This window comes from Petaurus breviceps, unplaced genomic scaffold (assembly GCF_028583685.1).
Source record: "Petaurus breviceps papuanus isolate PSGF00001 unplaced genomic scaffold, PetGlider_PUasm1.0 90823, whole genome shotgun sequence".
Lineage (NCBI taxonomy): Eukaryota > Metazoa > Chordata > Mammalia > Diprotodontia > Petauridae > Petaurus > Petaurus breviceps.
The window spans coordinates 6,526,327-6,595,005 of NW_027187352.1; the positions used below are offsets into that span (position 1 = coordinate 6,526,327).

The 68,679-nt window shown below is 41.0% G+C and overlaps 1 protein-coding gene across 1 annotated transcript; it reads left to right on the forward strand.

Annotated features, from left to right (window-relative positions):
• The first annotated feature begins 23,259 nt into the window (after nucleotides 1-23,259).
• GVQW3 (GVQW motif containing 3) lies at nucleotides 23,260-50,807 on the forward strand. The gene is given in 3 exon segments (XM_069070772.1): nucleotides 23,260-23,821; nucleotides 23,824-24,034; nucleotides 50,522-50,807. Coding segments are annotated over 3 exon segments (720 nt in total). The 5' UTR covers nucleotides 23,260-23,598.
• Nucleotides 50,808-68,679: the final 17,872 nt, after the last annotated feature.

The window sequence follows — 68,679 nt, forward strand, 5'->3', positions numbered from 1 at the left end:
CCTTCCTTCTTCTCCAGATTCATTCTACCCAGGGCAGAGTATAAAGGAACTATTATCTCCTGGATGCTACACCTCTCTTAATGCAACCCAAGATCACAGGTTTTTGTTGTTGTTGTTGTTGTGTGTGTTTAATGCTGCTTTTTTGACTCTCATATGGTTGACTCATTGACTTTGCCATTTTCTAAAATACCCAGATATTTGTCAGAAAAAAGTGTCATCTAACCCATATCTCCCTCATCTTTTATTTATGAAGTTAATTTTTCTACTTGCCAGACTTTGCAATTTTTCCCATTAAATATCATTGGTTCAATTCAATATTCAATATCCAATACAACCCCCAAGATGTTTTTGGAGCCTGTCATTCAAGTTCTTCCTTCTAGTTTTGTATCAAGCATATGATCCATTCCTTAATCCAAGCCCTAATAAAGATGGTGAACAGCACAGGACCAAGAATAGCTCCTAGAGGCCATCTATCTCCTGGAGACCTCCTTCCAAGTAGACCTTCCTCCCTCCCTCCCCCAATGACTATTGTTTGAGTCCAGCCATCCAATTAGTTCTGAATCCATTCAATTGTACTATTGTCTAGCCTCTCCATATTTTCCACAAAAATAGCATCAGACATTTTATCAGATGTTTTGCTAAAATCTACTAAATGTTTTGTGAATATCTTTAGCATTACCCTGATCTACCCATTTAGTAACTCTGTCTAAAAAGGCAAAAAAAAAAAAGGAAATAGATTGAGTTTGACTTAATCTGTTCTTGATGAAGCCAAACTTTTTGATTACTTCCCTTTTTAGATGCTTGCCAATCACCTCTAATAATCTCTTCTACAATGTTAACAGACTTAATTTGAGTCACGGGATTGCTATAAATGATTTATCATAGGATATTTTAAAATAAGTTTTTGGTATCTGCATTATTTAATTTATACAATTTTAATTTCCATCCAACTTTTCTGGAGACATTTGGGCAGGGAGGGGAGAGAGGGAGGAGGTAGGCCTATACTTTCACCCCTTTTGAATATTTCCTCTTTCTATTTCATATATATGTATATATGCATAAATATGTATATTATTCCAATGTTCTGCTGTCCATTTTCTCTTCTGTACTATATTTCAGTGTAGGAGGAGGGCCAGTTTATCAGAATACCTATGGAAGATGCAGCATCTATTTTATGTAGGTTGAGATGGTTTATCTTTAAAGAGGGTAGGGTAATTCTCTGGATTCGATAGGTCCAGGGTACTAGAGTTTGAGTCATTGGTGTGTGTTCCTGGTTACCAAAAGCATAAAAAGCCTAGCCTCTGAGGAGTCTTGATTCCTTAGATTTGATAGAATCCTCACTGTTGTGTGGGTTGGATATTGTCACCATAGCAAATGTAAAAGCAGAGGAAAGCAGCATCCATCTGAATCAGTAATTATATTCTTTTAACAGATTTTTTATTGTTAAATAAATTTTTAAGTTGAATTTTGTATAACTCACAAATATTTCATTGAATTCTGATCCTGAGCCTAAACCACTGAACTGGTCTAAGTTATGTCTGGCCTAGATCAACACCTGTGATCAACTGAATCCCTACCGTCACTCCTCCCCATCCAACCAAAGATTTGTGTAAGAAAAATATTGAGGTTTTCATGTCTTAAATGATTTGATGGAATTAAAGGGCAACTAGCCAGTGGCTCAGTGAAGGGTTAGCCATATCTCTGATGTCTCTTTAAAAAGTACGTTATATTCTCTGAGGAGTTAGTTAAGGAATTAGCAGCTTTGAAAAGTGTTAGCTCTATCAATCAAGAAGGGAGCCAACTCTTGGAGAACTCAGCCCATGAGAGGAAACTGTTCTTTTCCTCTTAGGGAGAGGGAATTTCTTTACCAACTCCCATTGACCATGGTGTCTTATAGTGGAGTTATTTGTGGGATAGGAAGCACAGTACTCAGAAAAGAATAAGTCCCAATCAGTCAAAGCATGACATTAAGAGGTTGTACCAGCAAGCACCCCAGCGTTCCCACGGTGGCTGCCAGCACAGGTTCTTGGATCAAATCAACATCTGGGTTTCAACATCTGGGTTTTTCAAAGCCGGGGGGCTCTGGACAACGGCTTCCTATAATCCATATCAAATCACAGAACACTTCTCAAAGTGAGCCCCAAAACAAAGCTACACATCAGGGTTTATATAGCCTTCTCCTGGCTCAGAGAATGTAACAACCTTATTGACTCACTGGCCAATCAAGAAGTATCTACTGAAAAACAAGCCTCCCACCCCAGGCTCCAGGTGCACTTTAGCCTAGGGGCAGGGAAGATCTTCAAATTTACATTCCCATTACAGAGGTTTGTAAGGCAAAAGAGCCTGAATTCTCAAGAAGTGAATTGTATCCAGGTAACATGACCAAAAAGATAGAGAACTAGACATTTTCTCCAGTCCCCCCAACTCTTAAAAAAAACCCAAAGAGAAATCATACTCCAGAGGGAGAGCATGAGGTCCAAAGAGAACAGCATGAGGATATTGAGGTCCTCCAGTGCTGGAGGTATGAATTGGCTGGTTATACTCTTTGTGTGTGATATGAATTGCCAGCGTGTACTCTACGTGTGCACCCATTTTTTTCACCAACACTTTATATTTGTGGGAGATAACATCCCAGGTTAAGGGGGACATGGGAGGAAAATATATGTTTCGTAGCCACCGCGCTGAGTACTATCTCAGTAAATGCCTTTGATTTGAGCTAATTGTGTCCTCTGGCTGACTATTAAAGGTAAAAGCACTTAGTTGGGGTTCATGAACTGCACTTTCAGGCATGTAGAAACATAGAGTATCTTGAACCTTCCCCTCCATACCTAACCTATGTGAGTTGAGAGATAGTTCCCAGAGGGGATACTATATTATGTTTAATAATTTTAAACCTTGTGTTGTGTCTTTGTTTTGTTAATGTTGTAGGTCAGGGATTCTCAACCTTTTTGGTGTCATGGATTTCTTTGGCAGGCTGAGAAGCCAAAGGACTCTTCTCAGAATGTTTTTAAATGCATAAAAATGAAAAAAAATTAAGACGAAGGAAACTAATTATATTGAAATACAGACATAAAAATTAAAATAATCTTTTTTTTTTAAAGTTCACGAACTTGAGGTTAAGAACCCCTGTTCTAGGGAGGCAAAGGAGTCCTTAATAAAACTCAAAAAACTCTTATCTGTGTTTTCTCATTTCTGGGTGTGTTCATAATACAATCTGCAGTCATGAAAGTCATCCCATAATGAGAACATTTCCCAAGGCACCAGCTCATTTCCAGATGTCCTGAAATTCATCTTTGTACTTCATTTATATGTGCCACTGGGCTATGCCTGTGTGAGTGACGTTTCCATAGTAACAATTGTATTTCAGACAGGAAAACAGAGGGAAACCCTGGGGAAAGGGGGAAACAGTTTTCAAACACAAATAGCAATAAAATGAGGTTTAAAATAAGACATGTAATCTATGGGGTAAAATATGACTCTACTGTCATTAAGTGATACAAATTTATTGATTAAAATCCACCACTGGATATCATTATTCAATGTCTTCCTATGGCACAGAGGTAACTATTCTGAGGTTATAATGATAAAGTACGAGATCTTGTAGTGTCTCTTTAAGATGAGAAAGCTTTGAATGTGGGATCTGTGATTACTGTCAATCATCTGAGGACCAGCCTAGCTAGAAAAGCTCATGCAGAGAGACTTGTCACAAGAAGGTAGGCTACCAGCTGATGAATTTTTTCAGATGTTGCCTCTCACTGAACCCATCTACTTAGATGTTAGAGATTTCCATCCACATACATGAAGGTGTATTAGAATAAGATCCATACTGTTATTAAGAAAAAATAATGAATTCTATAGTAAGAAGAGCACAACTATCACAAGACCTGAGTTGAATGCAACTCTGTCACTGCAAGTCCTGTGTCAGGAATCAGGGCCGTGAGGCAACAATTTATTTAGATCATGCAGTCACTTTACAAATAAAGAAACTGATACACACAGAGATTGGTTTCATTTATTTATTCATTATTTCAACAACTATTAAGGGCTTGTGTTAGCAATGTGCTTAGCAATTGGGAAAGACAAACATTTTAGCTAAGATGTAGTCCTGCCCCTGTGGAGCTAGCAGAGATAACTCCAAAGTAGTATCAGAGAAATGTGTTGGAAAGATCCAGGAAAAGAGTGCTACATGAGGTCTAAGGAGAAGGCATTGCTGACCAGGGCAGTAAGGGATGGCTTCCATACATGGGTAGGACATGAGATCTTTAAAGGGCAGTATACATGCCAATGACAAAGAGGGAGTGAAAGGATATTTCATGTGAAGGAAAGTGTTAGCAAACGTGTGGAAATGGGGAAGTGCAAGGCATATTCAGTGGGGACAAAAAGTGGTTCATAGGATCATAGACCTAATGCTGCAAAGGACCTTAAAGGACATCTAGGCCTATTCCCTTATTTCACAGGTGAGAAAACTGTGGCCCAGGGAAGTAAAATGATTTGCCTGAGGTCATACAGATAGTAAGGATCAGAGGTGGGATTTGACTTGTCAGTGGTGGAAGGGAATTACATAAGGCAGGAAATATGAGGTAGGTGATGCCAGACAGTTGAAGGCCTTGAATGGCAAAGAGATTTAAATTCTACTCTATAAAAGCAGATTCATGTGAATGTGTAGATGATGGAACAGGGGCTGGCTGCAGAAGTCAGACTGCAAGGGGCTAAGGAAATTGGAGAGAGATTCAAGATTTCTGAGAAACAACCATTTTTACAGAGGTATAACAGGTAGATTTGAGGTAGAAGAGGATAAGGTAAGAGGACCTGTTAAATGGTTATTACAAGTCCATCCTTGTTGTGATGAGGGAAGAATAGTGGCACTGAGAATAGAAAAAGGAGGAATAATGTGAGAGTCATTGCCAAAACATAACACCAGGACTTGGTAACTTAATATGAGAACTACAAGAAGAGATGAAAGGCATGCTAAAGTTTTTAATATTAAAACTTGGTGATTGGTGGTCCCAGTGAAAGAAAGAGTTAAGTCAGAAAGAACAGGTTTAGGGGAAAACAAAAAGTAAGTTGCATTTGGGATGTGTTGAAGTTAGAGTACACATGGGACATTCTTGATTTATCCTTTGAACTTTACAGTTAGGGATGATATTGTAAAGTTCAGAGGACAAATCAGGCCTGGAGATACTGATTCAGGACAAATCTGCACAGAAGCAGTAGCTAAGCTATGAGACTGAATGGGATTGTCAAGGCAAAGAGGACTGAACCTTGAAAGAGGATAAAACCTTGGAGAGACTATCTTTAAGGATCAATGATGACCAAGAGAAAGCAGATTCACATGATTGTGTAGATGATAGAACAGGGTTGGCTGCAGAAATAAGATTGCAAGGGGCTGAGGAAATTGGAGAGAGAGCAAGGCACTGGAGACATGGAATACTGACAACTTCTTCCAAGAAGCAGAAGAGGGAAATAAGAAAATAGTTGGATGATATAGAAAGATCAAAGAAGAATTTTTCTTTTAGGATTGAAAAAATTGACCATGTTTGTAGGCAGATGAGGAGCCAATGACAGGAGGAAATTGATGTGCCAGAGGCATACCAGAGAAGGAGTTGCCCAAAGCCAAATGATAAACGAATGGCTGAAAATCTGTGGATTTCCAGTTTACCTCAGTTTCCACTACACACCACCTCTCTTAGACTCACAGAACCATAGATTTAGAAGTGGAATCCAACCCCCTCATTTTACAGATGAGGGAACTGAGGACCTGGGAGGACTTTGTAACCATGAAGTGTTCTAGAAATCTTGAAGGACAGATATAGCGTAGCTCAAAGTGGTTGGATTCACTTTCCCCATGAAACTATGTCCAGGTCTACAAGGTACCACTACAACTTAGCAAGTTCATAAAAGACCATTTCCTTGGGTAGACATTCTATATGAGAAAAAAAGTAATTTGCTAACACCATCAATAAATAACCAATGCAACAAAACATTTATTAACTACCTCCTTTGTGCATTGTGCAAGGTGTTCAGGATACAATGATTTAAAAAAAATAGCTACCTTTAGGGAACTTATATGACAAGTGCCCAATTAATTATATTATATGACAGTCTGACAGGAACAAAAGAGAGAGAGACAAAGTACCCTATGAAAATTTGAGCAAGGAGGAATACTTGCAGTTGGTGGGGGTGGGGATGGGGGCAGAGAAGGAGGAGACATTTCCTAAGGAAGACAGTCATATCAGTAATAAACATTTATTAAGTGCCTACTATATACCAGGGGCTGTACTATGTCCTAAGGTTACAAAAAGAAGCAAAAACCAATCCCTGCCCTCAAGGAACTCATAATCTAATGGGGGAGACTACAAGCAAATAATAACAAACAAATAAGCCCACAAAGTAGGGCTTAATAAATGCTTGTTGACTGACTGTGTCAACAGCCTCTTTTTTGCTCTCCTTTAACATACAGTAGGTGGTCAAACGATTGTTCAAAAAAATTATCTAGAAGGAGTGGACCACTAGTGATTGGGGTACTCTTTTGGAAGATAATAATCCTAATAAGTCCAGGGAAAGGTGGATGTGCATGTGTAATGGAATGGTAAATTTGGAGAACAAAGTCATGGTCAGCACTGAATGGGGCTGATTCAAAGAGAGATAAGTTGGTCATTATCTTGAATCAAATATAGTGTCAAAGCACTAGATTGGGAGTCAGGGACTTGGTTCTAAACCCCATTCTGCCACCAAATCACTGTATAACTGCAGGCACATCACTACTTTCCCTCTGGGTTTTAGTTTCCTCATGTGCGAAGTGAGGGCTGAATTAGATTATCTCAAAACTAAGCTCTTGTCCAACTCTGACATTTTATACCTTCTCTCAGGGCTGGGTGAGGGTAACTCCTGAGCCATAAGGCTTCTGGTTATTAAAAGGCACTCCCCAACTCCTGGCCCTAAATGATGGCCATTTCTTCCCAGAAGTCTTCTGGGGAGGATGTACACTACTTCAGACAATGTTGTCACTCCACAAAACATTCTTGGAACCTCTTGGGGGAATCGCCTTGAGAGCCAGTTTATGAACCATACAAAAAAAAATTAATCACAGAGTAATAGGATGTCAGTGCTGGAAGCAATCTTTGGAGATAATCTGGTCCAAACTTCTCATTTGACAAATGAGAACTCTGAAGACCAGAGCAATGAAGCAACTGGCCAAGAGTCACACTCTGAATAAGTGGAAGGGTTGAAACTAGGATCAAGTTCTCCTGGCAATCTCATTATTTCATATTCACCCTTATTTTTGATCCAAATACTAATTCCCAAATCAGTCACCTACCTTATTATAACCAAACGGCTTTGAATGATTTTTGGTTGTTTTGAGAAATTGAATTCGCTCTCAAAGGACAAACATTTTCCAGCATTGGAGAGAGTCAAAACAATATGCTAGATGCCTAAGTAAGAGCTACAGAAACATTTTGAGCAATGACAGCATCATGGGAATAATCATATGGCCTCCCAATGGGAGTAGTTTGCAGGGGGCAACACTCACTTGGATGTGATTTTTGGTCTTGCTGACTTGATAGTTCCACTTGACATAAAGGCCCATCCATTTCTTCTTGTCACTTCCCCAATGACCCTGGATGGGAAGCAGTATGGGATGAATGACTACACAGCTACATTTTAGCACACTGTTAAGTCAAATTAGGCAGTGGAGTGTATCTGACTGAGGCAGCAGAACACCAGCTTGTCCTGGGGCCCACTGAGGGGGTGCTGGTTGGACAAACAACACTGTTCTCCTTTCTTGTGCCTCTGGCTCTGAGTCATATGTAAATAGCAGCTGGAAGGATAAGAACTCAGAGCATCTCACAGCATCTCAGGATTTATAATGACAGGAAGTGGTGTGTAAAATGTCCCTATAAGCTCCAGATTAAGCAGAGAAGATAGGAAGGGATCAGGGAGTATTACAAGAGATGAACATTTGCAAGGCAGGGAATAGGACACAAATATCCCAGGAAATTGGGATAAAATCTTAGGCAAAATGAGGAGTGGCAGTCAGAGTAAGCAAGTTTGCTTTTCCACAATTCCATTTTGTGCCTTCTTTGTAATGTGCTCCACCTCGATACCTATGAGACCTGACTACCCAAGGTGCCTCATTGGGGTGCCTAACTCATGCCTACCCTCTCCTGGCAGTGTCTTATAGTTTAGATTAGGGATCTTGAGCCACTAGATTGGATTTATCAATATAAGTTGAAATTGGACTCTAAGCTAGTTGCTGTTCTTTCTCTCTCTTTACATCTCCATAGTCAGTCAATCAACTAGTTAGTCAGTAAATAATTACTAAGCACCTGCTATGAATCAAGCACTCTGCTAAGCACTGGGGAGACAAATATGAAAAAGAAATCAGTCCTCGATGTCAAAAAGCTCACAGTCAAAAGAGGGAAGACAAGAGTCAATCAGTCAATTAACACTGACTACATGCCTCCTATTTGCCCAGCACTGTGATGAGCACTAGGGATACAGATGTGAAAAGGAAAGATGGTCTCTGCTCTTGAGAAGCTTACAATCTCATGAGGGAAGACAACACACAGAAGGAAATTGAAAAGGGGGAGGAAGACTACGGAGGAAAGTTACTTGGGTGAGGATGATGTGCAAAGGGATGCATGGATAGGAAATGAAGAGATGGCTGACTCGGGCCCCCTCATTCCATGAAGGTTCTGGGAGGAGCTCCCTGCTCCATCCTCCAATCCGAGGGACTTCAGCAAAGGGCGTATTAATGAGGTGTGCACCCCAAGACAGACATGTTCCTGCAGAATGAAGAGGCCTGCAGGGATTCTCACTGGGGAGCAGATTGTTTCTGGCACCGGTGTCCCCTTCCCCCTCTACATCAAAGGCTTTACAGGTAACCTAACAGTGTAATGTCAAGTTCCATAGCCTTAGATTTAGAAGACCTAAGTTCAAATGTCAAGTAGGTAATTTTCTAGAGGGAGCAAGGTGGTGTAGTGGTTAGAGTGCTGAGCCTGAAATCAGGAAGAATTGAGCTCAAATCCTGCTTCAGACACTTGCTAATTGTGTGACCCTAAACAAGTTGCTTTTCCTCTGTAGGTCTCAACTATAAAATTGGAATAATAATAATAGTGTCTACCTCCCAAGCTTATTATAAGGATAAAAGGAGATATATTTGTAAAGTGCTTTGCAAACCATAACGCACTATATAAATGCTAGCTATTTTCATAAGAAACAGTGTGTCAAATGTCCCTGCAGCCTCTAAGAGGGTAAAAGGATTCATCTGGGAAAGGACCAGGGAGTGTAACTGGAGAGAAATTTTTATAGGGAAGAGACAAGAGCACAAAACTTCTAGAAGTGAAAGGCAAGTCAAGGCAAATTGGGTTGGGGAAGGAAGCAAAATTTGTCTTCAGTGTCTCCTCCCAATTCCCTTCTATGTCCCTCCCTGACAACTAGAACTATGGTTTTCTGAGGTAGCACACTATGAAAATGAACTCAGTTCTCCCTGTCCCCAAAGTGATCCAGGCCTTTCCAGGTACCCCTAACTCTGAATCAGTCTCCAAGCTGGTTACTGCCCATCTATACATTCCTTTCTTATCTCCAGTCCCCATGTTACCCCATGGGTAACACTTCCACACCTTCCCACAAAGGCTTTGCTGTGTACAACAATGTACTTCCCCACCACCCTCTCAGTCAGATTCAAGAAGGGGCTGCTCTTCACTGACCAGCTGTGAAACCTTTCTTCATCCTTCTCCATTCACATTTCCCTAGCATGCCATGCCATTCCCTTAGAGTCCAGCTAAGACAATGAGGCTCAACTGACCAAATCAGTCACAACAAGGTCATCAGAAGGTTGGTCCACCAAAAGTCAGGGAGCAGGAACTTGAAGTCACAGCATGAAACAGAGAGAATGTTGTGAGAGAACACATGGCAGATAAAAATGAGGAAGGCTGGAACAGGGGCAGAGCTGAGGAGAGGCAGGGGTTCTAGACTCAGGCTGCTATGAGAAAAGATTCTAGGTCATCTTGAGCAGGAGTGTGGGACAACACACAGATTTCCTGATTAAGAGACTGGATCACACAGAAACATCGTGATGGTTAGAGGGACACCTAAAAACTCCATGAGACCAGCCTGTGATCCACCTATTTGGACAAACATGCCAAGAGCAAGTAAGGGGATCAATAATTACATGTTTGTGTGCTCCAATCAATATGAGTAATAATTTAATCTAAAGATTAAAATATGAATGGTGAACATGGCTAAATTCTCAATAGCCAACAATAGTTTATTAGTACTTCCAGATATATTTGCATTTTAACATCTTCAAAGTCATAGCCCAAAGGAATGATTTTTAAGGATTACAAGTACTGTGGCAGGCCCAAGGCAGTTGCCTCAAAGCCATTTTTTCACCCTTAACTTATACTACACTTACTTCTGTACTAGCCAAATAAATATATGCCATTCCCTAAACCCACCCCATTCTTTTCTACTTCTCAGTCTTTACCCACACTAGGTCAATCACTATATAACTGGACTGTCCATCCCCTGGACACCTCTCTACCTGCCAAATGCTACTTATTCTTCAAGGCCCAAATCAAATGTTATGACCTCCATGAAGCTTCCATTGACTGATTCACAGATTCATAGGTTAGTAGAGTTGGCAGGGACCTTAACCATCATCATTCTGCAGATCAGCCCCAGAGAGGGGAAGTAACTTGTCCCTAGTCCAGCTATTCTATGGTGGGGTTGGAGCTCCACCCTAGATTTTCTAACTCCTCAGGTAGTGCTCTTTTTTGTACTTATCTATCTCGATTACTGGATTATAAAGTTCTTTTGAAAGTAGAGAACTAGTTTCATGCAACATTCTGTCCCCCCTTTCAGTTATAAGCCTTACAAATAATCAAGAGGTCTTTGATAAATATTTCTTGAAGAAATATCAGAGGTGAAGAGTAATGGAAAGGCACTCAGTGATTCTTAAACTATAGCTACCAGAGAAAGACAACTGAGCACATAGTGTTCCATAGTGGTCCTACAACTCACCTGTTCTGTGCAGCATCCTGCATTGGCCCTCCATGCTCAGCTTCAACTTCTGTGGCAAATGTTTTGTACAATTTCACAGAGTGGCAATCAACTGTGGTAGATATGCCACGGGCTTCTCAGTTATTCTCTTATCAAGCTGACATCAAAGATAATTGGTTTTCGTTTGTTAAAGATAAAATTTTATCCCGTTCTTCCCCTTCTTCTGCAAATGCCACCAGACTACAACTCCTTTTCATTTCTGGATGGTTTATCCTTGAGAGTCTTAAGGATCATCTAGTTGAACATTTACATTTTACAGATGAGGAAACTGAGGTCAAGAGAAGTGAACTGAGGTCATTAGTAGCAAGGCAGGGAGTGGAATCTACATCACCTGAACCTCTTTGTTCAAAGTGTTTTGGATTGAGCCTATTCTACATTTTCATTAGCTAGAGGACAAAGACAAAAAGTTAAGTTTCAGTTTTTAAAACAAACTCACAATTAGCTCCACCACAAAACTTACTAAATAATAACAAAAAGGGAAAATTATATTTTCTTCTTCATATTCACTGAATAAATTTGAGAGATGATAATTAAAAGAAAGATGATGATTAACTCAAGTATAGAATACAAAATGTTAGAACCTTGGGGCTATCTACTTCAATTCCCTTCATATATAAGTGAGGAAGCTGAAGTTTAGAGATTTTATACAATTAGCCCAAGATCCCACATCAAGGATGAAGCAGAACCAGGACCAAAACTCAGAAGTCCTAGTATATACCTTCTAGTCCTCTTTCCATGACATCATGTAATAAATCTGTTTTAAAGCATTTGATGAGAATTTGGGGTAGCTGGGAATGGGGAAAGGGAAGTGGAATAATCAAATAATTTATACTCCTCAGGGAAAAGGCCATTATAGTCAAACTTTAGTAAACAAAATAATTAGAAAGTCACAGTAAAAAGCATGTGTGCTTTCTCTCTCTCTCCCTCTTCCTCTCCCTCTCTCCCCCTCCATTCTTTCCTCTTCCTTTGTCTTCTCTCTCTCTCTCTCTCTCTCTCTCTCTCTCCTTTCTCTCTCTCTTCCCCCCTCCCTCCCTCCTTCTCATTTTGTCCTCCTTCCCCTCTTCCCCCCCAAACCTGAGTTTCCAGAACAATAAACTTTTCTATTTAGAGGATCAAGATTTTCTAGACACTTTTAATAAAAATGGTAATGATATTCATAAATTTGTGAGTCAGCATGACCTAGGGGAAAGAGCACAAGACCTGTAGTCAGAAGACCCATAGCTGGATTTTTGGTTTTACTATCTGTTACCTCTGCACAGTTACTTTACTTCTGTATGCTTCAGGTTCCTTGTCTGTTAAATGTGAATAATAATACCTGTACTACCTGCTTCAAAAGATTATTGTAAGGAAAACACTTTGTAAACCATAAGGTATTATTATTATAAGTTTCTTTTATTGTCATCAATAATAATACCCCATTACATATATTCTCTCTTTCAGTGCCTTGATTTCATCTTCATCCTAATAAAAAAAATCTCTTTACAAAATGATTTCAAGTATATCAACTAAGAATGACCAGTCAGCTTATTTTTGCCCAAATATAATTTTAAGGCTACAAATTCTTCAATTTCAACATTTTCATCAAAACGCATTAATAACAAGAATATAAGGACAAAAACCAAAAAATAATTTACTTTTATGTAAATGTATATTTACTAAATGACTCAGTGAAGTCCTACTGTACTTAGTTCTAGAAGAGAGAAAATGCATTGGTAATTAATTGCTTTGAAATAGAACCAATCATAGCCCATTACAGGCAGCAAAGTCATTCACCATGAGCTCCTTCTCTCTTCTTTCTCATCTCTTATCCCTCAAATGCCTTCACCCCCATCTCACATGAAGAAGTGACTTCACTCTTTACCAAGGCTAACCCCTTTGACTTGCTCAAGTGATCCCAATCCATCCCATCTCCTCTAGTAGATTGCCTCCTCTGTCATCCCCACTCTTTCACTTACTTTCAATCTCTTCCTCTCTACTGGCTCATTTCCTACTGCTACAAACATGTCCATGCCTCTCCTATTCTGAAAAAAAAAAACTGTCACTGGATCCTTCCATCCCCTGTTAGCTATAGTCTTATATCGCGTCTGCCCTTTGCAGCTAACTTCCTTGACAAGGCTGTCTTCACTTTCTCTCCTCTCACTCTCTTCCTTTTTAATCTGGCTTCTGACCTCATCATTCCACTGAAACTTCTCTCTCCAAAGTTACTAATGATCTCTCAGTTGCCAAATCCAATGGCCTTTTTTTCTCAGTCTTCATTCTCCTTGTTCTCTGCAGTCTTTGACAATATTGATCACCCTCTCCTCCTTGATACTTTCTTCCCTCCAGATTTTCGGGACACCACTCTCTCCCGGTTCTCTTCCTACCTATCTGATCACTCCTTCTCTCCTTTAATGGATACTTTTTCTAGATCACATCCTCTAATTGTAGATGACCTGCAATATTCTGTCATAGGCCTTCTTTTTTCTCCCTCTACTCTATTTAATTTGGTGATCTTACCAGCTCCCATGGATTTAATTACCATCTCTATGCTGATGATTCTCAAATCTGCCTTTCCTGTCCCAAACTCTCTGCTGATCTCCAGTCTCACATTTCCAACTGTCTTTCAGACATCTCAAACTGGTTGTCCAACAGACATCTTAAATGCAACATGTCCAAAACAAACTTACTATTTTTTCCTCTACACCCTCCCCTGTCCTAATTTCCCTATTACTGTAGAGGGCATCACCATCCTCCCAAACCCCTCAGGCTCACAACCTAGGAGTTATCCTGAATTCCTCTCTATATCTTACCCCTCTTCCACCATATCCAATTTAATTGCCAAGGCCAGTTGATTTCACCTTTACAACATCTCTCAAATATGTTCCCTATCTCTTCTCTGATACTGCCTGGATTAATTGCAATAATCTGCTGGTGGATCTGCCTGCATCAAGGCTCTCTCTATTCCAGTCACTAAAGTGATTTTCCTAAAATGAAGGTCCAGTCATGTCACCCCTTACTCAGTAAGCTCCTGTGTTTTCCTAGTGCCTCCAGGAGCAAATACAAAATACTCTGGCCTTTAAAATCCTCCAAACCTAGCCCCTTCCTACCTTTCCAGCCTTCTTACACCTTATTCCCCAACACATACTCTTCAGTCTGATGACAATGGCCTCTTGGGTGTTCCACAAATAAGATATTCTATCTTTTAGGTCTGGGCATTTTCTCTGGCTCTCCCTCGTACCTGGAAGGTTCTCCCTACTCCACCACTTTGATTGAAAACTCACTGACTTCCTTTAAGTCCCAGTGAAAATCCTACCTTGTACAGGAAGACTTTCTCAACCCTTCTTAATTCCAGTGATTTCCCTCTTTTAATTATTTTTATTTATCTTGCATATAGATTGCTTTGTGTATATTTGTTTGTATACCATCTTCCCCATTAGATTGGAAACTCCTTGAGGGAAGGAACTGTCTTTTGCCTCTTTTAGAATCCTCAGAGTTCAAAAGTGCCTGACACACAGTAGACATTTGATAAAAGTTTACTGAATTGAAACAGAGTACAAAGATGCTTGGGCTACAGGGTGAAGAATACTATCTGAGACTGTGCAAAAGTCATTAAACCATGATTCTTACTACTGGGCAAATATTTCAAGGGGATTAAAGAAAGGAAGCATTCATATACACCAAAATATTCATAATAGCACTCCTTTGTGGTAGTAAAAAATTGGAAACAAAGTTGGTACCTTTTAAATCAGAAAACATTAAACAAATTATGTATAGAAATGTAAAATAATATTATTGCTTCATTAGAAAATATCTGAATTAGGAATTCTCTCTGAGAGCCATTGCATTAAATAATTCACAACAAAGTAAGAACATGTGCTTCTAGTGTGGTAAACCTTTATTCTCATTAAATATTACACCCATTTCTTCCTATATCTGCTTTTTTTTTTCAAGCAATTGGGATTAAGTAACTTGCTCAAGGGTGCACAGCCAGTTATTTTTGTGTGGGTGCCAAGTATCCGAGGCCGGAACTGATCCTGGGTCTCCCGACGCTGGGGCCGGCACTCTTACTCACTGAGCCACTTGGCGCCCCCCCCCCCCCCATATCTGCTTTCTTAAACTCTTATGAAACGGAGAGATTTCACAGAGATTAAAGAATGTTGTTAATCAACCTGGGCTTCAGTTTCCTCATTTGGAAAATGAGAGGGTTAGAAGAAAACAGTCTCTGATGTTCCTTCAAGTATTACAGATATGGTATAATAACAAAAAGAGACTATACACCATGACTTCAATAATCTAAATAAAAACAATACAAAAAAGCAGTTGAACTTAGATTAATCAATTTAATTTATCTCAGATTAACTATAATAATGATTTTGATTCCAGAGGATAAATCACATATCACTCCTCTTAGTAGAGATGGAGAACCATGGGCATGGAACTCTCAGACATGACTCCAGAATCATAGGCCATCAGAGTGGGAAGCAACTTCAAAGGTACTGAATCCAGTCCACTCCAAAACAAACAGAACTTCTCTTGCAACATCATTGATCTCTGGTGATTTGGTCCCTGCTTCAGAACTTCAGTGAACGGGAAGCCTCTACCTCACACAACCTGAATGCTTCATCTCCCATGTCTGTTCACCAGGCAGCACATTCTACTTGGAAAGCTACAATTATCAGGAAGTTTCCCTTACACTCAACCTAAATCTGCCTCCCTGTACCTTCCACTCAGGGTTTCTGCTTCTGGCTCTTCCCCAATCAGCCTTCCACACAATTACCAAAATAATCTTTCAAAAGCAGAGGTCATTCTTTTGCTCAAAAGTCTAAAGTGGCTCCTCATTCTCTGCAGAGCAAAATAAATGTCTCATCTGGTATTTCAGTTCTCTAATCTGACCCTGCCTACCTCTCTATCTTTCTTTCATACAACTGTGCTTGAGGTGCTCTGTGTTCCAGCCATTCCATAGCTGGAATACTCTGTTTCTCATCTCTGTTCATTGTCATAAGCCATTCCCCATATCTGGAATGCACTCTCTCTTCATCTACACTTCTCGGAATTTTCTTCTTTCAAGGCTCCCACCATTTGCTGCTTCCTTGGTGTGGCCTTGTAGGAGCCACCCCGTTGTAAACACCCTCAGCCTTACTGTGGTCTCAGTACTAGATTTATTTGTGTACTACATGGCATTTCCTAAAAGTTTCAGTAGTTCCCAAATGACTCTAGGACAAATGACAAACTACTGCTTGGCATTTAAAGTCCTTCACAATTAGGATTCAATCTATCTTCACGGGTTACTTCACTGGTCAGTTTTGCTCCTCAGTCTGTTGGTTTCAAAGGAGATTTTGATTGGCCTTTGGGAAAGGGTGGGGGATTGGTTGTAGTACTCACATTGGGAAATGACTATAATGTAAAAACAAACTAAAACATGCTTCAGAAATATTTTTAAAAAGAATACCAACCCAAACTTCAAATACCTCATAACTTAAGTTAGAAATATATCAATAAATGTATAAAACTTAATTACATATAACAGCTATAATTCAAGACAAAACACCTATAATTTACAGAAATGTAAATACATTTGCAAATATTATTTACAAAAATTTAAATTAACCCAAGAAGGTTTTTTAGCACTAAAGAAAAATTTCCAAGTTTTGCTTATAGTGAGCAAGGATGTCCACATTCTCATAATTTTGCTATCTCTTGGTAAGTAATGGGTGGAATACCATTCTCTCCCATTTTTTAACCTATTGAGTTCCTAGCCATCCATTAATGTAAGTCCAATTCAAATATCCCTTCCTTCATGATACATTATTTTTGTAAATAAAATTATTTTTTATCCTTTAAAAATTATATAAACTCCATATTTTTAATTGGCAAATAGAAAGATAAGAGATTTAAATCTTCTTACCCCTCCCATTTTTATAGATGATAAAGGTCTCAAAGAGTCTGGCACACAATCATTCAGATTGGTGGGGATAAGGGTCTATACTAGGCTGGTGGCAGAGGGAACAGAGAGGAAGATCTGCATTTAAGAGATGTAGAAGGGGCGCCCAGGTAGCACAGTAAGAGCACCGGCTCCAGTGTTGGGACGACCTGGAGATCGAATCTTGAGCAAGTTACTTAACCCCAATTGCTTAGGGGTGGCCAGGTGGCTCAGCGAGTAAGAGCACCGGCTCCAGTGTTGGGACGACCTGGAGATTGAATCCCGGGCTCAGACACTCAGCACCACACCCAGAAATAACTGGCTGTGTAACCTTAAGCAAGTTACTTAACCCCTATTGCTTAAAAAAAAAAAGAGAGAGAGAGATGTAGAAGAGGTGGTGTCAACAAATCTTGGTAACTAATTCAAAGATAACCCCAAAGTTTCAACATGGGAGACTAGGTGAATGGTGGTGTCACTGATAAAAATAGTGAAAGCAGAAGAAAAAGGTTTAAGGCAAAAGGTGTATGTCATGTAGGAACTTTAGAAATTAATGCCTAAGGCTCAGAATACCAAGGGTCAATACTGAAGAGATGGATTTGAAAATTATTTCAAATGACTGTTAAGTCTTCATTAAAGGATAGCTAACCATTAAGTGTAAATGAGATTGCCATGGGGAAGAATAGAAAAGGGGGCCAAGCAAAGGACCTCAGAAAACATGATGCTTAGGGAGTTAGAGGTAAAGATAAGGAGTCTTTATAATATACTTGAAAAGAAAAGCAAGTTGTAGTGTGCTACAAGAGACCAGTAGCTTCATGTACAGTCCTCTTTTTTCTATTCTATTGTATATATACAAATATCCCTTCTATTTGCTATCATTTAATTGTAGAATAATTTTTTTAAAGCATGAATACTATATTTAAAGTATCATAAATGAAAACTGCCCAGTTCTACTAGAACTTGAAGGCAAAGTGGAGAGATAAAGAATTCATGATCACCTTCTAAAAGGGACCTCCAAACAAAAAATCATAGGAATGTCATAGCCAAAATCCAAAGTTCCCACTTTAAAGGAAAAATACTTCAAGCATCCAGAAAGAAGCAGTACCAAGAAATCAGTCAAGATCAAAAAAGACCTACCATATTTTATTATAAACAAGAGATCTTAGAATACAATATTTCTAGAAGCAAAACATATAGGTTTACAACCAAAAGTAATATCTTACAAAGATATATCATCTTACAGGGGAAAAAAAATGGAGTATCTTTAATGGAATAGAGGCCTTTCAGGCTTTTTTGGCAAATGATCAGAACTATATAGGAACTCTGAAATGCAAACACAAGAATGAAGAGAAACTCTGAAAGGCAAATTTAGTCAAGCAACTAATAGGACCTATGTGATGATGTAGTACTAATATCATAATGGGGAGAAGAAACAAATGACCCTTCAGAACTTTGATGTCTTCATTAAAGTATTAATGTATTAATGGAGTTAAATAAGAAAAATGGAGGTCCTAGGGATAGAGCAGTTCTATTTTGGGAGTTTGAAGAGGGAAAGAGAAGGGAAGGTAAAAGAATTACACATGTATTTGCTATTTGTCATAAATGGGAAATAGTAAAACATGTAAAAAGAAAGTGAAGGGGGAGTGGATATCAGATGAACCCCACTTCTCTGAAATCAACAAAGGAGGGTTAAACATACACACAAACAATCTAGTGGATGAATACATCAAATTCAATGAAGAAAAAAGGTAAGGGGAGGGGAAGTGTAAGAAAAAGGATAATATTGGAGAAGGATTAGTCATAAGAAAAATATACTTCCTGTTCCTGAAGGGAGAATTAAGGGAAAAGAGGTGGGAAAGAACTACTATCAAGCTTCCTCTTAGATTTCCTCTTAAGCAATTAAGGAATGGCTGAACAAATTATGGTATATGAATGTAATGAGATATTGTTGTGCCATAAAAGATGACCAAAATAAAAGGTCATTCAGGGAATTGTGGGTAGTATGAAATGAGAGTGTAAAGTGAGTGAGTAGAACCAGATCAATTTATACAAAGAGAGCAATACTACAAAAGTAACAACTTTGAAAGACTTAAGAACTCTGATCAATGTAATAACTCTGCCCTCAAGGAGCTTACAGTTTAATAGGGGGAAACAACATACAAAAGGAGTCAGAAACCATGTCTCTATGATGAAGCAGGTTACCGACTTCCTGACAGAGAGGTGATAGAAACAAGTAAGATACAGAAAGAGGCATAGTTTTGGACATGACCACTAGGTAGATTCATTTTGCTTGACTATGCTTACATGTTACAAAGGTTTGGGGTATTTTCTCCTTTCTTTCTTTTGACTTTTAATTGGGGACAGGAATCAAGAAGAGAGGAGTCATCAATAGAGATGTAAAAGGAAAAGGAATAGAGAATATGTTCAAAAAACATATGAAAGGAAGAGAGATATTCAGAAGATAGCGCAGAGAAGCAGCACCATTGGAGGTGATGTACAGAATTCATTATACACATTTTTAAGAAGCAAGTAGCATGAAATGGGGAGCCAGTTTAATATAAAACCCTTTTTGTACTCTTCTCTGTGTATGAAATGCTCTGTTTTTGGTGTTTAAGTTAATGAAAGCACTTTTAAAAAGAGGTTGGAAACAAAGCAGAGGATGTTACAGTCTGCTCAGTGTTGTGGTTTGTAGTCCAGTTTCTTTTTTGGAAGAAAGAAGGGAATAATAGACTGTCTAAAGGGGAGTGGAAAAGGGAAAGTTAAACTATTGCTAGAACATAGCAAGCAAACAAACATCTTCTAAATGACTGAACCTTGGAGGAGAGCTACAATGTAGTGAAGAACCACTAGATTTGAAGTTAGAAAACCTGGGGCCCATACTGAGCCCAGGTGACTGTGTAACCAACAAGCATTTATTAAGTGCTTACCTAGTGCCAGGCCCTGTGGTAAATACTTGGGATACAAAGACAAAAATCAGAGTCCCTGCCTTAAAGGAGCTAACATTCTATTATTGCATGTATTCACATATATGTATATCATGTGTAAATAGAAAATATATACAAACTAAAAAATGAGGGTGAGTGAGTGAAGAGGGACTAGCAGCTTGGGGAATAAGGAAAGCCCCTATATAAATGGTAGCAGTTTATACTGATCTGGGTCTCATTTCCTCATCTATAAAGTGGACTTAATGATCCCTGCCAGTCTCCTTCATAGAGTTGTATGGTATGCCAAGGGGAGAGAGGAGTTAGAGCTAACAGACCAAGGTTCAAATCCTGACTCTTCCACTTACTATCTGGGTAACCTTGTATAAGACACTATACCCCGATGGGCTGAGCCTCAAATTTCTTCATATGTAAACTGAGAGGTTAGGATTAAGATCCCTAAGGATCCTTCCAGCTCTAAAGATATGATTATATAACTTAATTAGATAACGTGTGCAATTTTGTGACCACAGAAACATTACATAAATGTCAGCTATCATTACATTTCTACCTAAGTTCTCTTTCAATCTAACCATTCTGCCAACTCCACCCTTGACTGACACCACCTCCCTCATCTTCCTCTGTCCTCCCTTATAGAGAGCAGAAACTAGACTTTCCTCCTCTCTGCATTTTCTGCCCTACCTGGTTTCGATTCCATGAAACAAGAGCCCCTCCTGCAAGGTGCCCCCTTTCTGATTCCTTTTGTGTCCCCCGATTAAACTGTAGGTTCCTTGAGGGCAGAGACTATCTTTTTCTTAATTATATCCCCAGTGCCTGGCATACAGTAGGTATTTAATAAGTGTTTATTGAAGTAAGTAACCTCACCTCAAAGTGATTCCAGGTATTTATTTTGCTTAGACTCTGAAGAGGTATTAACCTGGAACCCATAAATTTTTTAGAAATATTTTGATAACATATTCTAATGTAATTGTCTTCCTTTGTAAACCTATGCATTTTGTTTTAAGCATTGTAAAATATGATTCTGAGGAGTCCATAGGCATCACAGACTGTCAGACGGGTCCACAGCACAAAAAAGATTAGAAACCATTGCATTAGTGCCTCCCTTTTTCTATCCTCTCTTTTCAACATTTTTCTCTTGCTTGGTCATATATTGTTGGCTGGGAGTATGTGTGTGTAGATGCTCCTACTGTAACATCAAAGGCCCCATTTGTAACACCAAATCCCAAGCAAACTTCCTAGTCCATGACACTGTGGGTGGTCGCCAGGAGAACACCACTGCAGAGGGGAGAGGAAGTGGGACCCAGAGGCATGGAAGGAGCTCAGAGCAGACAGCCCATCACACTCCAAACTGCCCTCCAGACCCTCTTCCCAGGTTTTCTCTCCAGTGCTTCAGGAACCTCTTCATCTTGAAGCCTCACTCCAGAAGTCCCCACTGTGCCTATGAACCTTGCCTCTGGCCGTTTCCTCTCAGAACTTATATTTTAAGAAGGATTGACTCCCAGTCTACCCACCTTTCCATTCCTCTCCAACTGAAGTCCTGATTCTTCTCCTGTACCTCCTCCTCAAGGACTCCTTCTTCTCCAGCACCTTTATTCACCCTCTTCCTCCCCTCCTTTTCAGTCTTCTTTTATGCCTTATTCCCCCCCTCCCCCATTTCACCTCCAGTGTTTCCTCACCTCTCATTCCCAGTCAACAATACGTAACCAAGCAAGAGCAAAAGACAATGCCGAAAAGGGAGAGTGGAAAGAGGGAGGCGCTGATGCAGTAATTTCTAACCTTCTTTGTGCCATGGACCCCTCTGACAGTCTGGGGATGCCCATGGAGGTCTTCTCAGAATCATATTACAATATAAGTCCTTACTCTCAGTCTAACTACCAACCACAATTCCACAGGACTAATGATGAAACATGCTACCCACCTCCTGATCTCTATCAGAGGCAAAAGATTCAGAATGCAAAATGAGAAAATCTTGGGAGGGGCATAGCCAATGTGGAAACTTGTTTTAACTGATTATACATATTAGTAATAGGGTTCTTCTTTTAGTTTTAATCGGATAGGGGTATTTCTTTTGTTTTTTTATTTGGGAAAGGGGTGCTTGGAGTGGAAAAGTGAGTGACAGCAGTGCTTAGAAGGTTAGTTCTAGAGTAAGGAATACCTGAGTTCAAATTTGTCCTCACCCACTGGCCAAGTCACTTAATCTCTGTTTATCTGTTCCCTCATCGGTAAAATGCGGATAATAATAGCACCTAACTCTCAGAGTTGATTTGAGGATAATATGTGATAATAATTGTATAGCGCTTAGCACAGCGCCTGGCACAAAGTAAGTGGAATATAAATGTTAGTTATTATTGCTATTATTTTTATAAAGGAATGGAAGCAGGGACTGTCTTTTTGCTTGTATTTTATTTCCAGCTCTCAGGACTTAGCACTTGAATAAATAAATGTTTGCTGATTTGACCTGAGAATGGGAACAATCTCCAACCCCAAACCCCAGCGGAGAAGGTGAATGAACTAATCCAGGCAGCGCGGGAACCCAGGCTACGCTCACTTGAGCCTTCCTCTTTTCCCCGCCCACACCCCATCTGAGCCCCGCCCTCCCCCCATCTGAGCCCCGCCCTCCGTACCTGCGCAATCGCTCTGCCTGCGGCGTTCCCTAGCAACGCGCCCCGCCCCCCCGTGGCGCGAAAGCCAATGGCCAAACTGAGAATACACCCACCCCCAGAACTGTGGCCGCGGGAAGCTGAAGACCAGGTCCAATTGCGTGCTGCCTGAGGTCTCGGATTTTTTTCCCTTCCTTTTCAGGTATTCCTTACTCCAGATCTAACCTGCTCCATTGGAAGGAGGTTGGTGGGAGGGAAGCTCCCGGCGTTGTCTGGCTTTCGAGGGCCTGGGAGCTGAAGATGGAAAACGTGACTGGTCTTGAAGGTTGTCATCGTCCAACTCTCGACGCCTCCTTCCCATAATGCATTCCGGCCTTGCTGTGGGAGCCTTCCCTCTTAGCGTGTGCGCATGCTCCAGAGGGTATTAAGCATGAGCGCGATTCGGCTGGAGGTGCGGGCTAGTCCGGAGCGGGTGGACTGAAAGAGCACGCGCCCCGCCCAGGAACTTAGCTCCGGCTCCAGGTAGGTTACCGGGCACGTGAGCGTTCCGCAGACAAACGCCGGAGGGATCTGTCAAGCTCTCCCCACCCAGCTGGCTTTTTTTCTCGTGATTTTGTCAGTGCATGAGAAATTAACCGGGGCTCACCTGGATGTCGGAATTGCGAACTCGGCTTGGTGTTATCCCAGCTTGCAGGCTCCCCACTGAAGAAGAAACGGGGACTTCTTCCAGTAAGGGCTGTCTGGGGACCCACGGAGACTGCCCTTCTCCCTCCACCTCATCACTGAAGGTGGTCTATTGGATACACGTTGAATCCCTATTGGGGAATCCTTCTGTAGGGGAGATTTCTGCTCAGGGAAGAGGTGGACTAGATGCCCTCTCTAGGTCTTTTTTCCAGTACTAGGATTAAAGGATTCTGAATTCCAGCTTCTACACAGCCAATTTAGCAAAGCTGACCATTCAGTATTGTGCTGGGACCTATATATAACACCATGCCTGGCATATAGTAAGCATTTAATAAATGCTTGTTTCATTCCTTCTTCGAGTGAATAGTGCCTATTATTAAAGTGCCTCTTATTTCAGGTGTCCCTTATAAAAATGAGTGACCAATATTTAGGACAAAGCATTAGTATCAAATTTTGTGTGAAGTTAAACAAATCTTCAAGTGAGACACTTGACCTGTTAAAAGGAGCTTATGGGGATGAAGTAATATCAAGAGCAAGGGTTTCTGACTGGTATAAAAGGTTTAAAGGAGGTAGGGAAGATGTGTGGGATGATGCCCGAAGTGGTCATCCCATCACTCACAGGACCGAAGAAAATATCGAAAAGTGAGAGACTTGATTCATTCATATCGCTGCTTAACTGTAAGAAGGATGGCTGAAGAATTACAGCTGGAGAAGGAAACCGTCAGACTCATTCTGAAAGAGAACTTGAAGAAAGTGTCAGCAAAGACTGAGCCAGACCTTTTGTGGCATGAACAAAAGCAGCAAAACCTGACATTTCTGAGAACTCAGGGGAAGCTGGACAAAATGACGCACTGCTGAGAGAGAATGTTCCTGCTTCTGGAACACAGGTTATCACGTGGGGTTGTGTCCCCAAAACTGCCTCAGCTTCCTCCACCCTTCCTTCTTCACTCCTCAGCAGGCCAGCTGTGGAATTCATCATCTGAGAGCCTCCTGCCCAAGCTCACTCAGGATTGGTTATTACCATTGTAAGAAGAATAGAAAAGGTTATCTGAAACTTCCTTAAGTAGATCAAAGTGCTTCCTTAGTGACCACCCAGTTCTGGTGCCTGGTCTTTATTCTTTCCCTCTTGCTCCCTCAGGTCCTGTGGACTTCTTGATTACATACTTTTTGCCTGACCATTTAACTCTGCCTACCTCTGCTTCCACAATTTGGTTGATCTCCTGGTTGTTCTTTATTTTAATGGACTTTGGATGTCTAAACCGGTACAGCCCCTCTAATATTTGTGTACTGTACTCTTGATAGCTATTGCTTAGCAGACTGTCCATGTATCACTACCAGCTTTTATGTTTTGTATTGCTTTTCTGATACCATCTTTCCTGGTTCTGCAGAACCAGCCACCATTATATTTCTCTCCATCCTATCCTGTCCCCCACTTAGTCTGTTTTCTACTTTGACCCGGTCCCTTTTCAAAAGTGTTTGTTTCTAACTACCCTCTTTCCCAATATGCCCTCCCTTCTATCATTCCCCCTCTTATCCCCTTCCCCTCTGCTTTCTTGTAGGGTAAGATACCCAATTGAGTATGTATGTTATTCCTTCCTTAAGCTAAATTCAGTGAGAGTAAGGTTGACCATTCCCTTTCACCTTCCTGCTCTTCCTCTCCATTGTAAATTTTCTCTTGCCTCTTTTATGTGAGATAATTTACCCTATTCTATCTCTCCCTTTCTCCTTCTCCCAATATGTTCTTCTCTCACCTCTTAATTTTATTTTTTAGATATCATCCCTTCATATTCAATTGATCCTATACCCTCTGTCTATGTATACATGTACACACATATACAGACACTTATATATATATATATATATATATTTATACACACATACACCCTCCTTTACATATATATGTATATCTACATACATATATATACACACATATATGTTCCCTTCAACTATCCTCATACTGAGAAAAGTCTCATGAGTTACAATTATCGTTTTTCCATGTAGGAATGTAAATAGTTCAACTTTGATAAGTTCCTTATGATTTCTTTTTTCCTGTTTACTTTCTCATGCTTCTCTTGCTTCTTGTATTTGAAAGTCAGATTTTCTGTTCAGCTCTGTTTTTTTCATCAAGAATGCTTGAATGTCCTCTATTTCATTGAATGATCATATTTTCCCCTGAAGCATTATACTCAGTTTTGCTGGGTAGGTTATTCTTGGTTTTAATCCCAGCTCCTTTGACCTCTGGAATGTCATAGTCCAAGCCCTTTGATCCCTCAGTGTAGAAGCTGCCAGATCCTGGGTTATCCTGATTGTGTTTCCACAATATTCAAATTGTTTCTTCCTGACTGCTTGCAGTATTTTCTCCTTGACCTGGGAACTCTGGAATTTGGCTATGATATTCCTAGAAGTTTTCTTTTTGGGATCTTTTTCAAAAGGTGATTGGTGAATTCTCTCAATTTCTATTTTGCCCTCTGGTTCTAGAATATCAGGGCAGTTTTCCTTGAGAATTTCTTGAAGGATGATTTCTAGGTTCTTTTTTTGATCATGGCTTTCAGGCAGTCCAATAATTTTTAAATTATCTCTCCTGGATCTATTTTCCAGGTCAATGGTTTTTCCAATGAGATATTTCACATTGCCTTCTATTTTTTCATTTGTTTGGATCAGTTTTATAGTATCTTGATTTCTCATAAAGTCATTAGTTTCCATTTGCTCCAATCTAATTTTGAAGGAATTATTCTCTTCAGTGAGCTTTTGAAATTCCTTTTCTATCTAGCCAGTTTGGCTTTTTAAGGCATTCTTCTCTTTATTGGCTTTTTGAGCCTCTTTTGCCATTTGAGTTAGTCTATTTTTTAAGGTGTTATTTTCTTCAATCAGGCTTTTGACTCTCTTTTCATGATTTTCTTGCATCATTCTCATTTCTCTTCCCAATTTTTCCTCCACTTCTTTTACTTGATTTTCAAAATCCTTCTTCAGCTCCTCCATGGATTGTAACCAATTCATATTTTTCTTGGAAGCTTTTGATACCGGAGTTTTGACTTTGTTGTCTTCTTCTGGTTTCATGTTTTGATCCTTTTTGTCCCCCCAAAAAAGATTCTGTGGTCTGATTGTGCTTCCTCTGTTTGTTCATTTTGCCAGCCAGTTACTTGACTTTTGAGTTCTTTGCCAGGGAAGAGCTCTGCTTCTAGAGTGGAGAGAGGTGTGTCCCAAATTGCTGGTGTTTTCATAGTTGTGGCAGAGTTGTTGTCAGAGCTATAAGGAGGGCACCCTCTCTACAGCCACCACAAGCTATGGCACACTAGCATTCCTCACTCCAGGACTACCACCCAAGACTGCAACCCATATCCAAGCAAGTCAAAGCAAGAGTGATTACCCTCTGAATGGCTTTTTGGTCCCCCTACAGATCTGTAGGCCAGGAGCTCCAGAGGCAGCCACGTGGGTTGCCGCCAAGCTTCCACCACTTCTCTTCGCAAGGGCGGGGGGCAGACTGAACTCTTCTCTCACCCAGTTCCAACAGAATTCCCTACTTACCTTTTACTTTCTCTTTGGCATTTATGGGTTGAGAAGTCTGGAAATTGTCCCAGCTGCCAGTGATTCAATCTCCTGAAGTCTGCTCTGGTCAGTCTGGGCTACCAGTCTGGGCCAGCATGGCACACTCGGGACTGCACTTGGCTCCCAGCCTGGTGCAATTGACCCTTCCTGTCGGCCTGCCAGGCTGCCTTCATTGGGAGATTTGTTTTTCTCTGTCACTTTGTGGGTTCTGTAGCTCTAAAATTTGTTTAGAGTCATTTTTTTACAGGTATTGGAGGTGGTTGGTGCGGGAACTCAGGCAAGTTCCTGCTTGTACTCTGCCATCTTGGCTACACCTCCCTATTGCCTCTTCTGGGTATTTGTCTTGCTCTGAGAAGGGGAAAGGTTGGCTGCTACTGACAATATAGATTTGAAGACTTACTCTGACTTTGTGACCATGCAATAGCTGGTGTTTCCCTACTTCTGATACCAATGGAAAATATAAATGAGAACATCCTCTTATCAATTCCCATAACTGAAGAGCCCATTGGCTTATTATCACAGTGCATAGGACATGGTAGTTGCTTAATAAATGTTTGTTTATTGGTTTATCATCATATCTTTTAATTGCCAAGAGTCATTTAAATAATCTGGACCTCATACTTGCATCCTTTTATATCCCTGTGCAACACCAATAACTCCCAGCTTCTGAGACCTTTCCCACAAACCATCCTGTTCCGAGCATCAGATTGACAGTAGGTCTGCTTCAGTTCATTGACTGAGGATCACCATATTAGTAGCTCTCAACATCCCAAAACAGGAGAACTATCAGCCATCCCAGCCTCTGCCAAAGCCTGAGGGATGTCCTATTTGCCTAAAAAAATAAGCAGAAAATGCAGGAAAAGATAATCTGCCACAGTTCCCTCACAATATGTCTCATAGACCTAATTCTAGGGATGCAATTTTCTTTTAAATAAATGTTCTCTTCCTGATCTAAAACTATGATTCCTGAGGGTTTATCTCTAGGGCAGAAAGGGGGTTTCTTTGTCCTTTTACTTCCTCAATTAATGTTCTTCTTCTCCCTTATCCTCACACCCTTTTCAAGTTGCCTTTTTAAGGTAAGATGGATAAGTCCTAAGGATTCACAGAAAAGGTGGAATTTGGACTGAGCTTGGAAGTAAGGTTGGGAATCACAAGTAAAGGTAAGCAGAAAGGTTACTCCTGATAGGGGGTGGTGATGACTCACCAGGTATAGAGGTGGAAGTGGAAATTATATACATACGGAAGAAGAAATAGAACATTTGGCTATGGTGGAAGGTTTAGGTAGATGGAGATTATATGAGAGAATTATGAGGTCATTTTGTGGAGAGATATGAATACCACTTTGTCCTGTGAGCATTAGATATCTATGGAATTTTTTTGAGTGTGAGAGTGAAAATTGTTTTTGAGGAAAATAATTTGGCAGTGGTAATACAGGATGAACTGAAAGTTGGAAGACCAGTTAAGAAGACTCACAATAGAGATGGTAAGGGCCCACACTGGAATGGTAGCAGAGATAATGGACTGGTAAGATCTTCTACTGTTTATTTACATGCAAATATCTACAAAATTGTGGAACTGAATAAATATTTGTTTATAGGGAAAAGTCAAAGATGAATTCAAGTTTTCAGGTCAGGGTTATTATTGGAAGAATAACAATACTTGTAACAAATAGGGAAATCCATAATGTAAGCATTTTGGGGAGAAAATCATTTGGAAAGTATAATGTCCTGCTACTTTTCAGACATGGGACAAATAGAATCTTTTCAGCATCTAATGTAGAGGAACCATTACCAAAGCAGAATGAAGCCTAATTGTCTTTGTGAAGTTCTAGGGAGTCCTAAGGGATATAGAGGTTATGACTTGTCTGGCATCACAGAGATAGTCATTGTCAGAGGTGACCTTTGAGCAACTTCATTGAACAATTAAATCCCACAGTAAAAAAAAGACAAACCATAATGTGAAATAAGAAGGTGTTTATTAAATATCTACTGTGTGTCAGGCAGCAATTAATTAGCTGGGGGTAGATAAAAATTTTAGATGACATATGCATGATCCCTGGGCATATAGCTCACGTTCTAATAATTACCATCCATTTAAGCTGTGTTTGTGGAAGAGAATTGTAGAGAATGCGAAAAGGAAGGAAGAAAAAAGCATCTATCAGGGCTCACTATGTGCCCAGTCTGCAAGCAAAAAGAAAAGAAAGTCTTGCCCTCCAGAAGTTTACATCCCAATACAGCAAGTCAGCATGCAAAAGGAAGTGAAAAGGGGGCAAGGGGAAGATGAGGTTAAGTCCAGAAATTCTGGAGCTGGACTAGGAGGAGAAAGAAGGCAGGCTGGCCTGGGGCCCTTCCCAAAGTGGAGGCTTCAGGAATGACTCACCAATACGGAAAGGGGCTTGGGCCTTATAGGGGAATATTCCTGGACCCCAACAATGGTAGCCCTGCAGGGCCTAGGAGAAGTTCCAGGATGAGACAGCAGAGGCAGTCCTTTGAGATCTAGAAAAAAAAAAGATCCAGCTTAGTTTTGATGGGACCATTTATACCTCAGAGTACCTCAGTACCATGAAAATCCTTAAATCCTGTCCCTTCGATTCGTATGTTCAGCAATTTGTGACCAAAGGAACAAGATTATTTTCTCTCCCAAGAATGAAAGGGATTCAAATTGTAGCAGTTTTGTCAGTTTCTAACAACATGCACGATCCAGGTTCCCTTTGGGGTGTTTCTTCTCTGACTCAGCCCCCACCCAGAAACTCAGTCCCTACCTGATACTACCCTGTGTGCTAATGTTAATTCCCTTTGCAAGCATGCAGATCAAAAAATTGAGGAAAGAAGGTTCAACTAAAAGAAAAACTATATAGAGAGAAGTCAAACTAGACCCTATTCAATGAGCAGCTTCATCTCAAAAAATCTATAGAGCACCTCAGTTATAATCCTGAATAAGGTTCTGCTTCCAATATGTGTCAGTAGGCAAGGTTTCCCTTATCAGTTACTCCCAACAGTCTGTATTTAGGCATTGCTTTCCTCAATCCTCAGTTCTTTCCCAGAAAGTACATATGTCAATGTCTCAGCAGATATTTTTCTCCACGTGGTCCTGATGGCAGTGCCATATGGTCCTTAGTAGGTGGTACTTCCTGATTGTTGCTTTGCCTTCTCTGGTTCCTTGTGGTTACATGGTGTTAGCCATTATTTCTCAGACAAAGCCAAAACCCTCTGCCAAGGAAAATCCTTTCTGGCTGGGCACAGTGCTGTCATCACCACAGAGGGGAATGTTGCCAACCTTTTCCTTGTCTGGAAGAAAACAGTCTCCCTGCAGTGCATACAGCTTTAATGGTGTAGGACCAGACTTGGGACTTCTTTTACTGTGAGCCTCTTATTCACTGCTACCACTGGTTTCACAAAAGCTTGCAGGTAGCAGGACCCACTTACTCTCCAAGTTTTTCAGTGCTCCTTTCACCAACTCTGGGTCCAGATATGGTGACTACAGTGTTCCTTTTTAATCATTTTCTTTAGAAAGAAAATGGTGACTTAGATAAAGACATAGATGGTGTGCTGTCTTAAGCATTTGTAGGTGCCACAAAGCATCAAATTTTTATGCCTGCACAGAATAATACCCTTCAGGTACATAGATCATCTAGACCAGAGGTGTCACACTGGGGCTTAGGCTGTAAAACTTCTGAGTTCTGCCTGAATCAGATTAAAATATAATTGAGAAATGTTTAACAAAATAAATAAAAATAAGGTACAATATAAATAATGTTAATTAGTGGTTTTCTATTTAGTTGTTGAACTTTGGTGCTAAGAGGTATTTTAGAGACTATCCAGTCCAATCCTACCATTTCACAGATGAAAAAACCCAGAGAAAGGAAGTTATCTGCCCAAAGTATAAACTAATTAAACTTTTAAAAATGTGAAACATAGTAATTTAGTTGTGACATGAATTTCATAGAATATTTACTATTAAAACACTAAATGCATGTGTGCAATTTATTTCAATTTAATAAGCATTTATTATGTTCCTGAATATCAGAAGCACCATGGCATAAGGGAAGAGTATTATAATCCAGTAAGACCTAGGTTCAGGTCCTGCCTCTGACACGTGGCTGTATGTCCCTGGCAGATCACTCAACCTCTCAATGGTCTAGGTGACTAAAACTATCAGTTGCAGAGAAATACTGGCTCCTATTGGGAGAAGGAGTTTACTTATCTGGAAGTTCCATATCCCAGTAAAATCACAGGTACAGTCCTTCTCCCCTACTTTTGTGCTAACTTTGGGTAATAATACAGGCTATTTGTGCCCAACCCGTGGCAGAGCCTTTTGAGCTCCTGTTGGTTTGAACAACCACTTTTGGACACACTATACCTTGACTCCAAAATAGTGATGTCGTTTTGGTCCTCTTCAAGCAACCAATCAATCAGCTAACTTGGGGTAGGGGTGGGGTGAAGATCCATTCCCTAGGAGAGGTTATAGTCTAACAGGGAATACAGAACATAAATCCGAAACCATCAAACAAAAATAGCAAATATTTCCCCTCTTTGTAGCTCTTCAAAGAGGCTGTATGCCACTTGTCAAGTAAGTTAAAATGGGGATTCCTTTCATGTATAAATTGGACTAAGATGACCACTAAGGTCCTTTCCAACTCTCATATTCTGTGATTCTGGTTTTTAAAAAAAAACTATTTGTAATTTTGCTTCTCTGGAGAATGTCCTGATGACATTGCTGCTGTGCTTTATCAAAGTATATTTCTTATTTATTCATTTAGTTGGTTGGTTGTTGTCCTTTGTTCTTGAAGGATCTGCTATGTGCAGGGCAGTGTTATAGGGTAAGGGGAGCTAGAAGATACAATATATCTTCTCTTGAAGAGCATATTATCATTTTACAGATGTTTATTAGGAAATTAGACATGGAAAAACAAGATAGAAGGAGAACAAAGGAAAAGAAAAGAACAAAGACAAAAAGTACACAGAGATGACACAACACAGTCCTTGTTCCTAAGGAGTTAGGCATCATTCATTCATTCAGCCATTTTTTTTGGTTATATGAGTTCCTCATGATTTTCATAAGTGCAAAAATATAAAGTTGCATCGGCAAACCTGAATTTTAAGTGAATCGGATGACAGGCCTGGTTTTCCATTTCTTTTTGATTATAGAGACCCGGCCCAACTTTGTGCCTTACCTGGAGCTGCCAAAATAAAGGACATCAGGAATAGCGAGAAGTACCACAGCCAGGATCTACCACAGAATCTGTGGATGTCTTAGAACAAAGCTGCATTTGCTTCACCATCTCTTTTTGGGTCCCTTCCCATGTATGATGGCAGTAACTGGTCTGCGCCCAAGAAGCCAACGGATGTTGTCACAGGGTAGTTTTATGTTTGATCCTTTGCAGATGAATCAGGATGGTAATGTCTTAACACTGGCCAAATGGCCTCGAGTCCTGAAGCTGGGCCACTTGGCAGGTGTTAGATCCAGCCTGAAAAATGTGCAGTAAAGGAAATTGAGAATGTGAGAATCATTTGGCAGGGTACACAAGCTTAAGCAGGTGTCTGAGTCTTGGGGAAGGAAAGCTGAGATAAACAGGTTTTGTGAAAGGAAACAACTTGTCTTCCAATGGACTGTGCCAAATGTTGGGAGAAAAGACAAATTTATATTTTACCATATTAGACTGGTGATTATCTCTAGACAGTGTGGAACGGACCCTTGATGTTCTGGGGAACAGAAATTCTGGCTTACCTAGCAAAGCTAGAAGGCTTTGAATATAGGCCCAATGATGGACTGTGTATATTTTGTCCAAGGACCAGCCTAGCTCTCTTCAGAGTCTCATCACCTCTCCCAACCCCCCCAAAACATTCCCTTTATGTATTGTCTTCTACCATTGGAATGTAAACTCCTTGTATTTGTATTCCCAGCACTTAGCACAGTGCCTGACACATTGTAAGCAGTACTTCTTGACTGATTGATGGACCAAACTGGCAGCAGTTTATGTATGTGTACTTATACCTGATGGATGCTGCAATTCATGAAGACCATATAAGGCATAGAAAGAGTGCCATCTGTCTCGATGGAAAGAGAGCCACAATGAGAAATCGCATCCTTTAAATAATAAAATGTTAGGTGGTAGGTAAAGTGTACTAATTATCTGTTAGGTCTATGGTTTTCATGAAGGAGCATTAGCCATCAGATTAGGAGAAAGGGATTTAATTCTGCTTTTTCAGCCATTCCCCAATTGATGGACTGTTTTATCTCTTTCTGTTTCATCATCTTCAGAAATTTAGTTTCCTATGGTTTTCTAAAACTGCCTTAAAATCTGTTCTCTTGGCTTCCATGATACTTTTTAAAATGCTGTTTGTCACATCACAAAACAGACTGCAAGATGTAGGCCTATTTTTACATAGGTGTACCTTGTTTTAAGTATATGTAAGGTATGAAAATTAGGGTTTATTAAACATGACGAGAGATTTTCCTATAATGTTGAAGCTAGAAGGGACCTTAGAGGTCTTCTAATCCTACCTGCAAACCCCATTTCTAGAACAAAAATAAATTTAGTCCAGAGAAGAAAATTGATTTCCTCAAAAATCTACAGCTAGTTGGGAAAAATATTTTATGGCAAATGTCTCTGACAAAGGTCTTATTTCTCATATATAGGGAACTGAATCTAATTTATAAGAGTACAGATCATTCCCCAATTGATAATGGTCAAAGAATATAAATGGGAAAATTTGAGATGAAGACATCAAAACTATCTATAGTTACATGAAAAAAATGCTCTAAATCACTGTTGATTTAAGAAATGAAAATTAAAACAACTCTGAGGTACCACCTCATCTATGAGGTTGGCTAATATGACAGAAAAGAAAAATGATAAACGTTGGAGGGGATGTGGGGAAATTAGGACATTAATGCATTGTTGGTGGAGTTACGAACTGATTCAACCATCCTGAAGAGCAATTTGGAACTATGCCCAAAAGGCTATAAAGCTGCATACTCTTTGATCCAGCAATACCACTACTAGGTTATCCCAAAGACATAGACAAGGACCTATTTGTACAAAAACATTTATAGCAACTCCTTTTGTGGTGGCAAAGAATTGGAACTTGAGGGGATGGCCATCAGGTGGGGAATGGCTGAACAAGTTGTGGTATATGATTGTAATGGAATATTATTGTGCTATAAGAAATGACAAGCACGATGACTTCAGAAAAACCTGGAAAGATCACATGAACTGGTGCTAAATTAAGTGAGCAGAATCAAAGGAACGTTGTACACAGTAACGGCAGTATTATATGATGAAGAATTGTGAATGACTTAGCTATTCTCAGCAGTTCGGTGATCCAGTACAATACCAAAAGATTCATGATGTAAAATGCTGTCTGCCTCCAGAGGAAGAACTGATGCACTCTGAATGTGGATCAAAGCATACTGTTTTTCACTTTGTGTGTATATGTATGTGTGTGTATATGTATGCTCTGTATTTTCTTTCACAACATGACTAGTGTGGAAACTTTTTTTTTGCATGATTGCACATGTATAACGTCAAATTGCTGTCTCAGGAAGGGGGGAGGGAGGAAGAAAATTTGGAGAACTCAAAATTTGAAAGAAATGAATGTTAAAATTGTTTTTACATGCAACTGGGGACAAATAAAATAATATTTAATAACATTAAAAAATCTACAGCTAGTTAGTGTCAGATATCGGAGTCCTAACTCCTAATGCAGGCTTTCCCCCCCTCTTCCTACCTCCAACCAAAAATAAAATGCTTTACAAAAAGATTCATTACAGAATATTTTTATCAAACTCCTGTGGTACATTTTGTGATTTAAAAAAAATTAGGAATATTTAGATTTTCATACAACTTTTCAGGAAAATATTTAACTCATTGAATGATAGAACAATGGTGCTAGAGTAGACCTTACAGGTCATTATTCCAGCCATTTCATCCTACAAGTGGGAAAACAGGCTCAGAGCATGCAGGGAAATGACTTGTCCAAAGTCATCCAGCAAATCAATGTTGAGACCAGAATTAGAAGCCAAGTCTTCCTTCTTGCAATCCAGAACTCTCAAAACCACATCTCCCCATATTTTCCCAAAGTGTCTTCTCTTGTTTCATCCAGTTGGTTTGTGTTTATAAGTATTTTCTGGCATCCAGTTGTGCATTTTTCCAGATGTTCCTCCCGGCACGTTGGATGATGTTCCATTCTGTGTATTGGATGATGTATTTTAATCCTCTTCTCCTGTCTCTGCTCTGTGGACGATCTAGGCATGGGAGAACCAATGAAGATCTTAAAGCTCTCATCTGTTCCATCTCTCATTTCTGGGTGTGTTTATATTCATGACACAGTGTCTGCAATTGCGAAATTTACCCCATAATGAGGACATCTATTTCCTGAGCCATATTCTTGGGTTTCCAGACATCTTGAAAATGGCCTTTGTACTTCACTTGTGGACATCACCAGCCATGCCCCACAAGAGTGACGTTTCCATGGTAACACGTGCATTTCAAATGGAAAAACAGAGGGAGACTCTGGGGAAAAGGGGAGAGGGGCTTTCAAATGCAAATAGCTCAAAAAGAAGGGACATAAATAAGACACACGATGGTATGCTATGAGGTAAGATTCCACTATAAATGACATGGATTTACTGACCCTCATCCATGCTCCAACTTAAAGTGTTCTCTTGAGTTTTCCTAGAATACTCCTCCTTCCTCTCTACCTCTACACACCTTTCTACCTTCTATCACATTGATTTATATATATCATCCCTCTCTCTGCCCCATTTGGAACATTAAAGGCAAGGACTGTATCTTGTTCTCATGTTTTACCAGAGCTGAGTGCTGCACATAGTAGGTGCTTGAGTTTAGTCAATAAATATTAAGACCCTACTAAGCACTGGGGGCATTAAAAAAAGGGTGGGGCAAAAGACAGTTATGCTGTAGAGGAAATCACAGTCTAATGGGGAAAAAGCACACGAGTAGCTACATACAGACAAACTCTATACAGGATAAATAGCAAATAATAAGACCTAACCTTTATATAGAATTTACTATGTATCAGACTGTGCTAAACACTTTAGAATTATCTCATTTGATCCCCACAACAAACCTGGGATATAGATGCTGTTATTCTCATTTTACAGATGAGGAAACTGAGGTTAAGTGACTTGTCCAGAGTCGCATAGCTCTTGAGTGTCTGAGATTGGATTTGAACTCACATCTTCTCAACTCCTGGTCCAGTGCTCTATTCACTAAGCCACCTAGCTGCACTAGGATTAAGGAGAATAGGAAAAGGCTTGCTGGAGAAGGAAGGATTTAAATTTAACGGAATGGTACAAAGATCCATTTTTCTACCTCTGGCACCTTCTCTTTGGAGACCTTAAAAACAACAATAGCCAACAGTCTGGTGGAGTTGGGGTGCCTGGGTGGCTTTGCACATCTGTATTGCCACTTTCTAGCCATGTGACCTTGGGAATGTTGTAAAGAACTGACTATTCACTCAAGAAGAGAGTTTAGAGATTACCTAGTCTAACTGTCATTTTACGACCACTGAGGCTCAGAAAGACTGAACTGCCCAGAGTCTAGTTAAATGTGGGTCTGGGTATCAAGCTATCCGGGTCTCATAGATCTAAGTCAGTACTCTTTCCTCTAGCCCATGTTGTCTTGCACAAGGGTCTATTTTTTTTTGTCCCTTCCCCAGTTCTAGATATACGTAGACCCTAAGAAAGGAAGCATCGTTGAATAGCCACATTGCATCAGGGCCATAAAGTCAAGTTAGGCAGTGAAGTGTATCCAAATGAGGCAGCAGAGATTCAGGCCAGTAGAACACTAGCTTGTCCTGGGGCCCATCCAGGGGATGTTGGTTGGGCAAACAACATTGTTCTTGCTGTCTTGTGCCTCTGGCTCTGAATAGCCCCCTGGAGGGTTGATAAGAGCTCAGAGCATCTCACAGCATCTCAGGACTTGTAACCACAGAAAATGGTGTGCAAAATATCCCTACAACCTGAGAAAAGAAAGAGGCGACAGACTGTGGCAAGAGATGAATGCTTTCAGGGCAGGGAATAAGACACCACTATCTTGGGAAACTGGGATCTGATCTTATGCAAAATGGGGTAAGGACAGTGGGAAGATGCAGAAAGGGTCTTTAGTGCCTCTCCACAATTCTATTTTGTGTCTCCTTTTCCTCCCCTCTTCCTTTGTAGTGTGCCCCTCCCTGACAACCTAAGAGACCTCACTACCCAAGGTGCCCCACTATGGTGCCTAATTCATGCCTACCTTCTCCTGGCAGTGTCTTGGGCTCTGGATTAGGGGTCTCCTGACACTAGATTGGATTTACGAGTACAGCTTGAATTTGTTCTCCAAGATAGTTGCTACTCATTCTCTCTCTCAATATCTCCAGTCTATAGGAATTTCCATCATGCAAGAGAATGTTACTGGCATTGGTAGCACCTTCTCCCTTCCTTCTAGGGCTTTCCCAGCAACCTAATAGTGAAATGAATTTAGATTTAGATTTAGAAGACCAAGTTTCAAGTCCCAAGGAGACGATTTATCAGGGGCTTCTAGGTGGTGCAATGAGCTTGGAGTCATAAAGACCTAAGTTCAAATCCAGCCTCGGACACTTACTAGTTGAGTGACCCTGGGCAAGTCACATTATCTCTATTAAGCCTCAGTTTCTTCATCTGTAAAAATGGGAATAATAATAAGGATGATGATGATTGCTCCTACCTCAGAGGGTTGTTGTTAAGATAAAAGGAGATATGTTTGTAAAGTGCTATACAAAAATGCTAGCCATTATTACTCATCTTGGGAAAATTAGTTCACCCTTCAGAGCCTCAGTTCCCCCATATGTAAAAATAGGCAAATCCAACTGGATGATATCTAAGATTTCTTATAGTTTTAAATGCTGTGACCCTTTTGTGAACCATTCCTGACTCTTTCCACCAACAAAACTTCCCTTCTAGGAAACTCATCAGGTTTCTTGAATTCTATAGGCAAGAAGTAGAGAGCCATTCTCTGAATAAAGAGTGCTAAGTGTGGAGTAGTGTAAAGATCACTTGGTTCTACAGATAGAGGATCTGGGTTCAAATCTTACCTCTGTCATTATATATCTGTGTAACTTTGGGCAAGTCACATCCTCCCTGGACCTTAGCATATTTGGAAAATGAGACAGTTGGGCTGGATGGCCCTTGAGGTGCCCTAGAACATTGATCCTATGATCAGAGTGAGACATTAGGACAGTTACTCAGAGAGCATTGCAAGGGGCGGATTGGAAAAGAGATTCTCTACAGACAGGGGAACCACTTCAAAATAAAAATTTAGTAGAACATAAGCTCCTTGAAGGCAGCAACTGGTTTTGTTTTTGGTTTTGCTTTGTCTCCATATCCCCAGTGCTTGGCAAAGTGCCTTGAACATGGTAGTTAAATCAGAAATGGATTTTTGGATTAGCTTGGAGAAAGCTAGGTCAAAAGAACCGAGGGTCCATTAATAATTAGATAAATTAAATTAAAACAGCTCTGTGGCTCCATTTCACACCGATCAGATTGACCAAAAAAAGTGACCAAAAGGGGCCATTGTTAGAGGAGTTGTGAGAAGTTTGTTATTGGTCTAACCAGCCATTCTGGAAAGCAATTCAGCTCTCTATCTGAGAAATCACTAAACTGTGACCTTGATCCAGCAATACCAGTAACAGACCTACACTCCCAAAGAGATCAGAGGAAGAGAAAAAGGATACATTTATTTTTAGCAGCTATTTTTGTTTTATAGAAAAGAACTGGAAACAAAAAGGGTGCCCATCAATTGGGGAATAGGTGAAAAAAACATGGTGTTGTGAATGTAATGGAATATTATTTTGCCATAAAAAAATGACAAAAGGGGATTATTCCAGAGAATCCTGGGAAATCTTGTCTGAACTCATGTAGAATGAAGCAAGCAGAATCCAGAGAACAATTCATACAATAGAAACAACACTGTAAAAGCAAATGGCTTTGAAAGACTTATGAACTCTAATCAATTTAATGACTAATCATCTATTTTGTAGAATAGATGATAAAGCACACTACTGCCTAACTCATGATAGAGAAATGAGAATTATATATATATAATTATATAATATATATAATTATATATGTATAGAAATGTATATATATATTACATACATGACATGGTCAATGTGGGGATTGTTTTGACTATGAAAATTTATTACAAGGGTTTTGTTTTTCTTTTATTTAATTAGGGAAGGGGAGATTAGGTGGGAGAGAGGGCTCAGTGATAGGGCTGCTAGAACAAAATAAAAATAAAGAAAATAAGACAATTGAAGCATTTTTAAAAACAAAAACAAATATACAAGTGAGAACATAAGGAGGGGACCAGAGGCAAACCCAGACAAGCAGGACATCTCGGAAAGTTACATATTGAATTTATTATCTACCTAAGGTGAAGCATGAGCTGTATGATAATTAATATTTATTGTCTCACGTACAATCCTCTTTCTATTCTACTTTGTATATGAAAATGCTCATCTTTGTTGTTTGTTAAATTCAGAATGAAAAATTTAAAAGAAAAGAGATGATGGTCTTAAAGAGGGTGTTGTTGGCTTTGGGGTTGGAGAGGAAGAGGCAGAGGTGAGGGGTGAGGGAAGAATCAAAGATGATTTTATGGTTATGAGCCCGGGTGATTGGAATGGTAGGGGTTCTAGCAACATAAATAGAGGAGTTGAGTGGTGGTGCACACAAGTTCAACTTGGGTCGTGTTAAATTTGAAGGACTAAGTAGGCTTGGTGGGGTGTCACCCAACCTCTTATAGAATACCTCTCAGGACAGGAATATAAGACAGTCCATTCTATTGAGAGGCAGATCTGGTTAAGAGAGACTTTTTTATGTTGATCCCAAACCTGCCTTCCTATAATTTCTTCTCATTGTTCCTAAATCTCTCCTATGGAACAAACTAGAACAATGGAACAGATATTCTGTTGTCGTCATCATCATCATCATCATCACTAGCATTTATATTCCCTTTAAGGGCTTGCAGAATGCTTTATATATGTTATCTCATTTATTCTTCTTTCTCATGACAACCCTACACATATTTTCAGAAAGATATCATGTGCCCCTAAAGTCTTAAGCACCCCTAATTTCTTCCATTGTCCTTTATGTGACAAATTCAAAATAAAAGTATGGGTCAGGATGAGGAGCGGATGGAAGCAATACCACAGAAATAGAACATTTTTCAATGTCTTTTTAAATCCCTATGGTGAGGAGGGGTTCCACAAAATAAAGGGTCATGCATTCAGGTGTAAATTTTAAAAAGCAAAAAGTGACATATTCCTTTGATTCTCTGATCAAAGCAGATGACAAATCAATCAATCTATAAACATTTATTCAGTCATGTCCAACTCTTCATGACCCCTTTTGCAAAGATCCTTTGGCAAAAATACTGTAATTTTGCCATTTCCTTCTCCAGTTCATTTTACAGTTGAAGAATTGAGGCCAACAGGGTTAAGTGACATGCCCAGGGTCACACAGCTAGCAAGTGTCTGAGGCCAAATTGAACTCAAGGAGATGAATCTTCCTGATGTCAGGCCTGGTATTCTATCCACTGTGACACCTAGCTGCCCAAACATTCATTCAGTACCAGGCAATTAATTTGTTTGGCAGATACTACATTAAATGCTGGGAATTAAAAAAGAGGCAAAAAAAAAAATCCCTGCCTTCAAGGAGTTTACAGTCTAATGAGGGAGACAACATGCAAACAAAGTAGATCTGGGCTGACCTTTGGCAAAAATCCAGTCTTAGAATGGAAGATTAAGAAGAGGTATTAGAGACAACCTAGTCTAACCCTTTCATTTAATGGGAGAAAACAGAAATTCAGTACCAGGGAGTGATCTACTCAAGGTCACAGACTGAATTAGCATCAGGTTTGGAAGCTCTCTCAGTTTGATTGGTATTTCCATGACCTTTGAATTAGAAAAGACCTCTGAGGTCATCAAATCTAGTCCAACCTAAGCTCAGATGCCATCTCTTTCCAAGAAACATTTCTCAGTCTGACAGAATCCCTGAATCTCATTGTAGGAAAGGACCTCACAAGGGAAAACTGAGATCCAGAAAAGGAAAATTATTTGTTCAGTTACACAGAGAGGTAGGGACCAAGACGGACCTAGAACCTAGGATTCCTGAATCATTTGTTGGGGGCATTGTAGAGTAGGTATAGGTGTTGAATAGTGTTTGCACTTGCCTATATCTAAGCTCCATTCCAATTCTAGGGTTCTAGAATTCTCTTAACACCCAGTCTAATATTCTTTGCTTTGCACCGCAGTGTGTATTCTCACCTCTTCTTTACCTGCCTCTCTCCCTTTGTGCCTTACCCACCTCCCCCATATTGTTGCTCAATCTGCCATCCCAATGCAGTATCCAAACACTCTTGTTCTCTTTCTCCCCTCACCCCCACACCAAAACTTGCTCGTATTTTACTAGTTGCTAATATGTGATAAAATGTTAATGATATTAAGCATTCCAAACATTCTCTTTCACTCTCCTCAAACCAAATTAGATAACTTACTATATCTAACCAACCTTGTTCAACCCACCATTTTCCCCTGGAATTCCATCACCACTGCCCATTGGCATCTTGCCCATCTTCTAAGGATGAGCTTAACTGTCAAATGGTGCCTCCTCCAGAAAGTCTTCCTTAATATTACAGAATTTCAGGGTAGGAAAAAAAACTTAGGAGAGATCCAATCTGACACATGTTGTTCAGTTGTTTCAGTCCTGTCCAACTCACCATGACACCATTTGGGGTAGTTTGCCATTTTACAGACAAGGAAATGGAGGCAAACAGGATTAAGTGACTTGCCCAGGGTTACATACCTAGTGAGTATCTAAAACTGAATTTGAACCCAGGTTTTCCTGACTCTAGGCCCAGCACTCTATCTACTGTGCCACCTAGCTGCCCTAATGTGACCCATACATGAGCAGGAATCTCTTCTCTAAAATCCATGATAAGTAGACATCCAGCTTCTACACAAAGACCTCCAGCAACGAACAACTCACTACCTTTCAAGGGCAGCCCATTACACTTCTGGATAGACTAGTTGTCAGGGAGTTTTTTCTTATCTCAACATGAAATCTGACTCTGTACAGCTTCTCAGTGCTTTTTCTAGTTTTAGAACCAGGCAGAACAAATTGAATCTTTCTTCCACCTGAACCTAGCTATTGCGTAGTCCCTATGTCTTTTCTTCTCCTGGATAAACACCCCAGTTCCTTCCAGTGATCCTTAGATTTCTTGGTCTCTAATCCTCATTTTCCTAGCACCAAGCATAACACATTATGTATAACATGAATGCAGCATGATAAAGAGGAAAGGGTTGGGGCGGCCAGGTAGCACAGCGAGAAAGAGCACAGGCTCCAGTGTTGGGATGACCTGGGGATCGAATCCAGGCTCAGACACTTAGCATCCACCCAGAAACACCTGGCTGTGTAACCTTGAGCAAGTTACTTAGCCCCAATTGCTTAGGGGTGGCCAGGTGGCTCAGCGAGTAAGAGCACCGGCTCCAGTGTCAGGATGACCTGGATTGAATCCCGGGCTCAGATACTCAGCACCACACCCAGAAATAACTGGCTGTGTAACCTTGAGCAAGTTACTTAGCCCCAATTGCTTTAAAAAAAAAAAGAGGAAAGGGTACTGGACAGAGAGTCAGGCTATCTGGATGTCCAAGCTCCATTCAATCTGTGACTTTGGGCAAATTAAACCTCTCAGACTTACATTTCTCATCTGTAAAGCAGAAATAATATTTTTCACAGACTTGTTACAACTATGGAATAAGAATGAAGATAAAGTTCTTTGCAGCCAGAAAATACTGTATAAATGTAAGCATTGCTATATTTTAGGTGCTTAAGCATTGTTTTGAGAGCGAAATGGAAAAGTGAATAGAATGCTGCCCTCCGTATCAAGAAGATCTGGGCTCAAGTCCTGCATATTGGCCTTGTGACCCTGGACAAGCCATTTAACTTCTTGGTGTCCCAATGTAATCCTCTAATACTGTCCAAGACACTTGAAGAGCAGGGGGATCTGGTCTCCTTTGAGAGAGGGAGTTTTCTCTTCAAGAGTACCCTATACCAATGAAATCAGTGGGAAAGAAAGGACTAAGAAAAAATGTTCACTGAATGAATGAATGAACAAGGAAAAAATGATAAGCATGCTCGAATAATATCTGTTGAATAATTAAATGTATAAATGGATGCATTAACCTAAAGGAATGAATCTCTAATGCTAGAATTTCAGACACTGGTGACAGGTTTGAGAGTTGGGGAGTTCTTATTCTTTATTTTTTATTAGTTTAATGGTATTTTCTTTTTCCCCCGGTTACATGTCAAGAAAATTTTTTAGCATTCATTTTTACAAGATTTTGAGTTCCAGGGTCAGAGTTGAGACAGCGGAGTAGAAGAAGAACCTCCATGGGGCTCTGGCTTCCACGTTCCCCAATCCATGTAAAAAGGGGACTCTGAACAAACTTTGGAGCTGCAGAACCCACAAAATGACACAGAGAAGCTAACCTCCCACTGAGGACAGCCCGGCAGGCTGGCAGGTATCAGCCAGCGCAGCACTCTGGGAGCCGAGCCCAGGCCCACGTGAGCTGGAGGTTTTAGCCCCAGGGTGGGCCTGACCAGACACCAGCCAGAGGTACTCCAGATCAGCAGCAGCTGTGGCTGTTTCCAGATTTATCAACACATAGATGCTAAGGACAAAGTGAGAGGTCAGTGCAGTCTGGACTTTGGGACCCAATAAGTGTGAGTGTGTGGCTTTTGCCCCCAGGGCAAGAAGCTGCTGAGATGCTGGCACAGCCAGACAGTGCCATGTGGCAGCTTCAGCTCCTGGCCTGCAGAGTGTAGGGGGACCAAGCAACCAATCTGAGGGGTAATTACTCTTGTTTTAACCTGCTTGGATCTGTATTGTAGTCTAGGATGGAGGTTTTGGGGTGTGTGTCCAGATTGCCAGAGCCTGTGGAGGCCTCAGAGAGGGCACCCATCGAATACCTCCGGCAGCTGAGAAAACCCCAGCGTTTGGGACAAAAGCTCCCCTGTCTGGTGGCAGAGTCCTACTGTGGTAAAAAGCCCAGGGGTCAAGTGACTGAGGGGCGACATGACCAGGAAAAGGAAACAAAGCAGACAGAAGATTCCAACATTAGACTCCTATTTTGGGGACAAAAAGGAGCAAAGCATGGAACAGGAGGAAGACAGTGAAGTCAGAACTCCTGTACCAAAAGCTTCAAAGGAAAATACGAGCTGGTTATAGGCTGTAGAGGATCTTAAGAAGCAGATAATAGAAGTGGAGGAAAAACTGGGAAGAGAAATGAGAACAATGCAGGAAAATTACAAAATGAGAGTCAACAGCCTGACTGAGGAAAATCACACCTTAAAAAACAGACTAACTCAAATGGCAAAAGAGGCTCAAAAAGGCAATGAGGAGAAGAATGCCTTAAAAAGCTGAATTTGCTAGATGGAAAAAGAATCTCAAAAGTTCACTGAGGAGAATCATTGCTTCAGAATTACACTGGAGCAAATGGAAACTAATGACTTTATTAGAAATCAAGATGCTGTTAAACAGATCCAAAAAAATGAAAGAATAGAAGGCAATGTGAAATATCTCATGGGAAAAACCACTGACCTGGAAAATAGATCCAGGAGAGATCATTTAAAAATTATTGGACTACCTGGGAGCCATGATCAAAGTAAGAACCTAGAAATCATCCTCCAGGAAGTTCTCAAAGAAAACTGCCCTGATGTTTTAGAACCAGAGGGCAAAATGGAGGTTGAAAGAATCCACCAATCACCTCCTAAGAATGATCCCAAAAAGAAAACTCCTAGGAATATTATAGCCAGGTTCCAGAATTCCCAGATTAAGGAGAGAATATTACAAGCAGCCAGGAAGAAACAATTTGAATATTGTGGAAACACAATGAGGATAACCTAGGATCTGGCAGCTTATACACTGAGGGATTGAAGGGCTTGGAATATGATATTCCGGAGGTCAAAGGAGCTGGGATTAAAACCAAGAATCACCTACTCAGCAAAACTGAGTATCATGTTTCAGGGGAAAGTATGGTCATTCAGTGGAATAGAGGACTTTTCTTGATGAAAAAACCAGAGTTGAATAGAAAATTTGACATTCAGATACAAGAAGCAAGAGAAGCATGAGAAGGTAAAGAGGGAAAAGAAATCATAAGGAACTTATCAAAGTTGAACTATTAACATTCCTACATGGAAAAACAATAATTGTAACTTATGAAGCTTTTCTCCGTATGAAAATAGTTGAAGGGAATAGAAATATATATATATATCTATATATGAGGCTATATGGGCATATGAATACATATGTGAATGTGTATATATATATTTATAGGTATACATAGATAGAGGGAACAGGCCAATTTAACAAGAAGGGATGATACTTAAAAGATGAAATTAAGATGTGAGAAAGGAATATAATGAGAGGAGATGGGGAAAGAGAGAATGGGGTAAACTATCTCATATAGAAGAGGCAAGGGAAAATGGTTACAATGGAGGGGAAGAATAGAAAGGCAAAAGGGAATGGGTCAACCTTATTCCCATTGAATTTGGCTTGGGAAGGGAATAAAATACACACTAAATAGGGTATTTCACCCTACAGGAGAGTAGTGGGGAAGGGGATGAGAGGGGGGATGATGGAAGGGAGGGTAGGCTGGGGGGAGGAAGGAAGTTGGAAGCACCCATTTTTGAAAAGGGACGAGATCAAAGTAGAGAATAGAACAACTGGGAGGTGGGATAGGAGGAAGGGAAATATAGTCAGTCTTTTACAATATATATGTTATTGTTTTGCATTATCCACACATGTACAACCTATACTGAACTGCTTATCTTCCAAGTAAGGGTGGGTGACAAGGGAGGAAGGGAATGAATCTAGAATTCAAAGTTTTAAAATCAAATGTTTAAATATATATACTATTATTAATACTATTTTACATGTAACTGGGAAATAAGATATATGGGCACTGGGGCATAGAGATCCACCATGCCCTACTGGAAAAGTTGAAAGGGGTATGGGAGAAAATACGGGAGAGAGCAGATTGGAGGAGGGAATATCCTGTGGGACTGCTATTTTGGGGCAGTGGGTAGGGGAAAAACGGGGGAGAAAATTTGTAACTCAAAATCTGGCGGAAATGAATGATGTAAATCAGAATTAATAAAGCATTTGAAAAATGAAAAAAAAAAAGACTTCCAGTTCCAAAATTTTCTCCCTCACTCCCCTGCCCCTTCTGAAAATGGTAGACAGTTAGATATAGTTTATACATGTACTATCATGTAAAAATGTTTCCATATTAGTCTTAGTTGTGAAAGAAGAAGCAGATCATAAGGGGAAAAACACAAGAAAAAATAAAGTAAGTGAAAAAATATGCTTCAATTTGCATTCAGAGTCCATCAGTTCTTTATCTGGATATGGATAGCATTTTGTACTTGTCTTGGATCATTCATTGTGTTGCTAATAAGAGCTGAGTCATTCATAGCTGATTATCACACAGTGTTATTGATACTGTGTACAATGTTTTCCTGGTTCTGCTCATTTTACTTTGCATCAGTTCATACAAGTCTTTCTAGATTTTTGAAGTCTTTCTGTTCATAATTTCTTATTGTACAATAGTATTCCATTACCTTCATATACTGCAGCTTGTTTAGCCATTCCCCAATTGATGGGCATCCCCTCAATTTCCAATATTTTGCTACCATGAAAAGGGCTGCTATAAATACTTTTGCACATGTAGGTCCTTTTTCCTTTTTTATGATCTCTTTGGGATATAGAAGGGGAAAGTCTTTTGAAGCAAGAGAACCTTCCAACATGAAGGCCTCCATAAAGCTCATATTCCCCTGTGATGTTGCAATCCCATAAATTTTTCAAGGAGCTGTTACTTCATTGTGGGGGGTCCTCCTGCCATTGACACAAATCCCAACCCCTTTATGCCTTAGTAGAAAGTTTTGTGAGCTGCTGTGATCAAAAACAGTCATTCCCTGGTGGGAGGTAGGGAGGCACCCTTCTGGTGATGAGGAGCCTCTCTGAATTTATCTAGGCTGGTCTTTGGAGGACAGGGACACACCTAACCCATCACCAGGCCTATTCTAGAAGAGAAGGCTTTCCAGTCAAATGTGCTCTTTCTTCTCATCTTGGACAATTAAAATTCTTTTCTTCCTTAAAAGCTTGAGTCCGGTGCTACTTCCTCTGCCCCCCCAACCCGGTTCATCTCCTCTCCCCGCCAGGATGAAAGTGATTTTTTTTCTTTCCTCAAATTTTCTAAGAGCAAATAACAATTTTGTTGTTGTTGTTTAGTTGTGTCCTACTGTTCATGACCCCATTTGGGGTTTTCTTGGTAGAGATACTTGAGTGGTTTGTCATTTCCTCTTCCAGATCATTTTACAGATGAGAAAACTGAGGGTTAAGTTACTTGCCCAGGGTCACACAGCTAGTAAGTATCTGAGGTCATATTTGAACTTAGGAAGATGAGTTTTCCTGACTCCAGGTCTGATGCTCTATCTACTGTTTCACCTAGCTGCTCCTAAGTAATAAAAGTTAGCATTTCTATAGTATTTTAAGGTTTGTAAAGCATTTTACATATGTTGTCCCATATAATCCCCATTTTACTGATGAGGAAACTAAAACTGAGAAAGATGAAGTTACTTGCCTAGGGGTCACACAACTAATGTCTCAGGAAGGATTTGAATTCAGGTCTTCCTGCCTCCAGGTGCAACACTCTAACAGCTGTAATCTCCCCCACCCACCAACCTCAGTTACCTTGTGAGTACTTTGTCTGGATCTAGCCTTTAAATTTATGCGTACATGTAATTTTCTTCCTTCCAGTAGACTGACTATAAGGTCCTTAAAAGCAGGGACTGGGTCATTTTTCATTTTTGTATATGAATGAAAATGCAAGTGTTTATTCTGTGCTAAGCATAGGGCTAAACACTGGGGATACATATACAAAAGACCCTGAGGGACTTATATAATTTTTTGCTTTTTTTTGGAGGACAATTGGGGTTAAGTGACTTGCCCAAAGTCACACAGCTAGTAAGTATGTCAAGTGTCTGAGGCTGGATTTGAACTCAGGTCCTCCTGACTCCAAGGTTGGTGCCCTATTCACTGTGCCACCTAGCCTCCCCAGGGGACTTATATTTTAATGGTGGAAACAAACATTTAAGGGTGTGGTGGACAAGGAGGAGAATTTTGGTTCCATAAGTTCCAAGGATAGTCATTGAGGTGATGGGCATAGTTTGTTGCATCCTATACAGGAACAATGGCAGAACTGATCTTATAATGGGTTATGTTTCCAGAACTGGAGCGATGGGAGAAAAAAGGATACTTTCAAGGAAAACAGATGACAAGGAGGCATTGGAGGAGAAGGCTGGAGAGAAGGGGAACCATAAGTCCCTTAGAGGCAAGGATTATATCTTCTTTCATCATTATATAGTCCCAAGCTAGGGACCTTGCACTTTCTTAGGTGTTTGACAATTGTTCGTTGAAATGAACTGAATTGGTAAGACCTGCCAATTGCGTTTTAGAAATTCAATTAAAAAAAATTATTCAGCACTTACTATGTGCCACAGGTCCTTGATGTACAAGGATAAAATAAAACCTCAATCCTGCCCTCAAGAGACATGCCATCTAATTGGGGTGGGTGGGTTCATATGTTCAGTCTTTTCAGTAGTGTCTGACTCTTTGTGACCCCATTAGAGGTTTTCTTGGCAAAGATACTGCAGTGGTTTGCCATTTCCTTCTCTAGCTTATTTTACAGATGAAGAAATGGAGGCAATTGGGGTTAAATGACTTGCCCAGGGTCATGCAGCTACTGAGTGTCAGGCTAGACTTGAACTCATGAAAATGAGTCTTCTTGAATCCAAGCCCAGAGCTCTATCCACTGTGCCACCTAACTGCCAGCATAATAAGAGGAATGAGTCATAAAACATGTCAACAAGTAATTATCATAAAAGGCAGATTTAGAATGTCTAGGCATAAAGGTCCAACACAGGAATTTGTGATTTCATAGGTCAGAGCCTACTCCAAAACTGCAGGTTGGTACCTCTGTGCAACTTAGTTTAAGAGAATTTCCCAGAGCACCCAGAGCTAGGTGACTTGCCCAGGGTCATTCAACAAGGACAAGTCAGCAGAACTTATACTCACTCTGTACTCAATTGTCCTTAGGCTGTGGATGTTTAGTCCTATCACAACACCCGCCCTACAGAACAAGTTCACATCTACTGCTCCTGCCTGGAATGTTCCCACCCTAACTGGCTTCTTCCTGACTCCTCTGGCTTTTGGGATCACTTTTTCACTCTCTCTTCACTGCTTCCTGTCTCATCCTTTGGTTTTGGTCCTCTGGGGGATTTCTTAATCAACCCACTGTGGATTCTGGTTTTCTTTCTAAGATTCTGACTTTAACCATAATCCTTTTCCCCACAAACAGGGTTCTTTCTTCTCCCTGAATTATCGTTTACTAATTACTAATCATTTATTAATTACCTTTAAGTGTTGGTATACACTTTGTTCCCATCTACCCTAGGGACCAGGCATTCATTAGAAATCATATCTTGAATGTGGTTCTGTATTCTTTCTTTTTTGCCCTGACCTAGGTTTGCATCAGCATAGGGAACTGTTGGTGTGGAAACTCCCTCCCCTGGTGCAGATCAAAAACTCCTCTAAAACTCAGTGTCTTAGAAAGTTACCTAGGACACTTGAAAGTAAGAGACTTATTTTTCCCACCACTGCAGGGTAATGGAGCTGAGACTTAAGTCCTGAGGCATCTAGCTCAGAGTTCAATTAACTTTTTATTTTTATTCTTTGTTTGTTTTTTTTGTTTTCAGGTGATTTCATCAGTATGAAGAATTCTCTCCACCTACACTTTGTAGATCTAACAATTCATTTGCAACCAGTCTTAGAGAGTTTTCAAGGCACTGAGAAGTCCAGTGACTTGCCTATGGTCACACAGATTATATGTATGTATCACAGGCATGACTTGAATACAGGCCATCCTGACTCTAAGTCAGTGCCACTTTCATCACCATTGTCATCATTATCTTCATCATCATCACCAATGCTTATATAGTGCTTATTATGTGCCAGGCACTGTGCTAAACGCTTTACAAATATTTCATTTGATCCTCACAACAACCCTGGCAGGTAGGTGCTGTTATTATTCCCTTTTTTTACAATGTGGAAACTGAGGCAAACTGAGGTTAAGTGACTTGCCCAGGGTCACACAGTACGTGTCTGAGGTCACATTTGAACTCAGGTTTTCTTGACTCCATTCCCAGTGTTCTGCACACTATGGCGCCACCTAGCTGCCCCTAAGTATCTCTTTCTGTCTCTTGTCTCTCCTCTGCGTTCCCCCTCATTCTCTCTCTCCATATAGAATATAATTGTGTCTTAGAAATCAAAGCTTGTGTACCACTCTGCACATAATAAATGTTACCTTATTATTATTATTAGAGAGAGTATGCTAACTTGGAGTCAGGAAGACCTGTATTTATGTTTCATCTCTGATACAAGCTAAGACATATAAACACAAATGCCTTAGAAACCACCACTTGGAGGTCTCTCTGCACATAGTAGGCACCTAATTGTAACTGTCTTAGAAGCCATGGCTTGGAGGCCACTCTGCACAGAGTTGGTGCTTTATAGGGAAATAAAATTGCAGCCCACTGCAGTAGCCAGGGGCTCATGGCCTGGGGGGGGGGGGTGCAGAGGAGACCCCTGCACGGCGTCAGAGAGCAGAGGGACCTGGCTTCAGAGGCAGTCAAAATGGTGATGTTTGTGTTTTCTGGGTTTGCACGGTCAATAAATTCTGAACTACAAGTGATTCTTTACCCCATCTTTCATGATTTTATGTGACTTAAGGGAATGAAAGCATAACATCCTGCTTCCCTGTAAGCTCTCTGGCAGCGATGTTGGCACCAATTAAAGCTGAGTCTGTGTAATTAATCAAAACCAATTTGGAAACACTAGTGATTGGCTGGTCTGTTGTGCTGCCTGCTGCACATACAGTAGTCCCTCTGATTAGTCGAGGAGACAGGCACATATGAACTTTTACGGGTTTGTGGTGCTGGCTGAAAGTGTTGGCTATGTCATCCGAAATGACTAATGAGGCTAGAAATTTAATCCTTGTGAGTGAGCTTATGAAGAAGGCCTGCTGTCTATACTTGGCTCCAGTTTTGCAACACAGATGGAAAAGAGACTGAATGGGGTAGTGGAAAAAAAAAACATGGCACTGGGGAGTCAGAGGACCTGCCTTGGAGCTCTGGTTCTGCTTCTAACTAGCGGTGTGACCTTGGGTAAGTCCTTTCCCCTCCTTTGAAATTCAGTTGTTACTAGGAAACTAGAGAAGGGCACTGTAGTAGAGGGCAGGCTAGAGGGATCTGATAGTTGACAAGGATGCTGGGGGGGATGCTTTCCAAGGAGAGAGAAAAAGGAGGAATCCTATAAGTGTGGAGTAAAAGGAGGGCATCCACACGTTCTGGCAAGAGGAACAACAGACTTAATTTCCATGGAACAGAGTCTAGAAGAAGGTAGAGCTGCTGTATCAGGGATAGCCCTGTGGCTACCACTGAAAGCAGTCACAGGCAGCCAACAGAGGAAGAAGGTTTGATGTCCTGTCCCGTGCCTTAATACAGGAAGTGAGACCAATTGAGAGACAGGATGCAGGGAGCAGGTAAAGCAGCAGCTAGCCAGCCATCAAGGGCCATCAAGGACTAGGGCCTGTCTATTATCTCATTTGATTTTCACAACAATCCTGGGAGGTAGGTGCTATTATTATCCTTTTATAATCAGGGTAACTGAAGCAGAAATTAAATGACTTGCCTTGGGTCACACAGCTAGTAAGTATCTAAGGCTGGATTTGAACTCAGATTTTCCTGATTCCAAGACATTTCCTTTTCTAGCTCATTCTACAGATGAGGAAACTGAGGCAAACAGGGTTAAGTGACTTGCTCAGGGTCGCACAGTTAGTAAGTGTCTGAGGCAAGATTTGAACTCAGGAAGATGAGTCTTCAGGGACTCCAGGCAGGGTTCTCTATTCATTGTACTACCTTGCTACCTCTAAAGAGAATCAAAGGGTTGTGGGAGGCCTTAGATCATAACAGATCATAGATTTAGAGTGAAAAGGGCTCTTAAAGGTCATCTAGTCCAACTCCATTTTATAGAAGAGGAAACTGAGGCCCAAAAAGGTTAAGTAACAAGTCCAAGGTTGTATAAATAGGAAGGGCACAGAGCTGGATTTAAAACCCAGGTCTAATTTCAAATCCAGCACTGGTCAAGGAAAGGGTCAAAGATCAGGAAAGGTTTCGTGAAGCAGATGGCATTTCACAGACTCTCAGGAGTGGCGCAACTTCAGAGGCCATGTTCAGCCAGCCTTTATCTTACTGGAGCAGAAGCTCCCTCTGCCCCATTCCTGACATGTTATCCAGCTTTTGACCGTCTAGGGAGTATCTAGAGGAAGGAAGCCAAGATGGCAAAGGGTCTCAAGACCATCCTGGCTGAGGATCACTCTTATTCAAGGAACTGGGCACATAGAGTCTAGAGAAGAGAAGATTTAGGGAGGCCACGATGGTCTTCCTTAAGCATCTGAAGGACTGTATTGTAGAGAGGAGATTCATTTTACCATCTTGGTCCTGGAGGTCAGAACTAGAAACCAGGGGTGGAAGTTGTAGAGAGGCAGACTTTGGATGAATGCAAAAAAAACAAAAATAAAACCAACCAACAAAAACCACAATTAGAACTATCTAAAAGCAGAAAGAGCTGCCTGGGGAGATGCTGAGTTCCCCCTCACTAGAGATCTTCAAGGAAAGATTAGATGATAATTTGTCAGGTATATAACACTTGACATCCTAGACCCCTCTAGTCTAGTCCCACAGACTCTACCAGGGCCATCATCTCTATTCCTTCCCCACTGGAAAATCAGGCTCCACTCTTTAACTACCCTCGGCTTTGATAGGCCAGCTTCGGCCTCATCTTCCTTGATTCAGGGACTAAACAGCACTTTGTAGACATTTCTAGCCATGCCACCCCATGAACCCCTTTATGTGTTGTGTTCCCCTACTAGAAAGCAAGGTCCTTGAGGGCAAGGGCTGTCTTGCTTCCTTTTATTTTTATGTTCTTCTAATGACCCTGGGAAGTAGGTACTATTATTATCCCCATTTTACAGATGAAGAAACTAAGGATGAGAAGTTAAATGACTTGTTCAAGGTCACCCAGCTTGTAAGAATCTGAGGTCAGATTTTAACTCAGGCTTTCCTGACTCCAAGTCAAACCCTCTATTCAATGTACCACATCACTGCCTATGATAGGAAATCATGTGGATAAAAACACAAAAGCATGACAGGAAGGGGTCCCTTTTTGGCTAGAGCATAGAGTGTGCGTGGTGGGGAATAACATAAGAAAAGGTTGGTAAGGTAGACTGCTTTCAAGTTGTGGGGTGCCTTGAATGCTAGACAGAATCATCCCTCTATAAAAAGTCACATGAAAAAGGATATTTATTTGAACCTACCCCCAGACGTAGTGATCTAAGCTGAAGTCTGTCTCGCCTATCCTGCTCTGGTCTAGTTCTGGCACTCATTGGAAGACCCTACCTAGCAACTTAAAAGATATGTGACCTTAGACAACTCACTTCCCCTGAGTTGTTTGGCTCTGAGTCTCAGTTTTTTTCACTGTAAAATGGGAATGACCATCTCTCTCACAGGGTTGTATGCCTCAGGTAAAGCAGCATACTTTGGAATCATTGAATACTAAAGGAAAATAAACTCTCACCACAATCTTCTTCTCATGGAACCCAAGAGCCCTAGATGAAATCATGGATCTCTTAAGTATGAAATGGGTTCTAGCAAAGCCTCCCAGCCTCCAGTGGGCAGTGCCACACAGGAGGCAGGGGGACAAGGCACACTTCTTAGACCTTGCTAAAGAGGCCTAAAGGCTTTGTCCAGGATTTGGCAACTGGCTGTAGGAGTAGGAGCCTTCCCACTGTTCCATACTACCCCTCAAAAAACAGCTGACCATGTATCTGCAGATTCAAGGCATGGGATCTAAGGCTCCCAGGATATAGTGCTGGAAAGATCCTAATAGATCATTAAACACTCTCATTTTACAAGTAGGGAAACTGAGACCCAGGTTTGGGGGAAGTGACTTGCCCAAGGTCCTACAGGGTATGGGCAGCAGAGGCGAGAATTCCAGTCCAAGGCTTCTGTCTTCAAAGCCTTCACCCTTTCTACCACAGTGAGCTACCTCCTGCTGCTCATAGGAGCAGAGGCAATAGGTGCAGTGCTGACAGGGGGCTAGGGGAGTGGGGGGCTGACAAAGAAAAACCTTCAGCATTTTGCTTGGGAATCCTGGCACGGATGACTCCATTTTTATTGGGCTCTTTATTAGCTGTGTAAAAACTGGCCTCTGTCACTGGCGCAGACAGTCAATCCCAAACTGGTCATTTCCTCCAGAAATGCCGAGTGTAAGCCCAAGCCAGTACTGCTGTCAACAACTGACCTAGAAAAAAAATCATCATCACAAAAATCACCCTCTTCCGAGTAAAATTGAAAAAGAATTGGGCCAGGAAGTACACTGTAATTTCAACTCCTCCATGGCTGTCTGCTCCGAAACAGCTGATGTCAGTGATGTGGCTAACGTCTGGAGGACAATTAATGAGACCCGAAAGCTTCTTGGCCTTGTCTCGGGGCTACATCTTTCTTCCATTCTGTCCCAGGCTAAGCCAGTTTCTTCAACGTGAGTTTGTCTCCTGAAAGGTCTCACTGGTCATGAACTGCAGCTGGAGGTGAGGTGTGGCCATGTTTCCATGCTTTGGATCCAAATTGGCTCATCTTTTAAGCAAGGTCCAAAATATTTTTCTGGGGCTGACCTAGAAGGGCTTCAATGTTTTTCTTATGAAAAACTGTGCTGTGGTTTTGAGCATCTAGCCCAATTTCCTTTGGAAGTGGACTCCATCCAAATGAGGAGGGAGCTGCAATGACATTTGGTTTCCTCTGGTCTGTCTTCTCAAGAATAACAAAGTTAGAGCTGGAAGGTAGAGGTCATCTCATTTTACCCCTTTATTTTTTGAGACGAAGCTTAAGCCCAGAAAGGGGATTTTCCTCCAGCGACTCCCTATTATAGCAGGGATCAAATATAAAATCCTTTGTTTGGCTTTTAAAGCCCTTCGTAACCTGACCCCTTCCTTCATTTCCAGCCTTCTTAATTCCTCACTCTCCTTCATGTACTCTGTGGTCCAGTGATACTGACCTCCCATCTGTTCTACATCTCCTGATTCCGAGTATTTTCACCAGCTGTCCCCCATACCTGGAATGCTCTCCCTCCTCACGTCTGACCCCAGTTTCCTTCAAGTCTCACCTTCTGCATGGAGCCTTTTCCAATCCTGTTTAATCTTAGTGCCTTCCCTCTGACACTACCCCAGCCTATCTTGCCTGTATCTTCTTTGAACATAGTTGATGGCATGCTGTCTGCTCCATAGATCGGTTAGCGTCTTGAGAACACAGACTGCCTTTAACCATTTTTTGAATCCCCAGGACTTAGCATAGTGCATGCCAGCTCTATGACGCATCTGCTCAAGGCAGCATGGCATAGTGGATGTGGGCTCAAGCTAGAAGGATGCGACATGCTCTTTGGGTGACACTGGGCAGCACATGGAACCTCTCTTTGCTCTAGGGAACTCTCTGAGACTCTAAGTTCCAGAGATGCTGACCTTCATTGGTCAAGTGAGTTTCCTCAGCTGGGAACGAGGATGACGATGAGCCACCGGGCAGAGTTTCTTGTTGGGTAAAGACAGGTGGGACTGCTGCAGGACTGGTGAGGACCTCCTGAGGCCAAAGGAAATAAGAGGGAAGAGCTAAAAATCATGATGTTTTAGGTGTGGAAGGAAACACTTAGGTCATATGGTCCAACTACTTAATTTTGTAAAGGAGTAAGAAGGGTCATTGATAGGAACCGAGGAGGCTGGTATCACAGAGCACCAGTCCTGGAGTTAGGAAGATGTGAATTCAAATCCAGCCTCAGACACGTAATAGCTGTGTGACCCTGGGCAAGTCACTCAACCCTATTTGCCTCAGTTTCCTCACCTGTAAAATAGGGATAATAATAGCACCTACCTCACAGGGTTGTTGGGAGGATCAAATGAAATAATCGTTGTAAACTATTTAGCACAGGGTTCAGCACATGGGAGGTGCCATATTACACGTTAGCTATTATTATAACTAGGCCTGCACCAAAAATCTAGGTATCTTAATTTCAAGTCCTGTGCTCCTTCCCCTGAAACACAATTACAGTCCATTCCTTTGGGATTTAAAATCTCTCATGAATTCTTAGAGATTCCTACAGAGCGATTTTGATTTTTACAAGTTTCTCTGCTTTTAATCTTGGTCATTGTCACCATACAAAGGGATGTGACAGCCCTAATGGGCTGCATTTGGGGATTTAAAGGTTATAATAATCTCTAGCATTTATATGGGGCTTTAAAGTTTGCAAATCAATTTACATGCTTACAACAACCCTGTGAGGTAAGAGCTATCATTAATCCCATTTTACAGGAAAATGAGGCAAATGAAGATTGTGACTTGCTCACAGTCACACACCTAGTAAATATCTGAGGCAGGATTTGAACCAGATCTTCCTGATTCCAGATTAACCACTATGCCACCTATGAGTGGTCTGATGTGAAAAGGTTTCCTTAGAAGAGGCAGTCTAGACTGAGGTAGTGAGCTTTTGATTGAGGTACATCTTATCTCACACACAGAAAGGCACAAATTCTAACCTGAGAGAGCTAGCTGCATAAGGAAGGGGACAAAGGGAAAGAGGGTTTGGACAAGGCAAAGGATGTGGGCACCAGAAAGATAAATATTGCAACATCACATTTACTAGAGGAAGGACACACCTGGATCTCAGCTTCAGGTCTGATGACTTTAGTTAGGATCATAGCAGGAGGAAGGGAATTGATGATGTGATTTACATGATCCAAGTTAAAAATCCCGCTTTACACAGATTCTTCTTTTAACATTCTAAATTTAAATTTTATTTTAGTTTTGTTTTTCTTTTAATATTCTATAAAAACACAATTACAAATTTATTAAAGCTGCAATTTTGCTGGATATACATGCATAGACATGTATAAAAGATGGCATGATCACCAATGATAATGTGCAAAATAATTATGTACAAGAATAAAATTCCATCCTATAATTTGATTATTAAAATTTAAATAAATCTTGTTAGTTTTTCTTTAGCAATTCATTTTATTTTATAATGTCTCTAGCTTTTCATATTAGAATAAAAATATCCATTATAATGCTTTCAGTGTTTGATGTATTCTTCCAATGGGGATGAATTTGACACATCAAATATTTAAAAAGAGCTTTGTAGATGACAATAATATTAAAAAATGTTTTTGTTATATAGATTTTCTGTAGAATTCTTCACAGCTATTTTATTGTAGTCCACTCATGCCTGCCAATTGTCTTTTGGTGACCTATGGTAAAGCATACACATGGTCAAAGTGACTAGCTCTAGAAAGAAACACAAAGGCTGCCAAATTATGGAATCACAGGGGCAGCTAGGTAGTGCAGAGAATAGAGCACCAGTCCTGGAGTCAGGAGGACCTGAGTTCAAATCTGGCATCAGACCCTTGACACTAGCCGTGTGACCTTGGACAAGTCACTTAATCCCAATTGCTCTGCTTTCCCCCCTGCAAAAAATAAAAAGACAAGTTTTGGAGTTAGCACCTCAGAGCTCATCTAGTCCAACCCCCTCACATCACAGATGAAGAAACTGAGCTTCAGGGAAGTTATGTGACCTGCCTAAGATGGCATAGTTAGCGACCATGAGAGGACTTCTCCATTCATGATCTCATGTTGTTCCTTGCCCACAGCACTCTTCTCTGCTGATTCCAGGCTTTCTTAACTGGCTGCCACCCATGCCTGGCATGTTCTCCCTCCTCATCTCTGCCTGCAGACTTCCCCGGCTTCCCCCAAGTCCCAGATGAAATCCCACCTTCTTCTTCTTCTTTTTGGAGGGCGATTGGGGTTAAGTGACTTGCCCAAGGTCACACGGCTAGTAAGTGTGTTGTCGGATTTGAACTCAGGTCCTCCTGACTCCAGGGCCAGTGCTCTATTCACTGAGCCACCTCACTGCCCCTGAAATCCCACCTTCTGCAAGAAGCCTTTTCTGATCCTGCTTAATGCAACTGCCTCCCCCTTGTTAATCACGTGCAATTTATCCTGAATAGAGCTTGTTTGTATACAGTCACTGCCTGTTGTCCCCCCATTAGACTGTGAGCCCCCTGAGGGCAGGGACTGTCTTTGTCTTTCTTTGTATCCCCAGCACTTAGCACAGTGCCTGGTACACAGTAGGCACTTAATAAATGCCTATTGACTTGACTCTTTTCACTGGACCATATTGTCTTTCTGTTTTTAGTAGTGCTTAGACTTCCTTTGGGTAAACAAAAATGCCTAAAAACTGAATGAATAAAGATCATTCCATACACTAATTCATATCTTTAATAAAAATAATTATGATTTACTTAGGAAAAAAACTAATATAAATCCCCTCAAATCCCTTTATATCATTTAGTTGTTAATCAAAAACATTCCTGTTATTTTGTTATCCCCTTTCCCCATTGTGATTACATTAAGGTTCTTGTTCATTGAAACAATGCCACCGCTGTTTTATTATCCCCCTATGCTGTCTCCATGGTGATAGCTAATATTTAATCACATAGTTCCCTTTGCTTTTTATGTCTAAATGAGGCTTTTCATTCTTGTTGGTTTTGCATGTTAAAAGCTTCCTTAAAACTTGGTTCCCCTTTTCATGGATTCTTGAAATTTCTGTGGATTGTTTTCTTTTGCATTCCTGTGGATTCTTAAATATACATATATATACACATATGCATATACATATGCACATACATGAATGTATGTATACATGTATATGAATATGCACATATATGTATGTGTCTATGTATGTGTATCTCTATCTCTCCATCTATCTATCTTTTGATCCTTACAACAATCCTGTGAGGGAGGTGTAATTATTTCTGTTTTATAGATAGATTTTATATAAAATCTATATGATTTATAGATTTTATAGATAAAACTGAGGCTGAGAGATCTGACTTGTCCAGGGTCACAAAATTAGTTAATGTCTACAGCAGAATTTGAACTTAGGTCTTCCTGACTCTAAGCCCTATATTCTATGTTTATGCTACCCCCTCACTTGGGAGAAATCATCTCTCTCCTTTTTTGTATGTATATCATGTTTTGGCTTCTGCCATTTCCCAAAATCAGAATCCCAGAATTTCAGAGTTGGAAGGAGGCTTACTGGCTTTATAGTCCAAATTACAACTGACAAAGAACCATCTTCTGAAAAGTGGTAGCCAGCTTTGCCTGAAGACCTGCAGGGCAGAGGACCCTACTACCTTGCAAAGAAGCCCATTCTACATTGGACAGTATTCAGTGTTAGGAAGTTTTAAGAATTTTATTAATTTTCCCTTGTATTCAACCTAACTTCCCTCTTTGCAATTTCCATCTACTTAGATTTGTAGATAAAATGCTGCATCATGTGTCTGGAGGGATAATCAATAGACATCCTGCATAGTCCATTGATACCCATGCAATGTCAAGAGGTCAAGAACAAGCCCCATGGCACAAAAGTGATCTTTTATTATTATTATTATCATTATTCCTTCACTAAAATCCCACTTCATAGTCTTATCATGGTATGCAAGTGACCCCAGACTCTTGGACACTATCCCAGAATCTCAGACTAGGAAGGGACCCCAATGGCTCATGTTGCTGTTCAGTTGTTTTCAGTTGCATCTGACTCTTTGTGACCCCACTTGGGGTTTTCTTGGCAGAGATACTGGAGTGGTTTTCCATTTCCTTCTCCAGCTCATTTTACAGATGAGGAAACTGAGGCAAACAGAGTTAAGTAACTTGCCCAGAGTCACATAGCTAGTGAGTATCTGAGGCCACATTTGAACACAGGTCTTCTTCCTCACTAAGAGAACTGTCTGGGAAAGCCTATGGACTACTCTCAGAATCATGTTTTAAATGCATCAAATAAGATACATAGGATTACAGAGGAAATAAATCATAGTGAAAAAAACCTAATTCATGGACCTCCTGAAATTTATTTTCTTAGGGGTCTGTGGACCCCAGGTTAAGACTGCCTGTAATATAAAGGTAAAGTACTACTACTATTACTGTCATTATTAATTCTTTCTACTACCACTACTATTATTATTCCATGTCCCCTCTCCCCTACTTGTTTCCAAAGAACCCAACAGAGCGATCAGTTGACGCTGGGTACTCAATTAATAATGTTGCCTGACTAACTAGCTATATATAGCATCAAATGAGCTACATCCCCAAGGTTGCTAGGATAAGAGAACTATTTTAAGGTAGCTCAGAATACTACAGGCAGTGCGGTATGAGGAAAATCACGTTGAATTCTAGGCCCATTGCTGATTCTTATGAGCTCTGTGACCTGTAAGTGGGGTGACACAACCCCAAAGGATGAAGTTATAATGTTGGACTTTCAGGCAGGGAAAAAGGCATAGGGCCACAAGAGCATAGATTTAGAGCTGGAAGGAACCTTTGAGGCTTTCAAGCCCAACACTCACTTGAGAAATGAGAAAAGTGAGGCAAGGAAAAGTTAGCCATCCCAGCTTGTAAGTGACTGAGCCCAATTTTGAACCTGGATTTTCTTGACTCCTAATCCAACACTCTATCCTTTAAACCACACTGCCTTTCTACTTGGGGGAGGGGTGGAGACAGAGGTTGGGGAGAGAGCCAAAGAGAGGTTGATTTTAAGTCATTATAAGGAAAAATTTTCTAACAAATAGAAATATCCTAAAGGTAAATGGCTCATAGGAACTAAAAATCCTGTCTTTGTAAGAAGTCTTTCATGATCCCCCTTATTGCTAGCACCTTCCCTCTGAGACTATCTGCAGGTTATCATGTCTATATCTGGTCTTAGATGTTCGTGTGTTGTTTCCCTTATCAGACTGTGAGCTCCTTGAAGGCACGGTCAGTGTTTTTGCCTTTCCTTGTATCCCTTGTGTAGGGCACACACTTGTGGACTGACTGAACAATTCAGGCGGATGCTGACTGACCACTCGTCAGAGATATTGTAGAGGGCATTCCAGCTCAGGTGTGTGTCAGACTGGAAGCCATCCAAAGTCCATTTGAACTCAGAGACTTTCAGATCTATGAACCAAGATCTTTTATACTCAAACTCAAGGCTTCACGCAGCCACAGAGGCTGGAGGGCAAAGAAGAGATGTGAATCTGAAGCCTAATTCCAATTTCTTCCTTTCACCTGTTCCACTGGCTCTGGAGATGAGAAAGTTCACATTCCCCTTCCTCTTTACCAGGGAGCCTGGCTGGAGGTGTTCTGGAGGGTTTCATCTCTCCCAGGAGGCATTTAAAGAAGTAGATGCATATGTTGAAATGAATAGTAAATAACCCACATCTCCCCCCCCCCAGAATGATCCAAGACATCCCCTTTTGTGGTCAGCATGTGCAAACTCTGGGTTGATTCCAAGTCAAATTAATCTTGGCCCCTGCTTCCCCTCTTCTTCCCCCATTGCCCAAATCAATCTGGCTGGATTTCCAGCATGGCCTGTTAGTATTTAAGTCAGTACGTTGGGAGGCAGACAGCCATCCATGGGGAAATTGAAAACGCCCCTACTATAAATCTAACTGCTTTGGAGGAGTTCATAGCACTTGCCAAATTGGAGTCCAATCTCTCTTTTGGGGGCCCAGAATTCCTTCCCACTTGTTCCATGTTTTTGTTTTTTATTGATTTGAATCCTCTCTTTGCTGGGATAGTTTCCCAAGGAAGTCATCTTACCTTGGTGTTTTTGCATGTTGGGATCCTGGGAGATGAAAGGGAAGGAAGGCACAGGCATTCTGCCATCTTAGCAAGGTCAGTGTGGGGTCATTGAAGGGTCATCACTGGACTAGGAGTGAGAGAAAATGGCTGAGGGGCTTGGCCATCTGACCCTGGGTGAGTTATTTCTCCCCTTTGGGCTTCAGTTTCTTCATTGTAAAATAGGTATAGTAATACTTCTCTTACTTCCCTCATAGGGTATCCAATAAGAGAATGGGTGGTAAACATTCAACAAGTATAAAGTGATATTGATGTGTGAATTATCCAGAGCGTATAGCGTCAGTCAACTGTATAGCATTATAGTATGTTGTATTATATTATGTGATACAATATTATGTGGTATGATATTATAAGATGATGTAGGATATGATGTGATATGGTATGACATGGTCTTATACTGTATTATTAGCATTTATTAAGAACATTCTATGTGCAGGACACTGTGCTAAGCTCAGAGGGTCCCATTCCATCTAAACAGCAGGAATTAGTTTCAGTTCACTTGACATTCCCTGGACTTTAAAACAAGATGATAAGGGATATTTAGGCAAGGTCTAATGGGAGATGCCCCTTTTTTCACTTTGGGGCCCGTTCACTCTACCTGATGATGAATCAAGAGCTCTAGGACAAAAGCCGGACTGACACTTACCAGCTATGTGATCATGGGCAAACCAGTTAAGCTGCCTAAAAATCAGGGTCCTCATCTGTAAAATTGAGAAAATGACACTGGGGCCATCTAGTCCCACCAGAGCTTTATACAGCTTAAAGGGGTCTAGCCAAGGGAGCTCCAGTCTCAGAACAAGCTCAGCATATTCTGCCGGCCACCAGCCCATGTGGAAGAGGCTGGAGAACTTCATGATGACATCTCATGGAAGGGCCCCACTCCCTGAATTGGGGCTTGGGCTGCTGGCATTCTGTAACTGGTTGTGGTCTGCTGACTACGTGGGGAGGAGATAGACTATTAATTGACTTTGGAGCTGAAAATGGAGTACATTCAGGAAAAAAGGCCTTGGGCCTTTCCCCTCTTCCCCAGACTGATGCCACATGGCCTGTGAATACATGGCCTTGCTATTTTCTCTGTCTCTGTAGCTATTGTTTCTGTCTCTGTCTCAGGTGCCTGGGAGAATATATACTTTCCCCAATTTTAAGTGAGTAATCAAGATAGCTACCACTCAATTCAATTCAATAAACATTTATTAAGCACTGACTGTGTGCCAGGCACTGTGCTAAGTGCTGAGTATACAAATAAGAAAAGACAGTCCCTGCCCTCAAGGAGTTTACAGTCTAATGGGAGAAGACAACCCACGGAAGGAAACAGGAGGGAAGAGACCATGCATCAGAGGGTACCAGACATCTTGTTCCACAGAGTTTAGACCAAGCAGAACTGCATATGGAAAATGGTAAGTGAACTGGAAAGTCCAACCTTGTGACTGATGTGAGCTTCAAAAGTCAGGGAGACAGAACCACCCAAAGTTCAGGAGGTAAAGGAGTCTACTCTGAGATATGCTAGGAGCCCAGCCGTGAGGAATAAGGTGACCAAGCATAGAGAAAAGACAGCCAAAGGGGAGCCACAGTGTTCCATCCTCTGAAATCAAGTCAGCTTGGTGGGGCAGAATTCTTTGTAGAACCTACTTTAACTTTGAACTCACTTTTCCCCAGGGAATGAGATGGGAAAGGGGAGAGAATGCTAAAGGTAAGGGGGGGGGGAGGGAGAGGGGAAGAAATGGGAATGCCTTGTTGCTTCTGTTCTTGCTATAACTTTGCAGTGAAAATTCCTTTGTAAAAGCTAATTGATATTAGTTGGTTAAATGAAAATGGGGTGCTAATCACTGGTGAATACCAAGGAAGGCACACAGGAATGGGGACTTGAGCTGATGGCATTAGACAAGAATCACTCCAAGCTGTAATACCCTGAGGCGGAGAAGCATAGCCAGTTTGGCCCTGGGACAATGCATCCAGAGATTTGCTACATGAATTATTATTACGGGACAAAGGACCCACAAAGAAATCGCATTGATTTGGAATTGTTGACAATTCAGAGGGTGAAGGGGTGGGGAATGGAGTTTAGTTTTGTTGTAGTTATGAAGAGTTTGAATTTCTGTAGCTTACCAACTTTGTGAGGCTGAGGTTTTATCTCCCATGACCTCCCCCCCTCCCCATCTAGGCTGTGGGTTCATGCCTCTGTGTATGATTACATTAAGAGTATGTGCAAACATGCAAATGTGTGTCTTAGTTCGTGATCATGTCTCTCCCTATGTCTAAGCTACATTCTAGTTTTTTCTATGGATAAATCTGTGGCTTCCAGGACTAGTTTACCTGGGACAATGTATACCTCCTTGGCCACCACAGACTGGCAATAAATTTAGTTGGACTCATGGTACCTAATACGCCCCTTAACTTAGGGCATCAGGAAAAGAGAAGTAGACTAGAATTCTGGAGTCTTGGATTCTCATTCTACAAGAACCTCACTGTGTTACTGAACAATTTGCTTCCCCTCTCTGCCTCAGTTCACTTTTTTTAAATGAGGGGTTTGCACTAACTAACCAGTCAATAATCAATAAACATTTATTAAGCACCTACTATGTGCCAGGAACTGTGCTAAGTACTGGGTATACAAGCCAAGCCAAAAGACAGTTCCTGTCCTCAAGGAGCTTACAGTATAATGGGGGAGTCAACACAAACAAATTAAGTTATATACAGGATAAATAGGAAATAATTAACAGAGGGAAGGCACTAGAATTAAAAGTGTTGGGGAAGGCTTCTAGTAAGGAATGGAATTGTAGTTGAGACTTAAAGGAAGCCAGGGAGGTCAGTAGTTAGAGTGGAGGAGGGAAAGCATTCCAGCCATGGGGGCTGTCCACAGAGAAGGCATGGAGCTGAGAGATGAGTGTCTTGTTTGTAGAACAGCCAGAAAACCAGTTTCCACTGGATCAAAGTGTCTACATTAGGAAGTAAGGTTTTAGAAGGCTATGAAGGTAGGAGAGGACTAGGTTATGAAGAGTTTTTAATGCCCAACTGAGCATTTTGTTTCTGATCCTGGAAGTGATAGGGAGCCACTGGAGTTTATTGAGTAGGGGGTGATCAGACACATACTTTAAGAAAATCACTTTAGATCACACTGGGAACCTGCAGCTCTGAGATGATTCTGTGATGGGGCAACATATCAGTTAGGAGGACCTGGTGGGGGGTCAGGGGGTCCCTGGTGTGTGTTGGGGGGCATGTACCTGGGACATTGAAAAGGAAAGGCAGCTGATGTTGCAAGAGATGGTGGCAACCTTGAGTTATAATCTTGGTGAATGACGCAGTGGTGCGTACATGCCAACTTCAAATTAAGGCATTGAGATTGGGCCAGTGAGACTGGGGAGTCAGTAGAGCAGAGGTAAATCTGGACCACCCGCTGCAGCTGAGGGTTCTCTGTGTGAGCCCTTCCATTTGGTTGCCAAGGCTTCTCTAAATAAGTAACAACTCAGTGTCTATTCAGAGGGGAAGGGAAAATGGCCCATCCATTTATAAGATTCATGCAACCAAAAAAAGATTTATTGAAGGATAGTTTGTGGGACAGATATAGGAGTGGGAAGGATGCTGTGGTCCTCCGCAGTCAGGTCTGAATTGGGTTGGCAAATCAAAAGACTGCTTCCCAGCTTTGCCTTTTTTAACAGGAAAAATCCCATATCTGACATGTGTTAGAGACACTCCCTCTTTTCCAGAGGGAGAAAAGGTGTTATCTGAAACCTTTACTTCTAAACTGATGCTTTGAGATCTTTGAGTTTAGTAATTAGTTGAAGGACTTAAAAATATAAGGACTTGAATGTTTTCTCAATTTACTCAGGTTTAGCTGATAAGGGGGATATGGAAGGTCTTGTCTATGATACTAGGTACAAATGATGGGGCTGTCTGAGCCCAGATAAAAACTATCTAAGAAGATATTTTTGGGAAGGGGGAAGGGACTTCAACTGGTTTTAGGAGTAAAAGCAAAAAAAAAAAAACAAGAGGAAAAAAGAAAAGCAAGTACCTACCTATAGGATACTTGTCAAGTGATATAATAATAATTAATAGTAGTAGTATTATAATTAGTTAGCATTTGCATAGTGCTTTAGGATTTACAATGCCCTTTACATGTTACCTCATTTGATCTCCACAATGACCCAGTGAAGGAGGGGTTATTATTATCCCCATTTTACAGAGGAGGAAACTGAGGCAGAGAGAGGCCCAGTTTCACACAGCTAATGAGTGTGTGGGGTAGGGCTTGACCTCAGATCTTTTTGACTCCAAGTACAGCATGCTCTCTCTCCACTCCATCTCTTAGTGATCTATATGGGCATACATCTTCTCACAGAGTTTTGTCTCTTAATCTGTCAAATAACAGAAGAATGGTTTGGTTTATTTACTCTCAAGTGAGGAATCAAATGCTTTTCTGGGTTGTTTGTAGATTTCCACTGTCCCCCCCACCCCCAATCTCCTCCTCACCCTTCCAATCTACTTCTTCAATCACCCCCTTCCAAGATCTCTCCATTCCAGCATCACTGACCTAATTGTCCATCCTCACATGTGATGCTCTCTGAATGTTTACTCATGTTTCATACAGCAGGTGAAATCAACTCCCAATATGCAAAGAGCTTGACAAAGCCTTCCTTATGAATATAGCTGTGTACACATATGTTTATCCATGAATCTATTCTGAAGCAGGGAATATTGATTTATTTGCATTCCTCAGAATGAAGAAGGATGGCACTTGCAGTTACAAAATTCCAAGGAATAAAACCATGTTCTTATACATATTATGAAGAAGGATCAAAGAAACCTAAGCTAGATGCTACAGAAAATGAATCATGGCAGTCACAGTTTGCATGGTAGGCTTTTTACCTAGGCAGAATTTAACCAGTACAATATCTGCATAGTTAATCTATCTCTGAGTTGAAGCTGCAAAAATGAACACTAGCGTCTGGGCTCCTGCCTCCAGAAAGTCTCTCTTCCAAGGATGCCTTGGATCTTAGACGGGAAGAATAAGCCTCCCCCATCTGAACTTCAGGGCTGCTGCTGCTGCTGTTCGGTCATTTTCAGTTGCATCTGACCCTGTGACCCCACTTGGGGTTTTCTTGGCAGAGATACTGGGGTGGTTTGCCATTTCCTTCTCCAGTTCACTTCACAGAGGAAACTGAGGCAAACAGAATTAAGTGACATGCCCAGGGTCACAGTTATTAAGTGTCTGAGGCCAGATTTGAACTCAGGAAGATGAGTTCAGGCCTAGTATTCCATCCACTCTGCCACCTAGGCTAAGGGGCTACTGATAGTACATCAACCTTCTTCAAGGAGGATGGAATTGAGAACAGGAAGGGGACCTGGAGGTCATGTAGTTAAATGCCTTTGTTTTAACAAATGAGGAAACCATGGCCCAGAAAAGTTGAGGGACTTGTCTAAATTCATACAAGTAAGAAATATCAAGTGGCAGAAGTTGAATGCAGGCAATCTGACTCTAGCTCCTGTGCTCTCTACCTAGGCGCTGATCCCCCATTCTAATGTCCTTTTCTCTATTTCTTGCCAAAATCACTTTGGTGATGGGGACTGAGTTTGGTCCAGAAGGACCTGATTACATGGCTCAGAGATGAGTGGACTCCTTGCACATGCTCCAGAATCCAACCAAACTGGCCTTGCTTTTCCTCACACGTGATGAGATTTCACATGGCCATCCTCCATCCCAGGCACTCTCCTGAGCGCTTCCTTGTACATGCTGTCCCCAAGGCACTCCCTCCTCACCTCTGCCTTAGAAGGCTCTTAAAGCTCAGGGCAAACACCACCTCCCACCCCTCCTCATCTGGCCGGTGACCTCATCCCAAAGCTTCCTCGTATACTTTTTATTTTTAATGACAGGTATCCATGTCGTCTCCCCAGAGAGAATGTAAGCTCCTGATGGCAGGAATGATTTCATTTTGTCTTTGTATCCCTGCAATATTTAGCACAGTAGACAGCACATGTTGTCGTTCAGTCATGTCTGACTCTCCATGACTCCGTGGATTTGTCCATGGGGTTTTCTTGGTTTGCCATTTCCTTCTCCAGTGGGTCCCCATTTTTACAGATGAGTAACTGAGGCAGACAGAGGTTAAGTGATTTGCCCAGGGTCACTCAGCTAGTAAGTGTCTGAGGCTGGATTTGAACTCAGATTTTCTTGATACTAGGTCATTGTACCACCTAGCTGCCCCTAGCTGAAAGCACATAGTAGGTGTTTAATACATATATGTTGATTGTTTACTTATTTGCGTACATGTCAGATCCTCCCTGTTAAAGTCTAAGCTCCCATAGAGCAGAGCCTATACGGTTTTTCACTTTTGTATCTCCAGTGCCTGGCACAGACCTCACAGTGGAGGCAGTTACAAAATGCTTGGAGGAGTGAACTGAGGACAGATTCATAGAAGTCTATTAATGCCAGATAATGGACTAGATAAAAAGTAGCCAAGTAGAACAAGCAGGCAGATGAACAGGGTTCTAGCCCTGGCCCTTTCACTCGTTTTCCACGTGCTGGTCACCTAACCTAGCCTTGGTTTCCTCATCTGTAAAGCTGGGGGGAGTGATGGTACTGGTTCCAGATGCCTCAAGGAGCACTTTCTAACTGTGAGCCACAGTATAAACTTGGGCAGTTGTTGTTATGGGAGGTCTGAGGAGTGAGGGACGGCTCTGGGCAGGTTTGATCAAGGAAAGTTTTATCAGAGTAGGTAGAACAAGAATCTTCAGACCAGCCGGGCATTGAGGTTCCTTCCCACTCTGTAATTCTGTGGTTTAGTGACTTTTTATTCCAATTCTAGCACTTCTAGCACTGAGAGGGAGATTCTGGCTAATAAGGAAATAGGTTTTGCATGACTTCACATGTGTAATTGATATCATATTGCTTGCCTCTCAATGGGTGGGGGAAGGGTGGGGGGAAGAGAATCTGGAGCTCAAAAAAATTTTTTTAAATGTTAAAAGATAAAAAGGTTAACAGGGTGATGTAATGCGAATGTAAATTTTAAAGATCTTCCCTGCCCCTAGGCTA